Consider the following 61724-nt stretch of genomic DNA (forward strand, 5'->3'; position numbering starts at 1 on the left):
CCGCGCGTAATGAGCTTCACAAGATGCTTGTCGCAATAACTCCGCACTTCCCTAACCATATGGAACACAACACTCTAAAGCCCACAGACACTTTTTTTTTTATTACAGTTCAGATCCTTAAAACATAATCTGTGTGATGTCTAGTGAATGTACGTGAAGAGCTGCTGAAAACAAAGTTAACACTTGTTCACATCATCTGTTACAAATGTCCAATTTGGGACAATAAATTTCCTTGGAACCTGTTCTTTTGCTGACTCGTTGCTTTATCTTTTTTTGCTTTCTCTCACGTCGTTTTTTTTATGAACTATGCATATGTATTAAATGGGATTTGTTGTCCCTAGATACCAATTTGCATAAAGTGCAAGCCATCATTGGTTGGAGAGAAGCAAATTACTTCTCCGGCAAGATCACACTTCTTTTTTTCTTTCTTTTTTTTTTTTTTAATTTTAACAAACCGCAGGCAGAGGCTGTTAACAGCACTTAGCCAAATATGCAAAGAATCACTTCTCTCAAAAGCAGCTTGATCAATGAGGGAAAAAGAAAAAAAGAAAGGTATTATTCAATTAGGTATGACATAGAAATGACCTGAGACTGAAACCTCTGACCCAACCATTCTCCTGTGCGTAAACTGATCTTTCTGATTCCCAGTAAAATACAATCCAAGTGTTTGGCACTCAGATCACAAAACAAAACACCACAACTGACCAGTGGGTGAAAGAACCTAGCTACCCATTTCTTAAGGTTCCCAATCCAGCTCCATACTTCCAATGATTTCTCAGCACTTTTACTCAGTTGAGCCACCCTCACAGTCCTTCTCTTCCTAATTCACATCCCTTCCCTTCAGCCCTTTGTTCACATTCCCACTTTGATCATGTTTCGAAGAAATGTGTAACCACTTGTTTAGCATCTCTTCAAAACTGCAAGCAACTTCCCCTAGAGCAGCTTAATTATACCGGCTCACCGCTGCACGGGAGCACTGTTAGTGGAAAGCATGTTGGACTCAGAGCTGTCATCAGAGCCTTGAACAATCACAATCTCTCTTTCCTTTTGCACTCTTGTGGTGCACACCTGTGATATGCTGGCAAGGGTCTTGGTTATAACAATATGAGAGATTTCCAGGTTCAAATCCAGACATGCAAAACCCATTGTGTGCGTGGGTGCGCGGGTGCACAATTAACAAAGAAAATAGCTAGATATGCACTGAGGTGAAGTGAGAACTCAGTGTCACACTGGAAATATTTGCAAACCGCGAACCAGCCAATATTGAAATGCTTCTGATAAAATAATTTAGGATGAACTTGATGAAATGCCATAAAATTAACAAGACAGAGCTGTGAAGTTTGAATCTACATCTGAACTTCTCAATCATTCAGTATTATTTGGGAGTCTCCTATGCTATCTCCAAGTGCAATAGCATTTTATTTTAGGGAGTCAACTCTAAATATAACTATAGTGTGCTGTAGGTTAACTGCAAGATCTGTCTGCCATTAAAACATTCATTTGAAGCCTGATTCAAAGTCCATCAATGTCAATGGGAATCTTTCCACTGACTTTAGCGGGCACTGGAGTAGTCATTTAAAAATGTTTATTGAGGTCACAGACAACATATGTGGTTGATTGTAGATGTAGTTCAGCTGTGGCATCGTCTATGCACACACCATGAATTATGGACCTCCAAAAGAACTAGATCGGACCCAGAGTTTGAGCCCTCATAAGAAAGTTGGTTCTAATTCCCTTAGTTTCTTTAGGTTCAGTCCTATTAGACATACAGGGGCTAGGCCTCATATAGTTTTTGTGCTGGGTGAGCATTTGAAGGTACAACCAGTGGTGAGCTGGAGCCGGTTCCCACAGGTTCCCAAGAACCGGTTGCTAAAATTAGACCTCCGTGGAGAACCGGTTGTTAAAGGGCCAGGGAGTGGGCAAAGAACTCCGGTCCGCGGGCTGGACCATCCTGTTGCTCCCAGGATTCCCAGCTGGGGAGGCTGAGGCTCCCCCGGCCCTTCCCCCGCTTCCCCCCAGCTGCAGCGGGGCCAGCCACCGGCACCAGCTGGGCAGCTCAGCTGAGCTCCTGAGTCGTCCTGCTGCTTTGAGCTGCCGGCAAGGTAAGAGGGGAGGGAGCTGCAAGCTCTAGGGTTGCTGGGGGGGCAAGTGGGGCAATTTGCCCCAGGCCCTGCAGGGGCCCCTGGCCCCACGGGTATGTCTCCACCCGCCCCGGCTCCTCCCCCGCTCCCCCCCCCCCTTAAATCAGAACTTTTTATAGGGAACCGGTTGTTAAGATTTTGGCAGCTCATCACTGGGTACAACCCCCACCCCCACCCCAGAGATTTCCATCTGAAGAATTGTTGGCCTCTTTCTGCAAATTGACAATATGACTTATTGCTGCTTTCGCTAGAAAGGCAAAAAATGCATTCACACACATCTGTATTATTAATGTATGCTTCTTTGATTCTGTATCTATAGTTGGCACGTTTCAAAGAAACAAAATAGATTTTAAAGAAGCTCCACATTCCCAAATGACTACTAGAGCACAAACATGTCATGCAAAAATTATAAGGAAAAACTCACAAGAGGGAATTTAGGGATGGCTTTGAAAAATGGGAGTCTTCTATGCTACATTCAAGTGCCAACCAGTGAATTGCCAGTGCCAATCAATGAATTCACTGTATGACCAGCTGAAAATGTGATTGTGAGGCTTGCCCTTATGTGGATAGAAATAAGTGAACTATGACTTTCTAAAGTTTGCTCTTTTAAGAGATAAAAAGGATAAACAGCTTTATCTATCAGTTGCTCTCAATACAGTAACTCTTGGAGACCCTTGCACTCTCGTCTGGTAGTTTAGAAACACACTCAGTAGTTTATTTGTTCTATGATTTATATAGTGACAGAACTATTCAAAGCAATATATTACAAAATCAAGGTTTGCTAGAACACAGTATGTGAGGCTGAGGTGTACACTGAGCATTACATAAGAATGGCTATTCTGGATCGGACCAAGGGTCCATCTGGTTCAGTATCCTGTCTCTGACAATGGATAGAACGGCACAATTTTGAGTGATCCATCCTCTGTCGTCTAGTCCCAGCTTCCGGCAGTTGGAAGTTTAGGGACATCCAGAGCGTGGCTTTGTGTCCCTGGCCATTTAACTAGCCACTGATGGACCTAGCCCTCATTAACTTATCTCATTCTTTTTTGTACCCCGTTATACTTTTGGCCTTCACAACATCCCCTGGCAACAAATTGCACAAGTTGACTGTGTATTGTGTGAACAGAAGAACTTCTTTTTGTTTGTTTAAACCTGCTGTCTATTAATTTCATCAGGTGGCCCCTAGTTCTTGTGTTAAGTGATGGGATAAATAACACTTCCTTATTCACTTTCTCCATACCAATCATGGTATGGTAGAGCTCTACCATATCTTCTCTTATCTGCTCCCTTTTCTACTAAGTTCCCTGTGTGGCAGCCGCCCAGCAGGCTATCAATTGCCGGCAGTTCAGCTGTCCCTCCCGCCCACTGCCATGTGCTGCTCCTGCCCTCTGCCTTGGAGCTGCTTCCTGGAGCCTCCTGCTTGCTGTGCAGGGAGGGAGAAAGAGGGGGGCTAATGTCAGGGTGTCCCCCTCCCCCTACTCCTGCACCCCCCTTACCCATCTTCCATAGAGCGGAGGTGGGGGGGGGGGAGGTGACAAGACAGGGCTCAGGATGGAGGGAGCTTCCTGGCAGCAGCTGCTGTCTCAACTTGCTGATCTATTTAAAAAGGCAGTGTACTTAGAGTGGAGTCAGTGTACTTAAAGGGGCAATGCTTGTCTCTCTCACACACACGGTGTGTATCTCTGTCTTCCATGCTGTCTCCCCTCCCTCCATTCATGCTGCCTCAGAGAGCGTGAGGCTACATTAACAACAATGAGTTAACCCTTGAGGGCTCAGCCAATTGCTAGTTCATCATTTAGCAGTAAGGCATTCCCTGGGAAATATCGCACCCTCTGACTTCACCACCTCAACCAAGCTTCACAATCATCATTGCTGCATACAGTATTAAATTGTTGATTTAAAACTTATACTGTGTGTGTGTGTGTATATATATATATATATATATACACATATAATATAGTCTTTTGTCTGGTGAAAAAAATTTCCCTGGAACCTAACCTCCCCTATTTACATTAATTCTTATGGGGAAATTGGATTCGCTTAACATCATTTCGCTTAAAGTCGCATTTTTCAGGAACATAACTACAACGTTAAGCAAGGAGTTACTGTAATTTTGTTCTTTACTGTAGTTTCAACCAATTTTCCTGCAACTGAAGTTAGGCGTAATGGCCTGTAATTAACAAGATCACCTCTGGAGCCTAGGTATTACATTAGCTACCCTCCAGTCATCTGGTATAGAGGCCAATTTAAGCAATAGGTTATATACTGAAGTTTGTAGTTCCACAATTTCATATCTGAGTTCCTGCAGAACTCTTGGGTGAATCCCATCCAGTCCTGGTGACTTATTGCTGTTTATTTTGTCAATTTGTTCCAATATCTCTTGTATTAATGCCTCAGCTGGGATAGTTCCTCAGATCTGACACCAAACCAAAAGGCTTGGGTGTGGGGACCTCCCCCATATCCTCTGCAGTGAAGATTGATACAAAGAATTCATTTAACTTCTCTGTGACATCCTTGAGTGCTCCTTTAGCATCTCAATCATCCAGTGGCCCCGCTATCTGTTTGTTAAGCTTCCTGATTTTGATATACTTACCTTTTTTCTTTCTTTTTTTTAATGATTGTTTTGGTGTCTTTAGCTAGTTGCTCTTCAAATTCTTTCTTGGGCTGCCTTACCATACTTTTACATTGACTTACCAGAGTGTAAGTCAACACAATGTGTTGATTTACACAATGTGTTAACTTACACAATGTGTAAGTTAACACAAACACATTTCTACCCTTCTCAACTACAACATTGCCTCTAACTACCTCTTTTACTCTGCTGTTTAGTCATAGCCTTTTTAGGTTTTTTTATTTTATTTTTTTATTTTTATTTTTTTAAAATTTGAGCTATACATTTAGTTTGAGTCTCTATCATGGTACAGTCTTTGCATCCTGTTGCAGCAAAGGCTATATAAACCTAGGCCTTTAAAAGATCACTAATTTAAAAAAAAATAATTGTTTTAAATTTAATTGTTTAAATTGTTTTCCTTGTACCTTTCTCTATTTTTATATAAGTCTGGGTATCAGCTCAGCTGGTTATGTCACTTATTTATCTGGAACCTGTTATTATGAAAGATTCCTCACATGGTCTTACATTTTTTTAGATCCGTGCTCTGAACAATATTACACAATATTTTATTCCACTAGTTAAAGGGTTAATTATCCCACATTTTATCCACATAGATAATGTTACAGTCCATGTAGGTTGCTGTGCGCCTATCACCTAGATGACCTGGGAAACAGACAACAATGATACATTGTTGCAATTGGTGTTATAGTTAGCACCTGTTTTTAATTAATTCAGCAGGACAGTTTGAGAATTACTGGAAAGAGATATGTGTTAGATTCTAAACCGGTATTCTTTTCTATTTGATCTGGACTATTTGTCATCCTGCAAGGTATAGTCTTCTTGGGTCTCTCTCATTCTTCCCCCCGCACCCCCCCGGCCCTGGCCTTTGGTACTTGTGTAAAGTGCTAAATTGAAAGAAGTCCTCCATATGCATATGATTCTCCTCTAACTTCAAATGGTGTAAATCTTTTATGGTCAATAGAGTTACACCCAAAACCCTATATACCATGGAAGATAGCCCTACATTCTGTAGCATGGTTCATATATTGTGCAGTGTATTGAACTGCAGCCTGAAAATTCTGTGACAGGTACATTTCAGTTTTTAAAAAATGAGAGTTTTAATTAATTAAATAAGGAAATCAATAATAAAAATAGTACAGTTGCCCTTCTGTTATTTATGCTGATAGAAAATTCAATTAATTTTACTCTGTCCCCACATTTTCATTTTACAAAATGCTTTATTAGCCACTGCCATTATGGATATATATCAGTGGTGTGGCCTCACTGGAATATTGTGTTCAATATTGGTCCCTGTACCTCACAAAGGATACTACACAATTAGAAGGGGTTTAGAAAAGGGTGACAAGAATGATTAGGGATATGAAAAAAAACTCTCATACAAAGTAGGATTTTAAAAATGACCTTAGAAAGGAGAAAAATAAGAGGGGACATGATAAAAGTATATCAAATGATGAATGGTCTAGAGAAGGTAGACTGGGAGCTTCTGTACTCCTTATCTCAGAACTCAAGACCAAGGAGACATTAATTGAAATTAAAAGGTGGCAAATTCAAATTGATAAAAGGAAAGCCTTTTTTACACAACACATAATTAGACAGTGGAACTCATTGCCACGGTAAGTTTTTGAGATCAAGAACTTAGCAAGATTAAAAAATAAATTGAACATGAATACAGCTAGGAAGAATATCCAGAATAAAATCATAATTAACACTCAGAAAATTTTTGAAAGGATATTAAACATAATGCTTCAGAGCTTAAAGCAGTCTGTAACAATTAGAGATCAGGATGAGACCTAATGTAGGGGCAGAGTATCCCATTGTTGGGGTTTTACACCTTCCTATGAAATATCTGCAGCTGGCTACTGTCACAGACAGGACACTGGACTCCAGTTTCTGTCTGTCAATGCTTGTATTCAGGACTTTGTGGGGACATTATAGAAATAATCTGCGAAGTTGGAGGTTTTGACAATTGGGGTTTTAGCTGTTCTCTTTATGTTTCAGATTTAAATGTACACTAAGCTGATTCTGGCAGTTCGCACCTCTCAGCACAATTGTCTTAGGCTGTTTGCAGACTCGGGAAGAGAAAGTTGTGGATGTTATTCATGTTTTAAAGCTCATCAACACAACCACAAAAGCTAGAAACATCATTTTAAGAATGAAAAGTTAGTTAGATTCTAGAACAAAATTCTGCAGCTCAGGGTGAGTTCCGTGGTCATAGAACACATCAATCCCTGGTACACCCAAGGTGAGAAGAGAACAAGCACAGCATCAGTGTTCTGCCAGGGGGCCTCAAATCTAACCTGAGGCAACTGCCTTTAAGAGTTAAGCCGCCATGTTCAGTCATTTATTCAACACTCTGAATCCCAACAGAGGTTGCCAACAAATGTGCTTATGTGCTAAATGTGTTTTTGTGAGGTAGACACCTATCTACTGTGAACTGAGAACTCTTCATATGGCTCCGATGACTGTCCAGTGGTCTAGTTTTCTAGGCATCTATATGGACCCACCACATCTGATTCATCTGATGTAGACAATTATAATTATCCCCATTTTACAGATGAGGAAGCGACTTGTCCAAGGTCACACAGGAAGTCTGTGACAGAGCCAGAAAATAAATCCAGTCCAGTCCAGTGCCTTAACCACAAGGTTGTTGTTCCTTCCCTGGTGTTAACAACACCATCAGTGTCATCATCAGCCTGAGTTAGGTGTGAATGTAGCAGGGGCTTCCTAGACCACTGCCAAGCCTCTGAGCCATCCACTCCTCTTCCAGACTTTATTAACTTCAAAAAAGGTATTTGGGCTACAGCTTGGTGTGGTTGGACTGTCTTACCATGGTGGCCCAAATGCCAATCTAGGTGTTATTTAAGGGGGAGAGTGGGGTTCTCTGGGGAGTTCACTGCTATCTTTAAAGATAATGAAGCAGGTAAATACAGATATTCTGGAAAAAATCCTGAACCCAAGGAAGATACAGCAAGGAAAGAGAACAATCTAATAAGGGTGACCTGGAGAAGCCCTGCATAAGTACGCTCTGAGAGCTTTGTTCAGAAGGAGGAATAGCAACACAGAGAAATTCTGCAGGGTTAGCGCATCTACCTTGCTGTCTTTCACCCCTTCATTTTCCCTTTTCCCATGATGGCAGGTAATAAAATGCCTGCTGGTACCCCCATGACTGAGGTACCTGCAGTGGTTCAGCCCATTGTTACTGCTGTGCCAATCATTTAACAATTCCCACAGCTGCCTTTGTGAGAAGCCTCTCTCTTAAGCCTCTGGTTTAAGAATTTAGAGTAATCATGTAAAAATGATACCCCTGTGCTCTATGATCCGCTGAATCTCACTAATGCCGGATCCCAAAAGAGGGCTTATTAATGAAAAGATGCAATGCCTCTCTCTCTGCTCATGTTTCACACGAATCTCTCTCATGGATTCAGCAGTAAACCTTACTGCTGATAAAGTAAGTATAATGAACCTCCGTGCTCCATGAGAATGCAATCTTGGACTGATGAAGTAGTTACCTGCTCTACTTTCCAGCACTATAGCAGGCTTGAGAGGTACAAGGAGATGTATTTGGCAGCTATGGAAAATAAAGATGCAATGCTGCAAACTCCTAAATCTTGGGCTATCCTCAGCAGTGACACCCAGGGCTACCTGACAAGGGCAATATTTTGGAATGGAGAAGCTCTTGGAAGAAGAAAAATTATATTTCTATTTGAAAGAGTTGAACTGATGAAGGAAATGGGGTTTTTAAAGAGACAGTGTCACCCAAAAGCTCTCCCCGCTTTGTGTCACTCCAGCACTGCAAAGCTGCTAGACACCCAGCTTAATCTAGATAGTTAAGCTGGGTTTGTGACTGATTTGCCAACCGGAGTAGCACAAAGTATATGGAGTATACTGGTGTATCTTGCCCTTGAAATCTAGTTTTTATATTAAAATGAGTTCAAAACTATTTCAGGTGCTACACATGTCTTGAGTCCTCCAGCCAATTTCGATGGCTTTGCAATCAAGATTTTCTATTCTTTACAATGTTTTTTTCTTCTCTATTGCTGTGTGAATGGGCAACACAAACAACAGGGGAAATTGACTATGCAGGAGAAACCAGGAAACTGACTATGCTGGGATTTGCACAAAGTACAGAAACTCAAAAAAAAAAAAAAAGCAGAAGAAAATATTTTGTTTGCTCCAGTCTCTTTCAGTTACAATACTCTTACTTGCTGCTTGTGTCAAATCAAGGAAAACTTTTCAGGCAGAAGTTAATTATAAAGGTGTCCCTACAAATTTATCTGAGGGCTGCTCTAACTCAGTGGTTCTCAACCTGCGGTACATGTACCTCTGGCGGTACGCAGAGATCTTCCACGGGGTACATCAACTCATCTAGATATTTGCCTAGTTTTACAACAGGCAACATAAAAAACACCAATGAAATCTGTACAAATTAAAATTTCATACACTGCCTTGTTTATACTGCTCTATATACTGTACACTGAAATGTAAGTACAATATTTATAGTCCAATTGATTTATTTTAAAATTATATGGTAAAAATAAGAAACTATGCAATTTTCCAATAACAGTGTGCTGGGTGGGACACTTTTTGTGTTTTTATGTCTGATTTTGTAAGCAAGTAGTTTTTAAGTGAGGTGAAACTTGTGGGTACGCAAGACAAATCAGCCTCCTGAAAGGGTCACAGTAGTCTGGAAAGATTGAGAACCAGTGCTCTAACTTATGCCTGTCAGCTGTAAAGTCCCCCTCCCATTGCCCACATCTCATACCCTGGCATACTGTGCACCATGGGGCTGAGAAGGGAGGTGTAGGGCTCTATGCAAAGGACACCCACAGATGTATTATTTGTATTACCCTAAGAGCGAATCAACACCCTTGAACTTTGTGGAAGTTTAGACCAGGATCTGGATTTGAACTTAGCAGTTCAGGCCCATCTCTTATTATTACCATCCCCTAAATGTCTCATATGTTGTCTTTTGCAAGGAAGCTCGTCACTACCTTTACATTTGTGCTCTTACCTTTACTTTTACATTTCTTCAACACACACCCAAAATGTACTTAACTCACTGCTTATTGAATGAAGGATTAGTATTATTATTTTTCCTCCAGTGAACTTTGTTTCACTTCATCCTGCATATATTGTGCTACTCTGTGTTTCTCTGCCAAGATACCACTGTTCAGCAAACTACTGTACTTAATGCTAGCCAGCTAATACACTGATACCTTTTTACTTGCAAGGATTGCTTCTCTAATCTCAGCGGTAGCCAGGGCTATGAATGACAGCTTACACCAACTAGAATTAAAATCACTTCCAAAAGCTTCACATGGCTGGGACAAAATTACACCAGTCCAGAATTACCAAAGCAGTTGAAATGGCCAGGGCAGGGCATATTCTGAAATGTGCCCATGCATACATAGCCATGTGAACATTAAAGCACCTTAGCAAATAATTGTGAAGGGGGTTACCCCGTTCCTTCCTCCCCTTTCCTCTCCCTACTTTACTGGCATCCCCTTCATTACATCACGTCAGATTAGACTGTTGAGCTCCTTGGGGCAATTGTGCTGTAAAAGTGAACGCCAATAATGGTAGGTAAGAAATGTTTAATGACTGCACATGAGGTTTACCTTATTTTTTAAAGACTAGTTACATTGCCTTTAGGAGGGGAGCCCGAAAAGGACATCTTTTCAACTTGCTACATCCTGGAAACCAGCTAGGATCAAAATGTACTTGTGCACATCACTGCAACAACACAGTTGTTTTCAGGTGGAAGCATTTTCCTTTTCTAGTGGAATTACACCTCAAGTCCTGCTAGATAGTTACTGTCTTTGTTCCCAAGCTTGTTGCAGGATCACACTATGCCACGCTATAACCTCACACTAAAAAGAAGGAGATTACAAAGGGGTCAAAATACCCTAGAGGGTTCCCCTTTATCAGAACCTTCCCTGCCAGTTTGCCTTCTCATATCCTGAAGTCTCGTCTGATTATTAGTGTACTGACAGAATAAAAATAACCTCATATTCCTACATGAATCATAAATAAAACCCTTTTATTTCATCAAAGAGGTTGGCAGGTTTATAGTCCTTTGCAATGCATGCACGATGTGAATGACATACCTTTAATTTTGCTGACAAGCTTGTCGGGGTTCTAATGAAAAAGAGTGAAAAGTGGGTGACTTCTCTAAAGGTTTAGCAGTTGCTTTTTGGTGAGGATATATATTTCACCTTGCCATTGTAATCAGGCAGCCAACTGATCTTGGTAATGAACTCTTCAATTACAGACCACTTCTGATTCCTCAAGAATGGCTAAGCAACAATACCATGGTGATTATTGCTGATATCACAGACTGAAGCAATCTGGAAAAAAAATTGAATGGTTTTCTCACTAGCGCTTCAAATCTGAATGCACTATAGTGACTGCAAACCAAAAGTAAAGAACAATCCTTAGGATTTTAGTGAGCTCAACTTTATCTCTGTGCTTTAAATTGGACAATAAAAATACCCCCCTACCCTGCCTCACTTTCTGCTGTTACAGGCTGCCATGGTTTGTACATCTAGTGCATTTGTCTTCAAGAGTGTATGATATTGCTTTACAAGCAAGAAATCACTAATGTAAAGTATCTGACTCACAGTCATTACTGTGTCCAGTAAAATCTAGTTTCCAGATACAGGTTGTGTGGAGAACTAATAATAATAACAATCAATGATAATTAATAAAAACTAAAAGACACAGAAAATAGATGCATTAGGGAAAACTTTTTTTTTAAAAAGTTGCTTTGTGCTTACATTCTTAAAAGAGTAATGTGATTACAAAGAGGTATGAAGGTGCTCACATCTTGCAGATCAGAGGCTAAGGAATTTTCAGAGGGTTAAAGAAGAGCGTGCCTTGGAACTGCTGCTCCCCTCCTTCTGCATCTTTCATCCCATTTCTGCTGCTTTGGGTTCCCCTTCCATTCATGTGAAATCCATAAAGAATATTGGCCATAGAAACAATGGCAGATCATGATGTGCCCTGGAAGCTAAATTTGTGATCATACACAAATTATCAATAGCCACAATATCCCTTACAAAAAATTGCCCAGTTATTTTGTTTGTAATACACAGAGAAGCTAAGGAGAGGAAAAAGATATGCTCACTACCTCGGAAATTACCCTGTATTTTCATGGTGCTCTTTCTGCCATCAAAGACAACTCACCAGAGGAAGTTTGGCAGACAGCTAATAAACTTTTAATGGAACTTTTTTTTTTAAAAAAAGAATACATCTTAGACTTAAGCCACCTGGGTAGAGGGAGGGGTGTGTGTGTGTGTGTGTGTGTGTGTGTGTGTGTGTGTGAGAGAGAGAGAGAGAGAGAGAGAGAGAGAGAGAGAGAGAGAGATGAGGCAGAAAACATGAAAAATCCAAGCTAGTGAATTCCAGATTGCGATCTTTTCCAGATTTTACAATATTTCTGTGCTGCACTTTTAATTTTCATTATTTTCCATTTTCCTTCACTAGGCTCAGAAGCAGTTTCTAATTTTACTAGGAGCTTTTCATCAAAATTGGATTTCTTAGTTCCCCTAGGGATTCCCTAGCTACAAAAACATCAGCCTCTGTGAAACATTAGCTAATCCCGGTTACACTTACTTGAACCAGTCAATTTAAGAAATAAATATTACTCTTTGTTTGCAGTTCTGGTGTTTATACTCAAGACCTGAAATTCCTGGTTGCCAAAGTTTTCACACAAATATTGTTTTTCTTGATGTTAGGAAAATTCCCTCAAAACCTGGACCATGACACACTTTCAATTTAAACTGTACTGAAGTTTCTCAAGCCTCCCTAAAAGCCCTGTAGCCCAGGGAGCTAAAAGTAGGAACATACTGGCAACTGCCAGTTGTGTACCTTACACCTTACTCATTCTTCTTGTCCCAGACCTCCCACCATGTAGCAAGTCAGAGAGGGAAAGAGGGCTAAGAATCAAAGCATTTCTTCCTATTCAAATCAAACAATGGATACCTCAGCAAAAGGCTCAAAGTTTGAGTGAAAAAAATACAGTGTATTGCCACTTTGAGATTCTAATAGCAGCTACATGCTGGAACCCGGATTATTAGCCAACCAAACTATGATGGCACCTGTAGACCATTACAAGAGTGCAGAAGACAACAGACCCACCCTGTAGAGTGTCTGTGTTAAGGAGCAGTCAAGAAGGAACCTGGAATTACAGTACATACATAGTCATGCTCTTGGCAGGTGGAGAGCAAAATACAAGCTATAGCCACAAGCCTTCAAACCCAAAGAACCTGAATCTTTCCAAATCAGTTTAGCTCAACTCTAATACATTTAACAGACAGAATCACCTCAGGCATATTAGCTCAGTACACCATGTCGTTCCATATTTTAAAACATACCAGAACATATTTTGAATGTGCAATTGAATAGATTTTGTATTTATGTTGTGCCTTTCCCCAAATGCTTTGGAAAACAAAAAACTAGACACTAATGGTTCATCCAGGATTACCTGTTTGACTGTTTGACATAGAAAAAATTTGCTAGAAAAGAAGGTTACAAAATAGATTTGCATTCTCTAAAATTAAAGTTATTATTATTAATAATAAGTAGTGGTTACGTATCACTTTTCAACTTCAAAAGAACTGTATAAACATTAATTAATCCTCACAAACTGCCTATGAGTCACATACATTTTATTGTCCCAGCAAAACTGAGCCAGAATGGTTAATTGCTTTGCCCAAGTCCACCCGGGAAGGGAGAGGGATGGTGTGTGACAGGATGCAAACTGAGGAGTTGTACTCAAACTATAAGACGGCACAACTATCTCTCTCTTACATAACTTGGTGAGAGAGGTAGAAATGTGGTTCATTTGGTAGGACAGTATTTTCTTGCAGCACTAGCATGAACTGATGGCAGCAGCTTGCGCTCCTTGAACTAGATTGCACCAACCTTCCTACCAAGGTATCTAATCCCTGACTGGCAATATGTGTACCAAAATGAATGGACAAATCTCCTCTGGAGATTGGCCTCAGGCCACAAAGTTCAATGTACCTGTGAAGATAGATTCGAGTTCAGGGCTGAAAAAGCCACTGCCAGGAATTATGTTACTGCCTCGCTCCATTTTGCTATTTTAACTGGGATTTCTCTTTCAATAGCTTGGTCTTTGAAAAGCGTATTCATAAGCTTATATACTCAAATGTCAATCTGAACACAGTTGGTTCCAACACTTCAGAGAATATCTATGAACTCTGAGGACCAAGCTTACAAAGGGCTCTCTACCTAGATTCTACAATTGAGTCCCGTTTTTCACATCCAAGTTTTAGTGGGCACACATCTCCATTTTGAACGGCCTGTATATGCACAAACTTGGGCATGATGGCCAAGGTTTAAAGGTGAAGCGGACTTTTGAAATAATTTAATAGGTGATAGTAATTTGAAACAGGACTACAGTGAAATGCTCCATTAAAAGAAACCTGCACAGTGGACAGGGCTGATTAGCCTATTTTTTGTTTATTCCAAATGGCTTGCCATAGTTTAAATTGTAATGAAGGATTTACAAGGAGATGGGGGACAAACTTCTGATGGGGCTTTATTTGTCCATGCTTCCTGGAGTTGGCAAATCATACTGCTTTGCTTTATTGAGTGTCCCATTAGGAGTATATTGGAAAAAAAATTCTATCTGTCACAATTAATGCATAGCCCAGTGTGTCATGCAGTAGAACCCAGGAGTCTAAACTCAGAATTCTTCAGGAATTCTGTGGTACCCCACTGGATGCCAGAAAGGATAGTAGCTGTGGCATGTGATGCAGAAGCTTATAAATGACAGCGATAATGCAGCACAAAAAGGCTAATGAGTTGTCTTCACCACCACACAATTTGCCTGAAATGAATGCAATGATGATCTCACCAACTACTTATATTTTTTTGTCCAGTGAGACTCTTACCTATGTTTTAGCTCTACTGTCTATTTACAGTGCTATAGAAACACAATCTAAGTTAACACAAACACATTTCTACCCTTCTCAACTACAACATTGCCTCCAAAGTCAGAGTATTAAACCAGCAGCCATCAACTAATAATATTTCAATTTTCTGAGTTTTTACATCATTACGAATAGACCCCATTACGAGTACTCTTAATGGAAGAGCAGAGTACTGCTGAGCGACACGGCTGCCTTTGGGGAACTGGGCCTTCTTGCACTGGACCAGAGAGAGAAGAAATAGAATTGTTAATGTATGTAAAATGTAGAGAGATTTCTATTGTGCTATTTCACTGCTGAGGCAGAAAGTAGCAGAGCCAATCATGTAAAGCATAGAGGTGTGAAGGCATGAAGATGGAGGGTTTATTAAAAGCACCATGGGGAACTTGGGAGAAAAAGCAATGGCACTGGTGGAATTATGCCTGGGCTGACCACAACAGTCTAAGATGTCCTAGTCATTTGGGGCTAGAGATTAAATGTGGCTAGGACCAGAACCCAGCTCTTGTGCAGCGCCTCAGAAGTCTGAGATATGTTGATTGATGGGACAAGTTAAGCTGCTAAACTGGGTGAGTTCTCTTGAGGGAAGATCAGGTTTAATGTAGGTGCCCTCTCTCCCTGCAAGAGCTGACAGCTGAATTCTAACTGATCAGAAGTTGGGGTAGATGAGCAGCAGTGTCCAGAGAGACATCTAGTGTGAAAAGAAGGCTTGTGGGAATCTGAGAAGACAGAGCTGAGTATATTGTCTGGGGGAGGGGAGAGAGAAGGAAGAAAAGGTAAAAAATGAGAGAGGGGGGCCCTTAGGGGCTAAGCAAGTTGAGAGAAAGCAGCTGGCAGGAAGGCAGAAAAACTGAGAGAGACAGGCCCATGGAGGCAGTGGAGCACTAAAAGACAGTGGCTTTGAGTGGCCATGTGGGGCTGAGAGATGGGTACCTGCTGGAAGAGCAAATGGGAACTAAGGGAATGTAGATCAGAGCAGTCTGGGAAGGAGCTGAGAGATAGGCCTGGAGCAGCCTGGAGGGAGGTGAGAGAAAGGGTTGGAGCAGCCAGCAAAGCTCAAAACAGGATTTTCTGCAGCTAGAACAGAAGTGTCTCATAACTGCAAGAACTAGTGATCTCCTGCTACCGTGGGACCATACAACACATTATGCACATTAGTATCAAAAGCACGATAGAAGCTGGTTTAATAACAAAGGCTCAATGAAAACTCTTGTACAGATACAGTTTAGCTCTCTTCTCATTTTAGTCTCATATTTAGGGCCAGCTGCTGAAATGGGTCCATTTGGTATGATGAAGCATCTCTCTCTCTCCCTTTATAATGCCTCCATCACTATAGTGCCTGGGCACCAGAACTGAAGAGGGCCACATAAACCGGTTGTGACCTGGGCTGACTGATCCTGGGGATAGTTGTCCCAGTGCGTAAGGGGTAACAGAGACTGCAGAGAGGAGGAGAGGCAGTAGGATTGATAGGTCTTAGTGTATGCAAATACACAGTGTACATGGCAGAGGTGAAAGGCTACGGGGTTCCCTATTCTTCTTCCCCAGAGTGCCATTGGTGGACCCCCTGTCTCATATGCATGGCAAATCTCCATTCCAGAGCCATTACCCAGTGACTAATCTCTCCTGGCCACGCAATTCTGTCAGTCTGTCTACAACTCAAGAATAACGTCCCACCACTGAAGTGAGGCTGTCAGGAAGCAGGGCTTCAGGAGAGCCAGTCTGGAAGCAGGGCTTGGCAGCAGCCTGCCTCATTGGCTACCCTGCCTGACTGGTTGGAAAAGTCAGCAGACCAGCTCTAAACCCAGCACCAGTTCTGCAGCTGCTCAAAGCATTTGACCACAACTGTGATACCTCCTGTGCCAGCCTTGTTCCCAGTCCTGCTGCTGCCTTGGACACAACCCTGCGCCTGCATTGCCTTATTCCAGGTTACCCGGTCCTGAGCCTTGGTTCTGATTCCTGACTTCAGCTCTGACTGTGGCCTCTTACTCTGGTTCTGACCCTGAGCGCTGACTCCTGACTTCTGATGCCAGCCTGACCACTAGGCCTGATTCTAGCTCTGACCACTGGGCACAACTCCCACGTCCCAGTCACTGACACACTTGTGCCTGTTCCACAGATGTCAGTCCTCAATGCTCATGGCCATATGTGGCATTGGATTGGATGGAGCCAGTGACTCCACCCTTGGCATGGGAATGGTTTGGGCCATGTGAATTAGCCTATGTGGTTATATAATCCACATGAGCCATTTATTCATGTTCAGCTTACATTGGGCTACTGTGGGGTTTCTTGCACCTTCCTCTGAAGCATTTGGTGCTGGCTATCATTAGAAACAGGGTTTTGGACTAGCTGGAGCACAGATCTAATCAAGCGTGGTGCTCCTATGTCTGAATAACCTCTGTTGAAAATTCAGCTCTTTTTTTTTTTTACTACTTGCAAAGAACCTGTGAGCCATTCCTGACTTCTGCTAAAGAACTTGTTATTTGTAAGTATGCACTACATGGTTTGTCTAATACTTTTCAGGTCACGGGTTGTGTGAAAACTCTTTGCTTTGATGTGCTATTAATTATTTGTAGTGTATGGCTGGACAACCAAATCACAAGGCATTGTTCCTGCTTTTTGATTGGCTATTTAAAATTTCTAAAGAGGAGAAAAATGAATTAGATACTATAGCAATGAGAAATGAATACCTCTGACAGACAGAATAATGTGGCACTGGGATGCATTTCTGGATGAATTTTGTGAAAATTTGGAGACTTTTTAATATCTTCTTGAATACCCAGTGGTTTCTGATTATTGGCAAATAATGAATTTCATATGGTCCCACTCAGAGGAAATGATATTCTTAAATCACTCTCACTGCACTCATAGATCTCAACGTCAAGCAGGGACCACTCTGACCATCTAATCTTGGAGAAGCCTCCTGTTGCTCATCCAGCATTCAGGCCATTGTGGGGTGAAGGCGAAGAGAACCAAATTTAGTTACGCTGAGGCCCTGTCACCAAAAAATAAAAAAATAAAAAAGAATTCCCCAAAGAAAAAAAAGTCATGATTCAGAAAACACTGAAATTCATTTAAAGTTTCCCTTTTTAATTAAAATGGCTTAAATACAGGCCAACTGTCTGCTAAATACAGGAGAGTGGTATTTAGCATGTTTTATTTATAATTTCTGCTGTGGATAAGGGCAAGGTAACAAAGTGATAAGACAGACGTGGTGCACAGGAGAACTTGATGCTGCAGAAATGAAGGTGCACTTGTCTGACCTCCATTTTACTCTTGCCTAGCAGCAGGAATAAGACCTAAAGGGAGAGTGAGTAACTAAGTGCACTGTTCACATGCTTGAACATGTTCCCTCAGAAACCCGCATTCTCTAGCCACTCCTCTGTGCTCTTTGACATAGAGAGGAGGGAACAGATGGGATTAGAGATTTACTTCTGCTCAGTGCAGAGGACAAAGCCTGGTGGTTAACTTTATGTATTCCAAAGCATAGCCTCCATTTACTCTTGCCCTGGAGCACAGCAATCTTGCTTTCCCTACTGAGAACAGTGCAAAGATCTGCAGGACCAAAGCCACAGTAGGATTTATTTAATTAGATGAGATCTGTACATAAACTATTAATTTTCTCCAGCAGCTTGGGGAAATAATCTGAAATATTTAAGTGTATATTTTCAAAAGATGGGGATTATTTGCATGATCCCATTGACTTTAAAATAGAGTCACTCTGCTGAAATCCTACTCACTAAAAACCTTTGAAAATCTACTTAGGGTCTGACAAAGTGAAAACCACGCTGCACTTTTGCTCAAAGCTTGAACTGAAATCAAAGCGAAGACATTCAGAATGGTCATTTAATCTATGCACTATGCCCATCAGCTAGAGCACTGGGACTCAGAAGACCTGACATCTATTCCCAGTTATGCCACTGGCCTGGTGGGTAACCTTGGGCAAGTCACTTCCCCACTCTGTGCCTCAGTTTCCCCATCTGTAAAATTGAGATAACAATACTGATCACCTTCTAAAGCACTTTGAGACCAATAAAAAGTGCCATATAAGAGCTAGGTATTATTATTATCTAGACTAGGATTTGAAGGTGTGATGTTAACATATGCTAACTAACGTTTTAAATGTCTAGGGTAGACAAGGACACCACTTTATGCTACACTAATCAGGTTAAAGTTTAGGGTGAGTCTAGGCTTTAACTCAACTTGCTAGCAAATACTGACGTATATATTGCCTTGTCTATACTAAACTTTTAAGATGCATTATTTAGCATGGGTTGGCTGACATTCATGCTAACAGCATACCTTTTATCCTAGTCTAGACAAGGCCACTGTGTCAGTTCTGCATTTTTAAAATGGGTGTAATAATACTTCATACCTTTTGTCTTACTTATCAATTTAGACTGTAAATTCTCTGAGGCACAGACCACCTCTCACTAGGTTTGTACAAAGCCTAGCACAAGAGGCCTTGCTCTCAGTTGAGCCTCTAGGTGCTACTTTAACCCTATATTGCGCTTATCACAGTGGTACGTGAGCACCTCATTTTTGCAGTCGTAGGCATGTTGAGCAGTTTGAATGAGCACCTTGACTTTTAGCTGTACGTCCAAGCCAAATCCTTTGAGATTCACCCATCACTTAAAACCCCTATTATTTATTTTTTAAATATTTGAATGCAACAAAAACGGGAACAAACATTTTCAGTCCAAACCATCCTAAGATTAGCAGGTTAGCTCCGACCTCAACGCTCACTTGACGTGAGAAGCTAATCTTTGACAGGATGAAGTTTTCTTTAAAAAAATGATGCAGTAATCCTATTCCTAGCCAATACTGAATGACCTTCCACATCTTTCACCCAGTACAGAAGATACTTGAAATTCCATTGTTTTTGTGTGTGTAACGATTTTACAAGAAAGCAATCAGAAGATAGCGTGCAAGCCACTCTCAAACTGCACTGACAAGTAGTGAAGGAGTTAATGTTCTGCTCCTTTTCACTAACTGTTGTACAGTTCGGTTGTGCATATTAAATGTTTAAGTTAACAGATTCAAAGAAAAACTTGATCTCAATTTGGCTGCATATTAAAAGTGCCATTCCCTGTTGTCCTACCTAGCACTGTTAATTGCATACGTTTAGCCCTCTATTGGAGAATAATTTAGCTTCAGATTGAAAAGAAACAGCCCTGACCTTGGTTATTTTGGCATACAAGTCTCCAATATGACTCTGTTTTCTAAGCAGACATTAATGATTCTAAAACTAATATTCATTGTTTGAAGAGGCATAGCGGCCTTGGCATTTACTTAACCTTTTGTCTCATGTATGAGACTGAGTCAGCCTAAATCCTTTTCTTAATTAATATCTTTTATTTCTTTTTTCCCCTCACCAACATTTATTAAATTTTATAAATTTATTTATTAAACAATTTGCATGCAACAATTAAAGCTGTTTGGCAAAACCCACCATGTGAGCAAGCTCTCTTCGCACAACAACAAAAAAAGGGCTCAGCCATTTTACACAAGCTTTGGGAATACTCAAGACAATAACAGGGAATAAATAGGGCCAGCAAAAAAATGATCCCCACCATTCACCTGTTAGATCCAACATTACATAATTCCCTTACTAAAAACTGACTCCAGAGGGGAGAACACTACAATCAAAGTGTAACAAACCAGGATCCGTTCTCTTGATGCACCTGCCCAACACCTCTCATGAATGTTGATGGGCTGAGTATGAAGATCAGTCCCTGAACTGTTTTGCTTATCTCTCTGCTACGGAGAGAAAAGTCTATTTTCTGTACAAAACTGAAGTACCAGTGCCACATGCAGCTGATACTTTTTTAAGCACATACTTTAAAACACCTCTAACTTTCTAACTTGTTTGTTTCTTGTAAACTTCTTGCATGTTTTTTTTTAAATAGTTGTCCATCAACTATCCATCCAGAAATTATTTTGCATGAGCTATTGAGGCGCTTCAGTGTGTCACCATGAACTCCAGGAAAGATGAAGTGCGGTAAGAAAACCTCACACACTTTCTCCAATGTTACAATAAAAAATGCCAAGGTTGCATTATAAATTACATGACATTCATTTAGGGCCTGGTTGTGGCTGGCTCTTGAATAAGAGCCTGAGGGAGAAAAGGACTTAATCAGCTTTCCCCACACCCTGGTGCTTCCACACCCCTATATGTCAGTTACAGCAGCAGACCTTTTGCTGGCTGGAGTGCACGACCACTCTTCACAAGGGGGGTTCACCCTCCCTCTCACTGCACACTCAGTAAGGGCTAGCTGCAATCTGGACCTGAATGATGAAGATGAAGGTTCTCTAGATTTCAAGGTTGCTGTCATGGAGAGATAACATAACCCGTGTTTCTGATTTTCTCAGATCCTTACTACAGGGGTAGACTTAATCACTCGTGCTCATCTCCTGAGGTCCTTGAGAAGGGAGTCAATCTCCTGCAGCCCTTAGAATAGTCACAGGAGCATAATGAAATGCTAAACAGTATTAGACCATGCAGCCACTAGGTGGCTATGTGTGTAAAATACCTTATTTAAAGCTAACCATAGCCCTATCTGGCAGAGCGTTAAAGGATCTTATGATAACACCTCTGGTGTGTATAAGCAAGCCCAGTGGCCAGTCCTTATCTGGTTCAGAAGTACGGGATAAATGCATCAACTCCCTGCAAAATCTAATGAGACTAGTCAAAGTCTAACCAATCTCTACAAGCTTTAGGTTTACTGGGTTCTCTCAACCCACCCACCCGCAACAGGCATTAGGAAACGTGGCGGATCCCACATGAATCTCATGACCCAAATCCCTCACACAAGCCTGAAGGGGCTCATTGCTAGGCCCTTTGAGGATCTGGACCTAGCTTGCTTGCAGGTGATGAAGACGTGAGGTACTGACAAACTGGGGCCATGAGTCATCTGCCCTGCCATATATCTTCCAGACAATCATGGAAACAGTGCTTCCAAAAGTAAAACTCGGCACTGGGCAGCAGTATTGTTAGTGTTAAAAAGGCCATTTCCTGAAGAACTACCTTGCCAAGTATCAGAGGGGTAGCTGTGTTAGTCTGGATCTGTAAAAGCAGCAAAGAGACTTGTGGCACCTTATAGACTAACAGACGTTTTGGAGCATGAGCTTTCGTGGGTCAATACCCACTTCGTGGGATGCATTCATTCACCCACGAAAGCTCATGCTCCAAAATGTCTGTTAGTCTATAAGGTGCCACAAGACTCCTTGCTGCTTTTACTTTGCCAAGGTGAAGCTACTTTAAATATTATTTCAGTGAAGTGGGTCAGCAGGTCATTTTGGTGCACAAACATGAGCAGCGGGTATTTAAATCTAAATGCTCATCTATAAACTTCACATATTAATAACTTAACGGTTTTCAATAAGAGATCAACATTTGCATTCATCATCCTACTTGTTATGTTCAGTACTCCATTTTTTAATGTTTCTTGGACAGGAGCCAGGGAGTCTGGGTCCCTAGTTAGTTCATCTATTACTTTCTCACCACAATAGATCTGGGTTTCAGCCAAGTAATGGACTAATATTGCATACAAAAACACAGAAAGCCTGTTCTTGTCTTCTGATATTCCCCACTTCCCTTGCAAGGGGGAAAAACAGCCTTTTGTTTCTAAATCCAGCATTTACTGTAGAAGAGGTAGTTTGTAACCCTTTTATATGATCACTAACACTATGAGTAAGCAAAAGACTTCCCTATGCATTTGTACCATCTTATTCTCCCAGTGGGCTAAATCATGGCTTGGACTATTTGACTGAGCAAAGGAGTAAGAATTCTCCCACTCCACCCCTATATGAGCTACCTAGTCCTAGAGTAGGTGGGTGATGAGTGGGGTGAGAAGGTACAGGGAATGGGTCAGGGGCGGCTCTAGGCATTTTACCACCCCAAGCACGGCAGGCACGCCGAAGGCAGCCTGCCTGCCTGCCGCCCTCGCAGCGACCGGCAGAGCGCCCCCAGTGGCTTGCCGCCCCAGGCACGTGCTTGGCGTGCTGGTGCCTGGAGCTGCCCCTGAATGGGTGGAGCCTTGGTTCTAAAGCCACCTCCCCCTATTCACTAGCCAGTGCAGCTAAGAGGGTAACTGGGGGGTTGTCATTTACTGCTGATACAGGCCAGCAAACTACTACCCCCTTGGAGGAAATGGGAGAGGAAATGATGGTTCAGAAGATAGGTTTCAGAGTGGTAGCTGTGTTAGTCTGTAGCCGCAAAAAGAATGAGGAGTCCCTGTGGCACCTTAGAGACTAACAAACCCACGGGTTTTAGCCCACGAAAGCTTATGCCCAAATAAATTTGTTAGTCTCTAATAGAGTGACCAGATGTCCCGATTTTATAGGGACAGTCCCGATCTGGGGGGCTTTTTCTTATATAGTCACTGATTACCCCCACCCCCGTCCTGATTTTTTACACTTGCTATTTGGTCACCCTAGTCTCTAAGGTGACACAAGGACTCCTCGTTTGTTTTTTTTTGATGGTTCAGAACAGTGTCTGTAAATCACAATACCTCCTAGGGCTATTCCTAGGGTGGTGCAGCTAATCACCAGCCCTCATTCAAGGCTATGCCTAAAGTCACAAATTAGCCCAAAAGGAATATTTCTGAGTGGGTGGTGAAGAGGGCAGCTTGTAATGAAAGACACTTACAAGTTAATAGAAAGCATGAATACTGCACCCTCCATTTGCCCCATATGTGTACTTTTCTGCTTGATTTGGACAAAAAGAGTGTCAATGCCTTAATTTCAGCTATTTCAGAAATTAGATACTCTTCAAGAAGGAAAGGGCACCGTGTTTGAGAGGGGTGGCTTTTTTTAAACTGTAGACATGTAATTAATGAAAGCCATTAAAGACACTTGTAAAAATGATTCCGATTATATATATGATGACTGACTAACCTATTATTGCTCTTCTTTGTCAGAGATTAATGGGAATTTCTTAAAGGATAAATAATTATTTAACAAGCTACAGGATATGTATGAGCTCAGAATACAGTGCATGATAGTAAAAAAAAAGAGGGTTGTTGACTTCCTTGACTAATGAACCAAAGCTAAATTCAGTGGTAGCAAGGTGTCAAAACTAAGTAACCAGAAAAGTGGATTGTTTTAACAGGCTCCCATAGATAGACAGACAGACAGATAGACAGACAGATGTCCATAAGTTCAGTCCTCACATGGCTCTGCACTACCATTGACCAACTATTCCCTTCTGCACCCATCCAGCTTTGGAGGGCCACAAACAGGATCAATTCCATTGTCCTTCATCCTCCCTGCCACCTTCTGCAAAGGCTACAGGCAACAGTAGAACTAGTGGTATAGAGTTCTTGCTCTCCTACTGTGTCTGGCCCCTTCACTGAGAGACTCCTTGCACCTCACATCCCACTTTGTACACCCCAGCGTAGTCTGGCTCAAAGGGCGATTGTGCACCCCCTCCCAACAGCACTGTCCAACAGGGCCAGCTCCAGGTTTTCTGCCGCCCCAAGCGGCAAAAAAAACCAAAAAACACCATGATCATGCCTCTCCACTCCACTCCACTCTTCGGTGGCAATTCGGTGGCGGGTCCTTCGTTCCAACAGGGACTGAGGGACCCGCCGCCGAATTGCCGCGGAAGACCCAGACGTGCTGCCCCTTGATATTGGCCGCCCCAAGCACCTGCTTCCTTAGCTGGTGCCTGGAGCCGGCCCTGTTGTCCAAATAAGTCTAGGCCAGGGGTTCTCAAACTGGGGGTCGAGACCCCTCAGGGGGTCACAAGGTTATTACATGGGGGGTCACGAGCTGTCAACCTCCACCCCAAACCCTGCTTTGCCTCCAGCATTTATAATGGTGTTAAATATATCAAAAACTGTTTTTAATGTATAAGGGGGGGGTCGCACTCAGAGGCTTGCTATGTGAAAGGGGTCACCAGTAAAAAAGTTTGAGAGCCACTGGTCTAGGTTCCCCCAGCTACATGTGTCAACTACACGTCTCAATCTAGCTAAAAGGGAAAGTGTGAATACAGTGGGGCAAATGTTCAGCCTGGCTGGTTAGCAGCAGCCAGCACAGCTCCTGTTAATTTATCACAAAGTGAGACAGGTAGAACAGGCACCAATAATAGCCCCTCTTGCACTGGCCCACAGAGTGGGGTCAGAGTGCCAAAGGACCATTCTCTGCCAGCTTAATGGCTGCTTTGGGAGTGGTGCGGCTCTGCAATGCACTTTGCACATGGCATCTTGCTAAATATCCCAATCAGGCTACTGTTACCCCTGTACCAAGTGAAAGTAGATACCAAGTTTAGCAAGTTGGATGAGAAATCTGTGACATAAAGCCAGGGTACATTCTTAGTCATTGTCACTTGTTTATTTTACACTCTAACCTTCAAAGACAGCTCACAGACAAATGCCTCTTTTTGGAAATCTCAGCCCAAACAACAAAGCTTAGTTATCTTAATGTTTGCAACAGCTCCCCCTGAAGAAATTACATCACAAAAATAGCAATGCAACATTTCTTCAGAGACTGAACAGCACTTGCACACTAAGAATTTGTAAGACTATGTCTAAGAGTGCCGTTTGGTGACAGCTCCATAACAATAGAGTCAGTTTGGATTCTTCCAGTGTTTTCAGTTAATAATATCTCTGCTCATAAGACAACAGGGATTTATGAATGGGACAGTACATCTGGGGTATTTCAACTCCACCATGTTTAAGGGTAGTAATGCTGTAGCCAGTGGAGCATTTCCAGGTTGGGATCAGAAGGAAGGGAGAGAAAGGGTGGCAAACTTCCAGCCCTCAACACATTTCAGTAGAAAGAGACACAGGCCTATAAGCCAGCTTGACTGAAAGAAGTCCTGGAGAGGAATGGAGCAGCGTCCCTAAAAAGACAAGAGGAGTAGGTTAACCATCAATTTCCTGAAGATAACAGAGATGAACAACCACCAGGCCACCTAGAAGACAGTGTAAATGAAATGGAGACAGTGCAGGGAGAGAAAATAGGTGTGTGTATGTTTGTGTGTGTGTGTGCGCACGTGCACATGTGCACGTGTTGGTGGGGCATGGTCTTCACTGGAAAATTAGGTTGGTTTAACCATGTCAGTCAAAGGTGTGAAAAATCAACCCCCCCAGTGGTGTAATTAAGTCACTAAATCGACTTAGTTGTTGACCTATCTACCACTCCTGGGGAGATGGATTAACTATGCTGAGGGAAGAAACCTTCCTATCCTTGTAGGTAATATTTACAGCTATGCTGTTGTAGCGTTTTAAGTGAAGACAAGCCATGTGTTTTGTGTGTGTGTGCGAGAGAGAGGGGAGGTGTGGGGAGTTAACAGGAGGGGTATAGCCTCCCTTCTTTCATTCTGGGAATGAGGTCTGGAAATGGGTGATGGTCCAGATAGGGTGGTTATTTTAATCAGAACCAGTTCACTCATGCTCACTGTGTACACTTTATCGCCCTGTCACTGTGAACCTTCTTTTGGCATCACACATGACAATGTGAAACTCACTAACACCAACATACACACAGAAATATTTCCCTGTCTCCAGCTGGAACAATCCTCCCTATTTCCAAACTTATCCTCTCCCAAAATTGCTACAAATGAAGTTAGTGTGTGGTGATTAGAAACTTGTGAACAATTTGCTACCAAATTATTTAAACACACGTTAATTTGCCCTTCTTCTTTCTTTTTTTTTTTAAATATTTTCAAGGAACACAAAGAAGTTAATATCTTATTTGCCATGTACTTGCCTGGAGCCACAGGAATAAAGGCATCCTCTCAATTGACTTCTCTGATGTAAAGGACCTGAAGTGCACAACAACATGGCAGTACAGTCAGGAGACTCACTGGGGAATGGAGTAAGAAGATTTATTTTATTTTTAAAATTTGAAAGATTTCAAAAAAGCATTCAACTGGATTTCTCACTAAGAGGATGAGTGAAGAGGATTCTTTGTAAGTAAGCTGGGAGGCCAAAGTCTTTTATCCATTGTTACACAGGTTTTCCCCAGGGCAGAGTCAGCAAGGCCTGAAAGCCCTGGAAGTTTAACAAGGCTAGTCACTGGGTGGGCTTTTCTGCCAGTTGCCTAAGCCTGATGTAGAAGCAGTGAGACTGGAGCTTGCCCAGTGCTGGATCCCAACCACTGAAAATAATTAGTTTGGGAGACTAACAGCCATAATCTGAACTGGTGAATTACACACATGCACACACACACACTTCAGAGCCACCCTTACATCTGTTTCCTTAACAACAGAAAATATAAAACTGCATGATTTTTGGGACAAAAGTCCCTCCCTAGTACCTACAGGAGAAGCAGCAGGTGCCAGGTCAAAGGTCAATGTGAAACTCTGTGCTTGCACAACCCTTGCTTCAGATTTGTGAATCTTGGCTGTGTTTCACATTCATAACAAAACAATGCAGGTATGAGGCAGTTACAATGTAGCTGTATTCTTATCATGTACCCTGTGATTACCCTTCAAGGGAAACCAAAACTGCCACCAGTGAACCAAATCTATTGGATCCCAATGACTGTGGACCTGGACAAGGAAATGGCACAAATGTTGGCTCTTCTCTCGGGGAACTACAGCTGAATGTCAAGGGCCCATCAGCCACAGAGCCTGTGTTCTCAAAAACATTGCTTCCCGACTCAACATTACCGTCATCTGCCTTCAGCAAACTCACACAAAGTCCTTTCTTGCCTGTCAATTCATAATCTCTGGTTTCAACCTCATAGACTACAGTTTGCATGAAAAATATGGCTGGGTCACTTATGTAAGATCAAATTGAGCAGATGTGCAGCGTTTACCATCTACATCTGACTACGGCGACATCATGAGGATCAGTCAGTTTGAAGTGGCTAATGTGTATGGGCCCCCTAACCAATGATGGCCTGTTCCGGCTCTACCATCACCCCAGCATCCTGCCATCTATGCTAGAGACTTTAATAGCCACCATAACATCTGGACTAAAAAGAATCTGATCAAAGTGGAATAGCCCTAGCAGGTTGGGCTGCCTTCAATGAATTACACCTTCTTCATGACTCTAAGCAAACAGCTAGTTTTCACTCTGCTCACTGGAACTAGGGGTAGTCTCCTGGCCTCAGCTGGGTTATTTCTGTTGGACACCTCCCCACAGCAGTCATCTGCAGGGTCCTTGGAAATTTTCTCCACAACCAGCATCACCCCATCCAAATAGGGGCTACCATACCTATCATGACTTCTAACCGAAGTGGAACAATTACACTAAGCACATTGGCCAATATATAGTCTGTACTCCATATAACATCTCAATAGATTAAGCATATTCAAGGTTTACACAAAGCAATCTTTAAGGCCACCTATAAGTCCATCTGATATGGCTGCCAAAAAGCCTTTGTACCATATCTGGGTGAGGAATCTGCAGAGCTCTTTAAACAGTACAAAAACCCACCGAGATCCAGAAATAGCCAACCACCTTCCAGAGAGCCTGAATGTAGCCCAAATAGAAGGCTGGGAGAAAAGCAATTTCAGAAATGGACATGTCAATATCTAGCAGGAAAACATGTACACTCATTAGATGCAGCACAAAATCCACCAGATACATGGCAACAGACAGTCCCTCCAGTTTTGCGGCACAGCTGACCAACATTGCTAAAGCAGAAAAAAATAAACATTTTCAAGATTCAATCAAAAATAAATGGCAACAATGCATCTCTAGTGTCTGACCAATATGAAAACTTCCTACCATTCTCTAAGAAACAGAAAAGGTGCTGACATCAGTGAAAACAGGAAAAGCCTGTGGCCATGACAATTTATTGCCGGAACTACTACAACATCTTGTGAAGGACCTGCCCACTTGCTCCTAGAGGAGAGGTCCCTTCAGGTCTGAGTTGAAGGGTAGTGTAGGGAGCTGACACGGTCTCTGCACACCTCGTGCTGTAGCTGTTCTGCAGATTGGTCCATCTGTGTCTAGTGGTATTACAGTGACACCTTTGTGACCATAGTTCACTTACAATAATAATTAAAAGAGAAACCCTAAATTTTTGGGGAAGGGATAGCTCAGTGGTTTTAGCATTGGCCTCTTAAACTCAAGGTTATAAGTTCAATCCTTAAAACGGCCATTTAGGGATCTAGGACAAAAATCTGTCTGGAGATTAGTCCTGCTTTGAGCAGAGGGTGGGACTACATGCCTTCCTAAGGTCTCTTCTAACCCTGATATTCTATGAAGAAATGCCAGTTGCCTATCTTCATGTCCCATATTATATAGGAGAATATGATATATAAGATAGGGTGAAGAGCTAAGGTAATAGCTTCATTAATGCCAGGTAAAGATAACTCTTTAGCAACCAGCTATACTCCAATATCACTCCTGATTTATAGCTACAAACTCCTGGAGTGGATGATCTTCCAGAGGACTTATGCCCATGACAGAACAACTTTTGAGTGGTGATCAGGAAGGTTTCTGACCAAATCAAAGCACCTGCAACCAAATGCTAGCACCTACTATGTACATTGAGAATGATTTCAAAAGAAGAAGAAAACTGGAGCTAGCTTTTTTGACCTTGCAGCAGCTTATGACACCATCCGGCACACTGGTCTGCTGTACAAGATGTCAAGAGTGCTTCCTTGATGAGCTGCCATGGTAACTGAGCTGATGCTAATGGGTAGATATTTTCAGGTATCTCTGGGCCACAAAAACAGCACTTGGAAATTCCACAAAAACAGACTCCGGCAAAGCGTGGTGCTGGTACCAACTTTATTTAATTTAGTTACCAATAACCCACCAAACACCATCTCCAGGCAGTCCATGTTTGATGATAATATTTGCTTGGCTGAAGGGACCGTGGCTTTCAAAAGATTTATGAGAATCTGAATTGTGATCTGGTGACTATTGCAAGAAATGGAGACTGAACATAAGTACAGTGTACATCAAAGACTGTATCAACATACTTCAACTTATATCATGCTCAGAACCAGTTTGAACTTAACATCTTTTTGAATGATCAACACTTGGAACATGATCCAAAACTGGTGTATCTAGGCCACAGGTTACCATAGATCATACAAATACCATCTCACTAAAGTAGCCCAATTGATTAAGAGCAGAAATGGTCTCCTAAAAAGCTGGTAGGGTCCACCTGTAGTTTGTGACTCACTCTCTGCTATTCAGTTGGCAAATACTGTGCCCACACTAGACTAAGGGACACACAGCTTAATTACACCATGACAATTGCCACAGGCATGTTGAAGCCAACAAAACTTGTATGGATACCAGGCCTTGGCAATATTCCTCAACCTAACATCCAGTGTCTGAAAGCAGCCAACAAACTGATCACCAACAGACACCACATTTGCCACTGTTCAGGGATTTATGGGAAGCATCCTGCCACTGACTGCATAGCAGAAATCCTATCTGGGCCGTTTAAACTTAACGCTAAAAAAATTTATGCAGGCTGCAAATTACAATTTTTAAAAACCAACCTTCGCTTTTAATGGCTCTTTATTTTAATGGCTCTAAACACCCCTAACGATCCTTATTAGAGGAGTGTGGGGGTATTATCGTATATCGGATTGTAGTGGCGGCTGATCATCGCGGCCTCCGGAGCTATTGCAGTCCACGAGCTATCCACGCGTGCATCTGAGTGACCCTGACCGACCGCAGTGACAAGGAAAGGTAAAAAGGAAAGCCGAACTGAATAATATCATTTTTTTGCAGGAGCGTTTCCGAACAGGCGTGGGTGGCGATGCAGTCGGAAATCAACAAAAAAAGCTCCATCAATGCATGGATGTGATCGGATCATCGAAAAAAGAGGAGCCGCATGGACCATGCGATGTGATCGCGCTAGAGGCAGAAAAACAGAATATCATTTTTAACCAGACCAGACAGACTCCATAGCACAGACGCCAAAAGCTGGTAACGGAAAGCCAAAGGAACAAAAAACTGAAGGGATGGACTGGGAAAGCCAAGGATCCCACAGTTCCTGCAGCCTCTGAAAGTGTTTGCATTCTTGGCTGTTGCTCTCCAAAATTCTTCTCTCAAACAGCTTGGCAAGCTGGTCAGGGCATAGCTTGGCAATCATCACCACACCCCCACCCCCCCCCAGAGAAAAGTAAAACCCACCCACCCACTCTTCTTTTACAACAATCTATCTTAATGCTGGAATGCTGCACGATAGTGCAGCAGTGAACGCTCACAAGAGAACATCTTTTGCAGCATATGCGGGCATGATATCTCGCCATCATGATCGGCATCATCATCATCATCAATCCATCATCATCTCAAAATCATCTCAATCATCCTCATGATCAGCTTCAGCTGATGGGACAAAGGACTGGTCGTCATCAGCCTATTAGCCCTATTTTTTTCTTTTTTTTGGATGGATGGATGGATAATTTTAGTTGGCTACCATCCATCAGCATGGCAACAGGGGCATCATAGCAACCCTTCCTCAGCTCCAAAAGCCCCCAACCCCTCCCCTGGGTAAAAGGGGATGCTGGCTTTCTCTCCTACACATGTGCATGCTGCCTGTCCTGTCACTCATTAATGTCCTGTCTGGACTATCATAGCAGCTTTCACTGTACTCAGTGTGTCTCTTCAGTCAGTGTGTCTTATTTATTCCACACACAAGGGGGAACAACACACACAAGGGCCAAAAGAGCTGAAAAGAAGAAGAAGAGCAGGGGTGGGTTACACAGGACAGATAATTTCTGTGAATAGCATACAGATAATTTCTGATTCTGGCACAGGTGGGTCTGGTTTTTTAGCACACTTTCCTAGCTATACAGCACAGATTCTATTATTAGATTCTATTTTTAGATAGGAAAGGAGTGGATTGGATTGATTCCTTTTTTAGCCCTTTGCTTTGCACTCGGCCAGGGGCCAGGACAGCAGCCAACAGCACACAAAACGATGAAATGATGGAAGCTGTGGCTACAAGCTTTTGCACTGGCTGATTGATGGCAGCAATGGTAGCAAATGGTACAAAGGACAAACTAGTGGTTGATCATCCTCTCAGTCAGTTCCAATGGAAGGTTATGGCAATTTATGGATGGTGCCATCTCTGCTGTCTCAATCTGCTCAAAAAAAAAAAAAAAAGCTGCTTTCTGCTGCTGTGCTGAATCGCAATCATCTAGAGTGTGAGTAGTACAAAACACAAGCAGTCACAAATTTGCCAACAAGTGGCATGGTTGGCATGCCCAGGAAAAATCCAGGGAAAAAGGGAAAAAGGCCGCAAAGGCTTGAAGAGGACAGACTGACCAGAACCACCAGCGACAATGATTTTGCCCGATTTTTGCCCCATCTCAACCTGGGGGATCTCCCGAAGTTCCAAGGAAGGGGGGGGGGAGGGGGGAATAGGGGATAGCTAGGGACCCCCACAGCCACAGAAAAGAAATCAGAAATCGACGGACCATGGACCACGACACCACACCGATTTTGTGTTTGTTGTGTGGCGCACTTTCGATTTTTATAAAATCTGTTTTACAAAACCGGTTTATGCAAATTCGGAATAGTCCCGTAGTGTAGACGTACCCTGGACAGCGCTGCATACCTTCCATCCAGATGATAATGCCATCAACTCACTGTGGCAGACAGAATGGGAGAAATCCTCTGCAACTACCAGGAACTCCTACATCATCATCAGACCAGATGAATGGCTACTTGGATTACGCCATCCATGCTGCCTCTGGAGCTAGCTTAACAGGTTCAGATGTGACATGGTTTGCTGTGCCATGAATGACCATGCCTGGGGCATCCAGACAGCCCACTGAACATCTCTGGTGCTGTGAAAAATGCTGCACTTTACATGCTGGATGCTTGCTCTTTTCATTTGGGGCTCCATGAAGGTCTTCTGAAGCTGAACTCCACTGATTTATAGGTCATTTAGTGTTGTTTGTTTGTTTTACACCTTGCCTTGTTTGTCTTGCCCGTTCACAATTCATCGATATATAACAAAATCACGAGCCATGTAAAACCTCCATTATGAAATCTTTGTCTGACTTTGTTTCACGGCACTTTTTTAATTCAATAGTTTAGTTCTTTCAGTATGGTCACATAGAAAGTTAAACCACTTGAAGTGGGAAGAAAGCTGTAATCATAAGGAGCAATAAAGGCAATAAAAGCACTTTAATAACCATTTACTTTGTAAGGGCTCCTTAGTTTTGTAAAACGATAAACTTTAGAATATTTATTCAAACACAACTGAACAAGTGTAATTAAACAATTAAGAACACCGTTCCCCACTCCCCACAAAACCTGCAGAATCCTAAGGTGGCATAAATATTATATATAAAGGCCCATTCCTGCAACTCTTTCTTAGTTCCATTGACTTGCAGGATCTAAGACCTGCATTTAAAAGAATATTTGAATCAGTCTTTCTGGTCATTGGTGCATGGAACATCTTTTTCATTGGATGTATGTAGAGTGCCTACCACAATGGGTGCCAACTCGGAGCCTGTAAATCACAACTGCAATACAAATAAATACACAGTGTTGTCATTTGCTTACTTACCACAACCTAATGTCTGAGTTCTGTGTATTCACTATGACATACAGCCATAAAATGCCATAGCGTAAGGACCAGAAAGTATCTCTTCTTTGTGTGTTAATTATATAATGGCAGCAGCCACTTCCTAAACAAGGCTGCTGATGAGTTTCTGTTATAAGCTTGACTCTCCCCTGCCCACTTCCACAAAAAAGTCACATTAGCCTAAAATCTGGTAGGTTGATCTGAGGCCAAGGAAGAGCTTTTTCTAACAAAAAAATATCAAACAAGATTTTTTGAATGATGAAACCCTAAAAATACAACTGGTTAACACAGTTTGTGCCCTGACTTACATCCACACACAGTCTCATTGAAGTCAACAGTAATGCATAGCTATAAATTAGGACAGTAAATCACCCTATAAACACTCTCTCATACATGTCCTTCTCCGCACAAGCCATTCCCCACTGATTCTAGCCTTGCCCTCTCTTGTTGTGTAGGTGGAAAATCTGAGAGAAAGGAATCAAAGCACTTAGGAAAATCATATTTTAATGTTTATGCTATAGAGTTGTATAATAGAAATAATCTCTATTGCTTTGTAGTATACTTACAAACAAATAGCTTTTGAGATTGCTAAAACACTTTAGTTTCACTTTGGCTCTTAATCTAACTCAGCAGCTGTTTATTGCAATTACACTATAAAGCAATAGACATTATCCTTTAACTAACTGTCTTATTAATATAGGTAGTTACACAGCTATTTTGTAGTTAGTCTTAAATAACTGCTTTTAATTATTTTATTAACATAAATAACTATCTCAATACATTTCAATTAAATGCATATGTGAGAAACTTAATTTAAAGCATTACACAAAATTGCATCTGTTTACTAATGTTTAAATTAATGTAATTGCATAATTCAATTAAAATGCAACCTTAAATGATTTGTTTTGTTTTCTTTTTGGTCACCAGGGGACACCTAAGACTTTGAAATTATTTGAGTACAATTTTTCATGTCTGCCTTCTGTAATTTAGGTTGAAAATTCTGTTTTTGTAGGAATATTACATGGGGGAGGGAATTTTTTAAAAATTGTAAGATTCCCAATTAAATATTCCCATTCATGCTTCTGCATATTCATAATCACAAAAACTGATGACACTGGGCCACCTTATTTCCTCTAGATCTGCCCACCATGTGAAAAGGGAGCTCAGGTGTCTTTGCAGTTCTGTCTCCCTTACATGTTATGTAGCTCTCTCTGATGGACCAGTCCATGCAGGCAAGGGTCAGGGGAAGGGAGAGGCAGAAGTTACCCAGAATATTCATATAGTATTAGCTTTCCCAGGGGCCGTTGGGGGCAAGGGGAAGTCATTGGTAGAATGGCTTCAGTAGAAACACACTACCAAAGAGGATACGGGAAATATACTACATAGCCCTCTTGTGCATGGGCCTGGCCTCTCATGGATCCCCAGCCTCTGTCAGATTTGTTGGTGGCTTTTCTGCAGCTGGTGGTGGCTGACAGGACCACTCGGGGCAAGGCCCATGTGGGTTCCATGTGGAGTTAAATGCTAAAATCCCCTCCAATGGCTTTTCACCCACTGCTGGACAATCTGCCCCCATGACTCACCATTATGTTTGTTCAAAATATAGTCATTTGAATAAGAGGAGTTTTCCCCATCAAAGGTTTTCAGACTGAAAAGCAGGCCAGGTACGTTTCTTTTTGAATTTTTCAGCATTGCCAGCCCCAAAAGTCATTAGTCAACCCCCACCCCCCATGAGAGTGGCCCCCAAATTGATAGATAGATAGATAGATAGATAGATAGATAGATAGATAGATAGATAGACTTATCTTCTGATTGTTTAACTCCCCCAGCCTGCCCCTGATATGAGTGTTAGAATTAGTTTTGACAACCTCCCTGCTTCCTCCCAAACCCCCAAATTCTAATTAATTCTGTGTCCCTCCAGAAATTTCCCAACTCTCAGCCCAGGAACTAATTATGCATCCTCTGGACCCCACATTAGCTTTGCCCCACAGCCGCACATTTCTCCTGTGCTCTGGATCTCACCTCTGATCCTCCCGCAGCTCCAAGGTTCTTCAACCCACACCTCCATGCCTGGGAGCCAGCTGCAGCAGGATCCTCCTCTTTCCCGTCTCAGGCCTGGAACCGCATGGCTGCAGAGGGGAGGGGGCAGAAGCAGAGAAGGGCCAACCCATTTTTAACTGGAAGGGAGAGGAGGAGCCCCAAGCTGTTGGGCTCTTTCTGCTCCCTTTACCCAAAACTCCTCTTTGCTCCTGAAGGGAGGGGGAGGGCTCTGTCTGCCTCCTGCAGCAGCCATGTTCACAGAGCTTCCCCCTCCAGGAGGCTCTTCTCATCAGAGAAAGGCTGAAAATCCAGTGAGGGTTACAGCTTCTTGTCATCACAAGCGGGGTCTAGAACTAGGCTACTCTTGATTAGATTCATTGGCTAGAGTTGACAACACTGTATATTTGTGTCTGCATATGGCTGAAAGGACGCTGTTGGGAGAGAGGGAACCAGCAGTATAGCTGGTCTGGCTTGGCCAGAAGTTCCCCAAGGGAACAGCACTGCCCCTGCACTGCCCAGTTGCGGCCCAGTTACTGGCCCAGAGGCCTGGGTCACCTCAGGCATGCACCATTGCAGATTAGCTGCAGAGCAGCAGTCATGGCCCTTCTCCCATTCTGCGGCTCGTGAATGGGATTTTAAAAAGTGACCATTGCACAGATTGGCGCAATCCAGCTCCCTCTCTGTAGGAAGATCTGACCGCCATGTCCGGCACTTTCACATCCTCTCCCCTGGAGACCTAACTATGGGAGAGGACGTGAAGCAAAATGCACCATCTTGTGCCATCTCAGCTTTGCCACCTTGGGAGAGTAAGGAATGAGAACACTTGATGGTATCTTGCCGTCCAACAGGGGTTTTGGGAGAAGGAAAGTGATTCCCTGCATTGTTTGTTTGTCATGGACAGGAGAAGAGAGAGGGTAGGTTCTGGTGTTACAAAGCAAGGGAGGAAGATGTCAGGGGGAAGGAATTGGAGTGGGAGTCATGACTCAGGTGTGGGAGAAGATGGGAAAGATGTGTGGAAAGACGCTTCAAGCACACTACTGCAAGCCAGTTTTGTCTGCACCCTCCACTCTTTTACTGAACTCCCTATAACCCAGGCAGGGTCCTAGTTCTATAGCTTGTACTGATCTAGCAAATATTAGCTGCTTCCCTCTTGAAGATAAAATAATGTCAAATTGGGACACACAGGAAAGTATTTTGGCCTGGATTCAGTAAAATATATGGCCAGATTACCCTGAGGGCCCTGATGTGAGTCAGAGTGGCAGTAATGTTCCAGAGGTACAGAAAGTGGGTACCCTCAGAAAGTAGCTGAAAGTCCAAGAAGTTGCAAGGATGTAACTAAAGGCAGAATTTGGCTCACTGATTCCAGCCACCAGATGTTGAATTGTGCTAAGTGGTTAAGAGGTTCTTTAGTTAGAAGACACAATATCCCCAAATATAAACCTCTCCCAATGCATTAAGCGAATTCCCTTTCATCATACATGCACTCTGCATACAGCTAGAGATCTCTAACGATAAAGTATGCAAGGGTGGCATTAAGACAAAAGATGAAAATCATGATTTATTTACTTCATTACCCTAACCCAAATGTAACAGGTGACACCAAGTTCACTGGGATAACAAAGGGCAAACTCTTCAGAGAAAATAGTCCAGAGTTCACAAAGCCTGCAGGACAAAGACTTTGGGAATCCAGCACATTGATTTTTTTCAGAAAACTTTATAAACTGAAATCACATTTTGAGTGGAAAACACATTCAACCTTCAGCTAACAGAGAGTTATCAGTGTTTGAATAATTGAAGTTCCTCTGTATATTTGCCTACATTGTAGCCTACCTTTGAACCTTACCCATGCATCTTTATGTTTTTTGACATTTATGCAGCCTGAAATCCTGAAAGCCCTGCATTTAGACAACTAAATTATTGCTTGTCAATTTAGCCTTGAATGAAAGACAGGTGTTTTGTTTAAGAGTCACACTCCTTTCAAATTCCTCTCTGCCCAGACTCAAATTCTTCAGCTGAAGAATTAAGGAATTATTGAAAATGAAATAATTTGCCAGCCTGCAAAGTCATTTAAATGCTTTGAACTTATATTGGTAAAATGGAAACTAATCATACAGGATCTTCACAGTTGAATATTAGCTCTTTGGTGTGAGACTGGTGGAACTCCCCTTACTCTTAATATTCTTTAGGGCATGGTAGTGAAATAGACCATTAACCAGACTTCTGTTGGTTGTTGCACATCAAACTCTGCTCAGTGTAAATGCACCTCTCTGAATGTTCCAGTCTGTTCCTTCAGGTGACAGGATGGCAACACATCCTGGAAGCCAACTCAGGATCCAAACTGAAAACCTCAAAAAATGTCACTTCCAGACTCTGAGGGATGATTGGGGGTGGGGTGGGGGTGGAGGTGGAGGTGGGGTTGTGAGTCTGTAGTGCACCCAGTGACTACAAAGCTGCCAGCAGCATTAACACCAACCTTCACAGAGGGATTTTCCTCCTTGTTTATATTTTTACGCTTAATTTGAAGTGAGCAGTCGTGATTGACAAGGATCAGTGAGTGGGCATCTAATCACTGAGGGATACATCCTATCATAGGTGCTGGAACTAGGGGTGTGGGGGTGCTGCAGTGGTTTCCATTATATACAGGGTTTACAGTTTGGTTCAATGGCTCTCAGCACCCCCATTATACAAATTGTTCCAGCACCCCTGCATCCTATTGGTGCCAATGCATGAGGGTAAGGAAAGAAACGAGAGCAACGTGAACATTCAAACAGCAGTGTGCACTAGCTGGGGTCCAGCGTAAGAGTGTGACAACAGATATGCACTGTTAAGGCAATGGGAAGTGAACCGTAGATCTGAGAACACGATCCGAGGGGAATGGTTGGCCTAAAATCCAGCAAGTCCTTATGACGATACCCTTTGCAAGCAGACAATGACTTTGTCAGTATTGGACACATCATTCAAGAAGACAGCAGCAACAAGCAGCACCTTCAGCGCACTGATCTGACCCAGTGGGTGGCTCTTCTGCCCAGTGACTCAGGATTTCTGTTTCACTGGACATGTCTAGCTGTGTATCTGGATACACCTTACTGCCTGCTGTGTCTGGCTTTCTGGCACTCTGCCAGGGCCTGGACCTTAATTCCTCTGCTTATACCATTAAGCAAGTGTATGCAAGCCAACAAATACAAGCTTCATCACGGTGACCTGCCAGTGACCTCAGCTCCAACCTGGAGAGATCACCTTTCCTAGATGAGGTTAAGGGACTCATTTAATTTATAACCTTAAGCTGGATTTGAAATGCCTTTTCAGAGGAGAAAAGCCAGTGGTTTTTTTATCCACTAAGCCACATGGCTCCCCTTTCATGACTGGTACTTATGACATCACAGAATTGGCAAACCTCTGAAATATTAACTGTGTGCTGTATTTTCTGCCCTAAATTAGGGGCAGCAAGTCTGATGAATTTTTTTTGAGGGATTTGAATGAAAAGGGGGCTATACGTATCTCTCCATGTTTGAACTGTAGGACTTCAATATTTCCACCTCTAGTGTGGAACTGGAGCAGTTTGTCAGTTACCTGAGTAGGTATTAAGCATGTTGAAAATGAAGAAGAGAGCAAGTGTGAAGGGGAGGAATAATTAGACAACACCTGCAGCGAGCGGTACATATTTCCCTCAATCCAAAATGGAACAGGTTTGTCAGTGCACAAGAAAGAGCAAGTCCTGGTGTATTATTCATGGTTTGCAAAATGCCAACAGCATTCTCAGAGTTGTACAAGGCATAGAGAAAGACACAGACCCTGTCCCCTGGAGGTTACAATCTACATAGGACTAAAGACAATGGTTAAATGGTCAAACTGAATGTTTAAGGATTCAAATGACAACATAGAGCCCTGATCCTGCAATGAGCACTGAGCTACAGTAAAAGCAATGGGGCTCAGGCAGCAGCAGGGGTCTGCTCTTATGGAGCTCATGGCAGGACTGGGACCTAAGCCTATATGTTTATTTTATTTCTTTGAGTGTTCAGAAAAAAACCCACTTCTCTTAGGCGCTAGGTGTTTGTATACCTCTTAAAATACACAAAAGAAATCTAAAGATAACCAACCCCGCTGACCCCAAGCAGCCCCAATATAAACCAATCCAAAGGACAAGAAGAACCCCTCCAACTACTCAGCATCCTTCAGCCCAGCATGTCACCAAAAAAACCAAGAAAACAGATGAGTCTTACAATGTGTCCCTGTGACCCTAAGAATCCCTAAATGCCCACAGCCGAAAGGTTCACTGTTCTGTAACAGCAACTCCTTTTAGGCCTAACAAACTCACTACACCTAACAAACTGCTTTCATAGTATCTACCTAAGGAGTGTTGTGTGAGGTGTCCAATGGAAACGTACATCATGATGATCCTCTAAATCGTAGTGTGATGTATGTATGGGTGATATTTAAGAAGTTGTACGTATGTACTGATAATATGTTTAGAATCTGTGTCTCCCATGCAGGCCTGACAACAGGCTTTGCCAGACAAAGGGATGTGTAATTACCTATCTGTCTAGGTTTATGATTGGACCTATTACTGTTGGTGAGAAAGAGAAGCTTTTGAGCTACTCAGAGGACTCAGAGTACCTTTCCCAGACCTGAAGAAGAGCTCTGTGCTTGTCTCTCTCACCAGCAGAAGTTGGTTCATTAAAAGATATTACCTCATCCACCTTGTCTCTCTAATATCCTGGGACCGACACGATTACAAGAACATTGCATAGGTCACTAATGTAAATTAAGTATTGTAAAGCCAAACACAAAGGAAGTTCCCATTTAAATTTGAAAGTCAACCCCCCCCAAAAGTTGGATAAGGGGTAGAGGGCAGGAAGTGAAACAAACAAGAGTACTGGAAACATCTTGGAACCCGCACCCCAGGAAGGAAAACACACGGAGTCATCCTGATTGTGGGGACAAAAACAAATCGACTGTGAGGTTTAAGAGGAAGTCACCAGGACCCTCTTTTATCCTGCACTTGAGGGGGTAATCTGACAAAGCGGTTAAGCTCATGGAAACAGGATCTCAATTAACTTTGGTTGAAATGCTGCTAGGAAGGACTTAGGTGAGAAATTGCTTTAGACAAGGTTAGCTTGTAGGAATCAAGTTTTAGTTCAGTAGAACCATGTTATACTGTTTGTGCAGCCTGTTTTATTAGTTTGGAGCTGATGCTCAGTTGAATCAAACAAGCTAGTGCTTGTATATTATTCCCTTGGGAGTAGCGAACCTGGTAATTACTGAGAGTGTCCATGACAGTGGCTGGACACTATAGAGGGTTGTTTCTGAGGGGTTCAGGGGCTGGGTACACTAAGTATTAACTTGCAAGGCAAAGTAAGGACTGGCAGAGTCCTAGCCCCTGCGGAGTTTGTCTGGATGGCTAACTGATGGTGAGTGTCAGGGAGCTGACACACAGATTAGCACTAACAAGTCTCTCTTTCACTGAGGTAGGGGGTAACACTGTGACGCACAGTCCTGGACATCCTGAGAATGTGTCACAGCCCCAGTGTTCAGCAGTTGTGGGTTCTCGCAGACCAAAGGCGGATGGACTCTCAGGAGACAGGGAAAATGCCCTGCCACTGAGCAGCTCCACAGTTCGCAGTTGTGCTGGCATCCTACAGGGAGAAAGACAGTCATTCTTCCAGCCAGGTACCAAAGCATTTAGGTGTTTGTAAATCATAGCCAACAGAAAAGAATAGGCCGTCAGTGCCTGGGACAGAGCACTAGTATGACATGCTCCCAAGGTTCTTCTTAACCAGAAGTCAGCACATTCTGCATTATCTTACCTTTCAGAATAGTCGTAAGGCACAGCCCCATGTAGAACACTTTGATACTGTCCAATCTTGAGGTAATAAAGTTGGGGTGATTGGAATGAGGGCTGAATCCAAAGAGAAAAAATAATCTCACCTTCCTCATCTTGTGTTGACGATAGAGCAGACTTGGCCACAGCAAATACCTGCACATTTTCTTCCCTGACACTTCATCTGTAGTAAGTCAGCTGTAAACCACCTGTGAAGCAGGAAAAAGGACATTTAGGGATGTTTGTGTTGTTGATAGAGGAAAAATGGTCTTAATAAAGTCTCACCAAAGTGGCTACATCCTCTGCTGCAGCTGAGATACCCTTAGCATAACTGAGGTTTATGTGTGTGTGTGGGGGGGGAAAGCAGGGACTTTGTCACATTTGTGAATCCTTCACCTAGGGGCCAGGTCTAATGTTCAAAATAACAGAGCATCTTAAGGGTGGTTCCAAGTTACATCCAGCTGCCTGCTGCCCAGTGGGGTCATTCTTGCAGCAAGGAATTGCTGGGATGCAGGGATGTTTTTGCCATGTCCTCAGCATGAGCAGCTGGATGGCAGGGGTGATGTAGGAGTTGTTGCAGCAGCTTTATTCCACCCAGGGTGTTCTTCCACATCAGAGGAATCCTCAGGTAGCCAGATCCTCCAGGTTTATGATCTCTTTGCATTGGAGCAAAGAGGCTACAGTGTGGCAAACAATCTGTCCCACAGATGTCTATTAGTTAAAGAAAACACTCTGAATTGGGGGGAGGCACTGAGACAGGTCCACCGCCCAGCCTGAAACTGAAGGAAGTAAAGATTGGACTGCAACACCCTACAGAGACAGGAAGCAAGAGATACATGGTGGGGGTGGGGTGTGGTATGAAGGTTGTAGCAGCATATGCTTGGAATGGCCACATTACTCACAGGTCACCATGGTTTACAGCTGACTTGTAGCAGATGACATGATAAGGAAGACAACTGCCTCTGGATTTCCAGGTAGCAGCTGTGGCCAAGTCTGCTTTTTTATCTATACTTTTGGCTTGGAATGAATATTGTCACTCAAAAATGGGCTAATTTTCACTGGGAAAAGAAACCATTTACATGTAAAAACCTCAGAAAAACACAGTAGCATTTTTAGATAAGTTTTGAGTTTGTAAGGAACGAAAAAGCCCACACAGGCTATGTAGCTATATGGTTTTTTAGCAATATTCTGTATACCTCTGATATGTGTTAATATACTGTGCAGCAGAAAGTCCTTTGTGGTACTCCTCATTAGTACTCAGTCTAGACTGTAGTAAGCTAAAAGGAATAGAACAATCCTGTTGTGTATCTTATTCATGGCCATCATGCTAGAACATAGTCACAGTTCTCCAAGTTTCCAGATATTAGGAACACTTGTTTCTGATCTTGTCACATATCTTGGATTCACTATTATTATTATTTATTATGTGTATTGCAGTAGTGCCTGGGACCTGCAGTCATGGACTAGGACCCTGTCGTGTTAGGTGCTGAACAAACTCAGAACAAAAAAGATGGGCCCTGGCCCAATCACTTCCAATCTAATGCTTCTATCTTGACAATCAAATCAGATGTCAATACAGAATTCCAAATGGCTGACTGGTGTGTAATGCTGAATGTTTACAATTATTATGAAAGTTGTAAACTTTGTACGACTTCAATTATCAGGGTTTGGAGAACCATTCTCTTTACAGCACAAAGGAAAGCCTTTCTCCTCCTACCTGCTTAATACTTTCATGTTGCCCCATTTTGTTTGTTACCATCCTTTAGAGATCATCCCTCTTGTGCTTGAACTCTCTGGGCCACCTTTTCAATGGGTACGGTCTGATGGGAGAGGCCCCCATCCTTCTGATGGAAAGACGAAGGAGCATTCCTGCACTCAGGCAGTGCCAATTAGTTGCACCTGCAGATCATGCACCACCTGGAGAAGTGGAGGTTAAAAGGGTGGAACTGGACACAAAGGGAGAGTTTTCTCAGGAACAGGGAAGCTGCTAGAGACTGGTAGTGAGCACCAGTAACAGGAGGATCTTAGCCTGTAGCAGTTGCTAACCTTTTCCTTCAAACTCCCTTGTCCGAGGCTTGGTATGAACAAAGGTCCTGGAGGGTTAGAGACAAGTTAACTGTAAATCTGTAAAAGGGGCACTAGAAAGACCCGGGGAGTGAGCTGAACTCCTGCTGGGAACAGTAAGATTGCCTGGGAGTGGTAGCTCCTGTAGGGGACCAAGGGCAAGAGACTCAGAGATACTATGGTTTGAATCCAAGCTGAGTGTTGGCCCACTATGTAGGGTCCCACTTGTACGCACAGAATTTCATATGTATTTGCCTGCCTACATTTGCAGGTGCATTTTCAGCAATGCTGTGGACCATTTCCATGACTCCATGCCCAGATTGGTAATTAGATATTTAAACACCCATTTTCCTCCATAATGTCACCATGCTCTCTGACATAGGTGTGCAAATGCACACATTTTTATGTGAGATGCTCAGGCCAGCTGATTTAACTTTTGGGATCTGATTCTCAGTTAGCATTACTAGGAGTGAAAGGAGAAAAAAAGCCCATAAACCTAAGTGATAGAGCCAGTTGTTGTGTAATTCTGTCAAATGTTTGCTGTTACTATTTGTTCCATGACAAATGCCTCAATACAATGTCTGGCAGCTGAAATGCATGAAGGCAGCAAAGCATTACACCAGCAGAAAGTCTAGCAAACAACAAGTAGGCTTCTCCATGCCAGACAATGCTGCTGTGCTCCATGGACATTCCCTGTCCGGTGTACAGGATAAAGATTGGCAGGATGTGGGACGATAGGGTAGGAGAATGTTAGTTCAACAACACCAGGGATGAAAACTCCACCAGAGCTGCCTTCGGGTGACTATTGCACAGGCCAGTTTTGGCTGAGGGACTCAAATCAGTGTTCTGGATAATGATACCCTTTTGTCACTGGGGAGCCAAAGCAGAGGAATGATCCAATCAATGGTTCCTCCTGGGTCCCCAAGAGTTCTAAAATCGCCCAAGTGTCTCCCTTTTATTAAGGTGATGTCCTGAGAGTGTATTCAGGTATACACACGCTTCATGTTCGTGTGGGTGGAGAGGCATGACTAGCAGAAGTACTGGTGCTACACTAGAGGATGCAGGATTTGAGGGGCCACATGTAGCACAGGGATCGAATCCAGCAGAGGGTTCTCTGTATAGCAGCGCTCAGGGAATATAAGAGGGTGGGGCCAGGTGAGAGTTAAACATAGAAAATTCACTGATATCTATGTCCTCCAGAGCCTTTCCGCTCCAGAGGAGGGTGCCAGCATTGCAAAGACTATTCCACTCATTCGGAGGAGAAGAGTTCCAGTCCTGGGATTCAGGCAAAGGGCAACTTTGGGGTGAAATTTCACATTTGTGGTGAAAAGAAGAAACATTTGAGACAGGGTTGATATAAAAAAAATATAGGTGGCTCTTTGAATTTGTTAAGAGGTTTGAGAACGTTAAAATTAGCCCTGGCAAAGATGAATTAGTGGGCAAGTGATGAGATCAGAAGTGCAAAACAAATGCTGTTTATCATGTGGTAGTAGAAATAAAGAAATCTATTCCTTAAGGGTTATAATATGGCAAAATAATTTATATGGGCCAAATTTTGTTCTCATTGACACCAGTGTGAATCTGGAATAACTTCACTGAAAGCAGTGGAATTATTTATTATTGTTATTATTAATTGATTATTAATTATGTATTTATTTATTTATATTTCAGTAGTGCCTAGAGGTCCTAGTAAGTGATCAGGGCCCCATTCTAATAGGGATTAATTCAGAATACACTGGTGACACTGAGAGCTGAATTTGGTACTATACTTTTATTTAGTATCAGAGGGGTAGTTGTGTTAGTTTATATCCACACACACAAAAAAAGAAGAGTCTGGTGTCACCTTAAAGACTAACAGATTTATTTGGCCATAAGCTTTTGGGGGTAAAACCCCTCACTTCTTCAGATGCATGGAGTGAAAATTACAGATACAGGCATAAATATACTGACACATGAAGAGAAGGGAGTTACCTTGCAAGTGGAAAACCAATGTTGACAGGGCTAATTCAATCAGGGTGGATGTGGTCCACTCCTAATAATTGATGAGGAGGTGTCAATTCCAAGAGAGGGAAAATTGCTTTTGTAGTGACCAGCCATTCTTAGTCCCTATTCAAGCCCAAACTAATGGTGTTAAATTTGCAAATGAATTGTATCTCTGCAGTTTCTCTTTGACATCTGTTTTTGAAGGTTTTTTTGTTGAAGGATGGCTACTTTTAAATCTGTTATAGAATGTCATAGAATCATAGAATCATAGAATCTCAGGGTTGGAAGGGACCTCAGGAGGTCATCTAGTCCAACCCCCTGCTCAAAGCAGGACCAAACCCAACTAAATCATCCCAGCCAGGGCTTTGTCAAGCCTGACCTTAAAAACCTCTAAGGAAGGAGATTCCACCACCTCCCTAGGAAACCCATTCCAGTTCTTCACCACCCTACTAGTGAAAAAGTTTTTCCTAATGTCCAACCTAAACCTCCCCCCTCTTCAACTTGAAACCATTACTCCTTGTTCTGTCATCTTCTACCACTGAGAACAGTCTAGATCCATCCTCTTTGGAACCCCCTTTCAGGTAGCTGAAAGCAGCTATCAAATCCCCCCTCATTCTTCTCTTCTGCAGACTAAACAATCCCAGTTCCCTCAGCCTTTCCTCATAAGTCATGTGCTCCAGCCCCCTAATCATTTTTGTTGCCCTCCGCTGGACTCTCTCCAATGTATCCATATCCTTCTTGTAGTGTGGGGCCCAAAACTGGACACAGTACTCCAAATGAGGCCTCACCAGTGCTGAATAGAGGGGAATGATCACATCCCTCGATCTGCTGGAAATGCTCCTACTTATACAACCCAAAAATGCCATTAGCTTTCTTGGCAACAAGGGCACACTGTTGACTCATATTCAGCTTTTCGTCCACTGTAACCCCTAGGTCCTTTTCTGCAGAACTGCTGCCCAGCCACTCGGTCCCTAGTCTGTAGCAGTGCATGGGATTCTTCCGTCCTAAGTGCAGGACTCTGCACTTGTCCTTGTTGAACCTCATCATATTTCTTTTGGCCCAATCCTCTAATTTGTCTACGTCCCTCTGTATCCTATCCCTACCCTCCAGCGTATCAACCACTCCTCCCAGTTTACTGTCATCTGCAAACTTGCTAAGGGTGCAATCCACACCATCCTCCAGATCGTTAATGAAGATATTGAACAAAACCGGCCCCAGCACCGATCCTTGGGGCACTCCACTTGATACCGGCTGCCAACTAGACAAGGAACCATTGATCACTACCCGTTGAGCCCAAGCATCTAGCCAGTTTTCTATCCACCTTACCGTCCATTCATCCAGCCCAGACTTCTTTAACTTGCTGGCAAGAATACTGTGGGAGACTGTATCAAAAGCTTTGCTAAAGTCCAGAAATAGCACATCCACTGCTTTCCCCTCATCCACAGAGCCAGTTCTCTCATCATAGAAGGCAATTAGGTTAGTCAGGCATGACTTGCCCTTGGTGAATCCATGCTGACTGTTCCTGATCACTTTCCCCTCCTTTAAGTGGTTCAGAATTGATTCCTTGAGGACCTGTTCCATGATTTTTCCAGGGACTGAGGTGAGACTGACTGGCCTGTAGTTCCCTGGATCTTCCTTCTTCCCTTTTTTAAAGATGGGCACTACATTAGCTTTTTTCCAGTAATCCAGGGAGATTGAAATGTTCGCCTACTGGCTTTTGTATTTTACCATTCCTGATGTCTGATTTGTGTCCATTTATTCTTTTATGTAGAGACTGTCCGGTTTGGACAATGTACATGGCAGAGGGGCATTGCTGGCACATGATGGCATATATCACATTAGTAGATGTGCAGGTGAATGAGCCCCTGATGGTGTGGCTCATATGGTTGGGTCCTCTGATAGAGTCACCAGAGTACATATGGAGACAGAATAGGCAATGGGGTTTGTTACAGGGATTGGTTCCTGGGTTAGTGTTTCTGTGGTGTGCTGTGTAGTTGCTGGTGAGTATTTGCTTCAGGTTGGGGAGCTGTCTGTAAGTGAGGACTGGCCTGCCTGCCAAGGTCTGTGAGAGTGAGGGATCATTTTCCAGGATAGATTGTTGATCGTTGATGATGTGCTGGAGTAGTTTTAGCTGGGGGCTATAAATGATTGCCAGTGGTGTTCTGTTATTTTCCTTGTTGGGCCTGTCCTGTAGTAGGTGACTATTGGGTACCCATCTCGCTCTGTCAGTCTGTTTCCTCACTTCCCTAGGTGGGTATTGTCGTTTTAAGAATGCTTGATAAAGACCTTGTAGGTGTTTGTCTCTGTCTGAGGGATTGGAGCAAATTCGGTTGTATCTTAGGGTTTGGCTGTAGACAATGGATCGTGTGATGTGTCCTGGATGGAAGCTGGAGGCATGTAGGTAAGTATAGCAGTTGGTAGGTTTCTGGTATAGGATGGTGTTTATGTGACCATCACTTATTTGCACTGTAGTGTCCAGGAAGTGGATCTCTTGTGTGGACTGGTCCAGACTGAGGTTGATGGTGGGGTGGAAATTGTTGAAAACCAGGTGGAATCTTCCCAGGGGTCCATATGATGAAGATGTCATCAATGTAGTGCAAGTAGAGGAGGGGTGCTAGCGGACAAGAGTGGAAGAAGCGTTGTTCTAAGTCAGCCATAAAAATGTTGGCATACTGAGGGGCCATGTGGGTACCCATAGCAGTGCTGCTGACTTAAAGGTGTAAGTTGTCCCCAAATCAGAAATGGTTGTGGATGAGGACAAAGCCACAAAGTTCAGCCACCAGTTGTGCCATGTCCTTATCACTGTTCCTGACAGCTTGTAGTCCATCCTCATGTAGAATATTGGTATAAAGAGCTTCTATGTCCATGGTGGCCAGGATGGTGTTTTCAGGAAGATCACCAATGCATTGTAGTTTCCTCAGGAAGTCAGTGGTGTCTTGAAGATAGCTAGGAGTGCTATTAGCATAGGGTCTGAGGAGAGTGTTCAAATAGCAGGATAATCCTGCTGTGAGAGTGCCAATGCCTGAGATGATGGGGCTTCCAGGGTTTCCAGGTTTAGGGATCTTGGGTAGCATATAGAATACCCCTGGTCAGGGCTCTAGGAGTGTATCTGTGAAGATTTGTTCCTGTGCTATAGAAGGGAGTTTCTTGAGCAGATGGTGTAGTTTGTTTGATACTCCTCAGTGGGATTGGAGGACAGTGGCCTGTAGAATGTGGTGTTGGAGAGTTGCCTGGCAGACTCCTGTTCAGAATCCAACTGTTCATTTTGACACAGCACCTCCTTTGTCAGCCCCTTTGATTATAATGGTTTCTGAGGCTGTGGATGGCGTTGTGTTCTGTACAACTAAGGTTATGGGGAAAGTGATGCTGTTTGTTCACAATTGCAGCCTGTGCACATCTGCGGAAGCATTCTATGTAGAAGTCCAGTCTGTCATTTCAACCATGAGGAGGCGTCCACGTAGAGACGTGCACAGTCTTTAAGATGCCACTGGGCTCCTTGTTACCTTTATTTACTGAGGGTATGTCTACACTTGCAGAGTTTCTGCGTTGAAGGTTTCACCGGTGATAGGGGGCTTGTCAAAGTAAAGCTCTGGTTTGAGTACTCACTCCTCAGGCATCAGAGAGTGTTTACATTAGCAGCACTTTCATCAGGGATGAGAGCAGCAGTCTAGGGCAGCTATCCCACAATGCAGCTCTCTTCAGTTTGACCACGGGTCCTGTGGGGAGTGGAGGAGAGGGGTGATCACGGGGCATCCTGGGTCCCTGCACAGTCTCCTCTCCCCAAACACTGATACACTCCAGTAGGTCAGCATTGCTCCAAGCTGGGGATCATTTGCTCCATGGAGCAGGCACTGTCACCTGGCCAGATAAGTGAGCACTTGCCAAGAAAACAGGAAGGGACGTTTCAAAGTTCCTGGACTTTACAAAGGGAGGGGTGGACGTTTGTTTACCTGGCAACAGAGCAGCAGAGCTGCTAGTGGTCACCTAGGCACTGTGGGATATCCCCAGGAGGCTAAAAGCTGTGTAAACAGGAAGAACGTGTCTTCACTTGCACATCACCGCAAAAGCATCACTGGTAAGAGCTTTATGCCTCTCATGGAGGTGGTTTTCTTTTTGCGGTGAAACTTCTGCGTTTCACCCCAAAAAGTCATTGGCAAGTATAGACGCTCCCATTTTTTTGCACAAAAAAAGGTACTTTCTCTGCTTTAAATGGCAAGTGTAGACATGCCCAAAGAGAGAGCTGAATTCAGTTTTCAGTTATATCAGTGTAACCCAATTAATTTCACTGAAGTTTTAAGTGAGGAGAGAGTCTGGCCCAAAGCCTTCAGTTTTGCAAACTACCACATTGTACTGACACAAAGATCAGACTGCTTGAAAGGCTAAATAACTATTGGCCAGATCCTGCTGTCCTTACTCAGGCTGCATGCCCACTGACTTCAATGGGAGTTTCACCTGAATAACTGAATGATTTAGTTAGGTTTGGTCCTGCTTTGAGCAGGGGGTTGGACTAGATGACCTCCTGAGGTCCCTTCCAACCCTGAGATTCTATGATTCTATGAAGGACTAGCGTACGGGGTACCAAATAAGATTGCCGACAAAAATATCCTTTTTGTCAAAATAAACACATTTTTTTCTCTTCTTTCTTAAAATAAATGTTCCTCTTTTTTAAATGGACTGTTCAGAAGAAAACCCACAGTGAGTTAAAACATCAGTTCCATCCCTTGTTTTAAGGTTAGCTCTTCCTCTGTAGATTGACTGCACCTTCTTTAGGGCCGCACATTATCTGTATTGGATTATTTCTATTTCTAAGTATGTAGTTGTACAGTAAATGGAACACAAAGAGGCAGGTTTATAACTGAGCGCATTACAGCTTTGGTCCACAGCCCTGAGACTCTGAGATGCTGTAGTCTTTTGTTTCAGACACATGTAGATAAACTACAACATTTTCCATGACTGCTATAATGCAGAATATGAGAAACTCTTGGGATGGTTTAAGCTGCAGGGTATTCTCCCAGAGTTCTGTCCAAGAATAATCTAGTAAAAATGTGGACAGAGAACCATCGACCTCTGCTTTCCCCTGAACATATGCAGCTCTGATCAGTCTGGTATTTCAAGAAAAACAAGGTCCTGAACCCTAATCCTCAGACACATAACAAAGCGTACTTCACAGCTGTGATGCACAGCAACTATCAGCTCCGAGGCCTGAGTGGGTCCCAAGACAATGCCTCCTTTATCACCCAGAGGACAAATATCTAGACAGCAATATTTTCTGCTTGAATGCTTCAAGCATCTCGCGCAACTCCTGACTGAAAGAGAAAACTGAGCTGAGAGTGTTTGCTGAGTGATTATTTTAATTTACTACTTGATGTAAATCTAAATGAACTGACACCCAGCTTGAGACGGACAGAAAACAATAATAGGGAAAAAAAAGAAAGAAGGCTAATATTACAATATCATTTGAGAAGCACAGGTTTAGGCATCTTTAGCAATGGCAATCTAAGAGATAGGGAGAAAGGGTCTGTATTCTGTTTTCTTCACTCAATTACCATAATAAGTTCTGTAATTTTGGGGCTGTTTATTTATCAGGCTACGATAACAAAGGAACTCAGAAAGTGTTGTCTGGATGGAAGATGACAAAGCACCAGAGAGAAAGCACTCACATGCAGGGCGATTGCTGGTTCTCATGCACCTGATTATTCTTTTCTGCATTCGGAAGCAAAAATAATCATTTTTTGGAAATAACCAAAATGAAACTCATTTGGGGAGGATAGAAATGCAGGAAAATTTCCATGTAAGGTTTTAGAATTCTTTAAAAAGACATGTCATATTCCTGTCAAGTCGCTGTGCAGAGCTTCCTCATAGAAACAATGTGTTTGGAACCTGGCCTAACTGCTGGTCTGAGATCTGGGCTTCTAAATTCTGGTGGATGCACAGCACCACAGAGTAGCTGGAGAGTAGTCACTATGGCTGAGTGCATGGTACAGACCAAAATGAGACAGATTTGGGTTGTACCCACAGAGCCAGGTTTAGCCTGGCCCTTACATGGCTGTGCATTGTGGGGAAGTGAGCCTCCCCTATTTGCGCAGCCAGTGGCATTTCTGCTCCCTGTGCTCAGGGGTGTGTGGGTTCTTCTGTCTCCTTTACTGCTTCAAGGGTCTGCATGACCCTAAATGGAGCAGGGCAAAGAAGCAGGACCACAGCTCCATTTCCACAAAGATCAGCCCCAGAATGGAGAGGTAGTAAGCTTTACTGTTTAAATGGGTGCAGTAGTGGATACATAACCTCTCAGAATTCTGGGAGGCATTCTCACAAGGGAGACTGCTTGCTGTGCTCCTCCTGGGATGGGGCAGTTTGGCAGTGCCCCACCCATGAGCCAGTATCTCTAAGGCATCACTGAACCCAAAGTCTGATGGCTCTCTTTCAGCACATCAAAGAGCTACATCACACTACCGCTGTTTGCTGCATCTATCTGCGAAGTTTTCTGATTCCACCATGGTCTGTCCAGAGGTACATTGTGGTGTTGGGGTAGGTACTGGTTGGAAACAATTCATGTGCATAATTCCCCACAGATCACTTTGAAAATGTACGCCTATATATTTTTTAAAGTAAACAAACCATGAAGTTCCACTTTGCATCTGCAAATAGAAAATGGAAAATCCTATAGAATTTAACAGGGAAGCAAGCAATGGGGTTCCACAAAAATGTTAGACGAGAACAATATACCTTTGTAAAAGTGTTTTGAATCACTATCCTATAGAACACTATAGCAGGGTATGACAAAGTTCCTCCTCTACCTTGGTGGGTCCTGCGCTTATTGGCAGATTTGCTCACCTCAGTGATCTTCCCCAGAGTCTGGGTCAACTTCTCCTGTGTCTGATCAGGAGTTGGGAGGTTTGGGGGAACCCAGGCCCGCCCTCTACTCCGGGTTCCATCCCAGGGCCCTGTGGATTGCAGCTGTCTATAGTGCCTCCTGTAACAGCTGCATGACAGCCTCAACTCCCTGGGCTACTTCCCCATGGCCTCCTCCAAACACCTTCTTTATCCTCACCACAGGACCTTCCTCCTGGTGTCTGATAACGCTTGTACTCCTTAGTCCTCCAGCAGCACAGCCTCTCACTCTCAGCTCCTTGTGCCTCTTGCTCCCAGCTCCTCACACACACTTCCTCTCCTCTGGCTCCTCCCCCTCCCTCCCCTGACTGGAGTGAGCTCCTTTTTAAACCCAGGTGCCCTGATTAGCCTGCCTTGATTGGCTGCAGGTGATCTAATCAGCCTGTCTGCCTTAATTGGTTCTAGCAGGTTCCTGATTACTCTAGTGCAGCCCCTGCTCTAGTCACTCAGGGAACAGAAAACTACTCATCCAGTGACCAGTATATTTGCCTTCTACCAGACTCCTGTACCCCACTGGCCTGGGTCTGTCACAAGGGCTATAATTCTCTATTAAATTCTACAGGATGGTTCAAATAACCTACCGAAATACTATAATCTTGTATTCAATTCTAAGTGACTTCTATGGAAACATTAGCATGTTTCCCATCTCATGGTCATATTCAATTCAAACTGCCTGGGCATATATGTGCATATTTCTATACAGTGTAAATGTATAGATGGGCATGCCACATGCTGCACACATTAACATATATGTACATGCAGAGTTCCATATGTATGCTATGTAATTGTAGTGTCAACACCAGTTATCACTTATATTCATAAAAATGACTCTTGTGATTTATTACACAACAATACAAGATCACTAGAATTACAACCTAATTATTTTTTTTAAAAATCAATTGCATCAGCGTGACAGAAAAGCACAGTTTATACTGTGTGACATTGCTCCCTGGTTGTGAACTGAAAGCTTGAGACAAAATTAACCAAATTAACACAGTGGCTTGGAACAATTTCACCAGGTGGCAATTTACACTGTGCACGGTGGACATTTTTGCCAAGCACTTAGCAGAGAGAGAGATGATCACTACTTCAGATGAAGAGAAAGGACTGGATTGAAAAAGGGTAATTTGTCACTAAGACCAACCTGAACATTACCAAGTAAGCATCTGAACAGACTTTTAAAACATTTCTGCCATAATAGTTGATCGTACAGTACTGTCTAGGTTAGTTTAGTCCCATAACAAACTCTCATAAGTATATTTTTCTAATTATTCATCAAAGTTTACTGAAAAGGGAATTTAAAATAAATGTACATATGTTACACATTAGAGCATACACCAGAGTTATAAATAAATGACAGAAAATAGTATAGAGTCATGCCATCTTTACAATTACATGTTTAGAACAATCTTTTTTTTTGTAATTGTATTGCACCAATTGACTAACAATAAGAAAGAGAAAATATAAACCAATACATTCAGAACTTATTGAGCTAATAGATGATTTTTCTAGAGATGAAATTCTCCCGGGAGAATGTAGCAAATGTAATTTATATTTTTAATGCTATCATGCAGCTACTATAGATACTGTTCTCTTTGCATTAATAAAGTGTCCAGTGAACATATCAGAATTTGAAAATTAAAGGCAGGATCCTGCAACACTTATATGAGTCATGCTTTATCACATGAGTAGATACCAACATGAGTAAATGTTGCAGGATAAGGCCTTTCTGAAATAAGCAAAACTTCATTAGACTCTTCAAGTGTCTTTAGGGTTGTGTTCTAAGAGAGTCCAAGGCTTCAAGTACATGTAAACTCACCTCACTCACATGAGTGGTCCCATTGATGTCAATGGGATTTTAGATTGCGTGAGTACGATCAGATTGGTACATGAGATATGTAACATACTGGAAGGTGATAATATTAGAAATATTTTCATATCTTCATTTTCTCAAAACTATTTGATGCTGTACAATAAATTCTAAACACTAATGCAATGATACGGACCTAGATTCTGCCAGCCTGACCCATGCTTAGTAGCTCCTGCTGCTTATTCCTCAACAGAAGCAACATTCCGCCGCTCATGATGTCACAATTAGCTGTTGCAGCGATGACTGTGATGTCATAAAAGGAGGATGAACTCAACTGGAGAATAAGCAGCTTGAAGAGCAGGTGAATTCCTAAGCAACACACAGCTGAATTTCATACAAACAACCCTTGTAATAGAAAGTGAGGGAAGAATCCTCCACTTCTAGAAAATACATGCTACATTATCAAAGTTGTTTATAAAGTAATTTCATCAGGTGTCATCAATACTTTAAACCCACCAAAACAATGCATATTTAAATTAATATTATTAATAATATCCTCCCCAATAGACTTTAAAAACAAGAACACTAAAAACACTCAGATCCTCTGAATTCTTTCTCATGTCACAGAATTTTAGCACAATTTATCTAGGTAAGTTTTAATTACTGCATCCCCAGAAAGGCAGTACTCTGTGCAAATAAAAGAAATATAATTGTTAAATGTAGTGAGATGATACTGGGTTGTTTAAATAGACCATTACGCTCAAATGTCTGAAGTTAAATTAGACTGTATTCTCTTTCACCTATGGCTTTTGTAAGCACAACTGGCATGTGTAGTCTTGTCCATGTTAATTTTTACTGCCATGGTCAAAAAGCAGTGTAAGTCTGAAGCTTGTGAGGAATTTTCTATCTTTATTTGACGTCATCACAGTAGCTGAGCTAGCTCCCTTGGTGAAGAGAGTGAAAGAAGGCAAATTAAGGGAAATAAGGAATTTTCAAAGGAAAGAAAAAGTTTGAGGGAAACATATGGTTTAAATGCTCTAGTCTATTTCAGATCAAGCTGAGAGAGTTGAGATCTGTTGGTTCAGAGATCCAGTTCACTGCACATTCCTACTGTGCCTGCCTACTAATTGCATCTCATATTTGTCAATCAAATATTTGCAATTAACAAAAATATTCCCTTAAGAGACATATAACAGAGGCTGCTAAGGATCCATTGCTTTGCTATTAGAGTCAGTGTAAAAAAAAAAAGTCTTTAAAAATATTCTGCTGCTGATGACACTGCCAGACACTTCCAGTCAAAACATTAACAAGCAGAATAGGTGGCATGGGGGCTTTCAAAGGGATTTTTTTCAAAGAAGAGAAACTTTGATCTTAGTGTTTCTGACCCATCCTCCACCTCTGATTCTTCAATCTACAAGTACATATAGTGATTTAATTTCAGTCAGTGCATAACTTGCCTAAGGATAAAAGTTGATCTGGATTTTTTTTTATTTAACTCCAATTTAACTAATGCTCTAGAGCTGCTCTTCCCTCCCCGCCCCCCACGTAACACACATACACAAATTCCAAATAGAGACTGAAGAAAGCACACTAGAATAATAAGAACTGCACATGGTTCAGAGGAAGTACTAATTAGTAAATAGGTAGAAATGCCAGTAATTTGTTGGGAATTCTGTATGCAACAATGAAGCTTAGCAGGTATGCACTGATGTTTTATAAATCTATGTTACATCTGAAGGTGGTGTTTGAATGCTTGTATCATTGTGGTTTGAGTCAAACAAACTTCTGTGATAAGAAATGATTAAACAAAACAAACAAAATCCCTTCCCTGTCTTTTCGGATAAAGTCCAAACATAAGTCCACGAGAGAGATAGCATTCAAATCAGCTACTTGTCGTAATTGCATAAACCCCTCAGTCACAGAAACATGATAGAATTTGTGGTGAACTATTATTCCCAAAGAAATGTGTGGTATAAATGGAGAGCTTTTGCAAAATGTTACTACTGGACAGATTATATGACCGAAGTGGTGAACTTTATACCTCATCCATGACAAAATGGACTGGTCTGAGCACAGGACAAAGAGTTAATGACTCCAGAATTCCAATTCCACTGCTCACATCCCGTTGTGTTCTTGTGCAAGCCATTTAATCTACCTGAAAATAGTGCTAAGAGGGTTAGGTTTGGTCTACACTAGAAAAGGTTTGCTGGTACAGCTATACCAATATACCTACACCGTAAACCCTTCTAGTGCAGACGCAGCTTATACAAGCAAAATACTGCTTTTGCAGGTACAGCTTATTCCAGTTGCCACAATCAAATAAGCTATACAGCTAAAGCACTTTTTTTTTTTTTTGCATAACTGCATCTACTTTTTGGCTTCACACCTGTGTGTGACTTTTCTATATGGCAAAAGTTTCTAGTTTAGATTTGGCCTTACTTAACTAATGTTTGCAAAGTGGTTAGAAAATGCAAAGTGCTATGGTGATTCTAAGTGTTATTGCTCCGGTTTATTTTTAAATAAATTAGCCACCTAGGTTGTGGGTGATTGTAAAGCTAAATATTTGCAATTTGTATAGCTGCAGAAAATGGGTGGAGGAAATGGGATACAAGGTTCTCATGTAGCTCCATGTGTGTAAGGCTGAAAATGAAAGGGAGCTGTGGCTGTAGTCTCTAAAAAAACCTCCTTTAAGATATATGCTGGCCAATTTTACCTTACTGTGTAGTACAATTGCTGGCTCTAATTTGAAAGAATGGAACACTGGACATTCTGAGTCAAGTGGCAACTTGGCTTTCATACAGCGTATAACTCCATAGCAATTAAACATAAACCAAGAGCCCTGCCCTTGGGTGTTCTGAAAAATTTAGTAATGTCCCTTATTGTCTGACTTATTATGAAAGGAAACAAATTCATCACTTCGCCTGCAAGGAACTTGAGAACAGAGAAACAAGGCTGTTGAACAACAGACGTATCCCACACCAGGCTTGTAGGCAGATAATCAGCCTAGTGACCATCCACAGACTTTGAAGCCACTGCTGAATAAACAGAATCTAAAGCTTGGCATTTGTATCCCACATCTGCCTATGTACCCCTCTGTGTGGCCACTGGTGTTGGCTTCAAAAGTGGAGCAGATAAAGGAGGACAGCAAAGCTGGGCAACACAGATAGCAACAAAAAGAAGGCAGTGCCTAACTAGCATTGAAATGGCTCATGTCAATGAGATTTACAATTGCATAGTTGCCTAGAAAAGCATCATTTGGGCATGTATGTATTCAGCTATCAAGTTACAGTGGGTTGTCAGATTACAGAATTTTATCCTCGAGACTGGGGTGGGGGAAAGGGTGAGCAAAGGTAGGATGACTAGGTGTCCCGATTTTATAGGGACAGTCCAGATATTTGGGGCTTTGTCTTCTATAGGAGCCTATTGCCCCCCACCACCTGTCACTAATTTTCACACTTCCTGTCTGGTCACCCTAGGCAAGGGAAAAGCAAGAAGAGAAGGAAGGTGTTTTCTGTTTATGTCCTTCATTTCCTGGGGGTGAGACACTTTTAATCCAGGAGGTTCTGTGGTCGAGTAAATTTGTTTCACAAGATAGAAGTGTCTGAAATATTTAAGAAGTTCCCTGTTTTTTACTTGTAGCCTCATTGATGATAAAGCTCACACATCATGACATGGTGAGCTGAAGCAGTGATTAAGAGGCTATTGCATATGCTCTTCCCAGCTGAATTGTTGTTCTCATTGTTGTTTTTAGAGCACAGAGAAAGTGTCTGCAACAGCTGCTAATAAGCTCTTATGCGACTCCACTAACATTTTGATCTGATCACCAGAGAAGGGCATAGTGGGAGTTGCAGAACCTGGTCTCAATGGTTTGACAAAAACATCCCTGACATATTTCAGTTACAGTAGAAAGTTTTTGACATTGCAAAGAAATTAAATTGTGTGCATGCAAGAGTCGAAAGGTTGAATAAGAATGTGGAATTTGTATGTGTACATAGGAAATTGAAAGCATGTGCAAAGCAGATTGTGGCACCCTGCACCTGCCAAAGTAGGACCATGCGTGTGATATCTCAGAAACTATAGGGGGAGATTTTCCAAGACACAAACAGAAGTTAGATGCTCAATTTCCATAGACTTTCAGTGGATGAACTGCCCATTGTGTATTTCTATTTCATGGATGCCTCAAGCAATTTGGACCTCACTCTAAAATACTCTTGCTTGAGGTTTCCAATTTCCATTTTAGGTTGACCTAAAACAATGGTGTGTCTTGACAATGTTGAGATCTACATGGCAAAACTAAATTCCCAGCCTACTGCAGGACTGTCACTTAGAAGCTGCATGTACCTACAGCAAATTACAACTAATACTGCCATTGCTTTTCACCTTAAATATACATTCATTGCAAAATCGGCTGGGGTACTGCAACAGATCCTTGCACAGCCCATTATTTGTGTTCCAAAAATGCATTTCTTCTATTGGAGGAGATATACAAACATTAGGGAGGCGTCTGACTGTGCGTGAGCCTGAAAGCAAACACTGTAAGCAGAAAACAATTTTCCTCAGCAGGTCTCTGTTTCTCACCAGATAGTTTGGATGAGGACACAAAAGTAGCTCACTTTGTCACTGCCAGTTCATCGCCTGAGTCAGACAGGCTTGAGACAGGTCCAGATGGCAGGTAAAAAGGATGTATCAAGAATTTCCACAGCAGTATATTGTAGGGCATGGCTAATTACTACCCCTCCTTGGGTAAGGTGCACAGTATTTATGAGACAGTAGTAATTATGTGTCTTTAGGACTATCCTGCTTAAAATCAGATTATGCAATTTCAATGGTGGGGGAAAAGGTGTATTTCATTTAGGAGGTCAGTAAGATTCAGAAGGTTGAACCAGAATCTATGTGCATGTACATTACAGAAGGACGTATACAGTTTGTGAATGCACATGTGTGCACATAAGTACCCTTCTGAAGTACTATTCCACACTGATGGGTCAATAGAAAGGTTTTAGAACAAACTGATAAATTAAACAGTAATTAGTTATGAGGACCAGGTGGTATTCATCCAAGAGTTCTGAAGGAACTCAAATATGAAATTGCAAAGTAGTATGTAACCTATCTTTGAAACTAGCTTGTGTAAAAGATAACTGGAAGGTAGCTAATATGATGCTGATTTTTAAAAAGGGCTTCAAGGGTGATCCTGGTAATTGCAGGCTAGTGAGCCTAACTTCAGTACTAGGCAAGCTGATTGAAACTATATTAAAGAACAGCATTATCAGACACATACATGAACATGATTTGTTGGGGAAGAGTCAACATGGTTTTTGTAAAGGGAAATCATGCCTGACTAATCTACTAGAATTCTTTGATTGGGTCAACAAGCATATGGATAAGGGTGATCCATTCAATATAGCATACTGGGATTTTCAGAAAGCCTTTGACAATGTCCTGCACCAAAAGCGCCTATGGAAACAAAGTAGTCATGGGATAATATGGAAGATCCTCTCATGGATCAGTAACTCGTAAAAGATAGGAAAAAATTGTAGGAATAAATGGTCAATTTTCACAATGGAGAGTGGTAAATAGCAGTGTACCCCAAGGAGCTGTAGTGGGACCAGTGCAGTAATCATTAATGATCTGGAAAAGGGAATGAACAGTGAAGTGGCAAAGTTTGCAGGTGATACAAAATTATTCAAGATATTTAAGTCCAGAGCTGACCATAAAGAGGTACAAGGAGATCTCACAAATTGGTGACTGGGCAACAAAATGGCAGCTGAAATTCAACACTGATAAGTGCAAAGTAATTCACATTGGAAAAACTACACATATATAATGATGGGTTCTGAATTAACTGTTACCATTCAACAACGAGCTCTTGGAGTCACTGCTTTTAATTGTCTGAAAACTTCAATACACAGCAGCAGTCAAAAAGGCTAACAGAATGTTAGGAACAATTAGGAAAAAGACAGAAAATAAGAAAGAAAATATCATGATACCACTATATAAATCCATGGTGCCCCTGCACCTTGAATATGGAGTCCAATTCCGGTTGCTCTGTATATAGTGGAACAGAAAAAGGTTCAAAGACTAGTAACAAAGATGATCAAGGTTGGATTGTGGGCATTCCGGGGGTCTGTCAGGACTCACCATGGGTTGGGGGGTGGATAGGAGTTGGGGCAGTCAGGGGACAGGGAGCAGGGGTGGGGTCCCAGGGTGGTGGTGGAGGGATCTCTGGGGGACGGTGAGGGGGCAAGGAGCAGGATGGGTCAGGGATTCTGAGGGGGGCGGGCAGTTGGGGAGCAGGAAGTGTGGGGGTCAGATAGGGGGCAGGCCAGGCTGTTTGGGAGGCACAACCTTCCCTACCCTAAAGCTCATTCAGCAGTTTGAGGCTTGCAGAAGAGCCAAGCTGTTGGCTTTTCCATTAGGGCTACCATCCCTTTCACTTCTCAAATGCCAAATTATAGTCTATATTTAATTTCAGTGCCATAGGGAGATTCATGTCAGGGGAGGGTAGCTTCATTTAAAATTAGCCACTGGGGGAGGGATCACACGAGAAGAGCAATATCCTTCCCAACCTTACCAAGGGAGACCCCCGTCCCCTGCATTCCCTGAGGCTTCAAAGGGGTTAATTTAGTGGTTCACAAACTTTTATACTGGTGACCCCTTTCACATAGCAAACCTCTGAGTGTGACCCCCCACCCCTTATAAACTGAAAACACTTTTTTATATATTTAACACTATTATAAATGCTGGAGGCAAAGCGGGGTTTGAGGTGGAGGCTGACAGCTCATGACCCCCAGTAATAACCTCATGACCCCCTAGGGGTCCTGACCCCCAGTTGGAGAACCCCTGGATTAATTTAATTTTAGCACCCTGTGTCCATTCACATGCATGTGCTATTTTGAGCATGTCAGTTTTCACAACATAGGATCATCCCAGATTCTGGAACAAGCTCAGATGCTCAGTTCGTGGAGTATGTACATAAGCTATACTAAAGACAAACCCACAGTAACCTTCTCCAGTTTGTGAGGGACCCCATGGAGCCAGTCTCTAGGAAACAGATAAATTCATGGAGGTTAAGTCCATTAATGGCTATTAGCCAGGATGGGTAAGGAATGGTGTCCCTAGCCTCTGTTTGACAGAGGATGGAGATGGATGGCAGCAGAGATCACTTGATCATTACCTGTTAGGTTCACTCTCTCTGGGGCTCTTGGCATTGGCCATTGTCGGTAGACAGGATACTGGGCTGGATGGACCTTTGGTTTGACCAAGTATGGCTGTTCTTATGTTCTAACCTAAATGAACCCAAAGTTATGGAGATAGATATGAGTCAAGGAAGCCAGCAGAGTATCAGAAACCTGGAAAAATCTCTGCCTGGATGGGCTCAGGCATTTGGTCACAAGCTGAGGTGGTTCAAAAGTTTTGGATTTTTTTTTAAGCAGAATTTTTTATTGTTTATTTAAACAATCAAACATAGCAAGCAGCAAATATTTAGCCACACACTTCTGAAACCCCAAACCATATTCAGGTTTTGGCAGACTAATTTCAGCTTTTCAATTAAAAAAACCACAACAAATTTTGAAGAAAAGCAGACATTGTCCGTGATTTTTTTTTTCTGCTTTTTAAAAACCCCTAGTTTTCGATCCAAAAGTTTTGATGGAAAGTATTTGTCCAACCCTTTTAATGAGCTTTAGTGCCTTTTAGCAGTAGCTGATGCTGAGAACCAGTGATACCTTGTAAAGAAGTTCTCAAAACTGGGTTTGTGCCGAGATGCGGAAGGTTTATTTTTCCCAGGGCTGCCCGTGCGGGGAGCAAGTGGGGCAATTTGCCCAGGCCTCGCAGGGGCCCCCACGAGAATATAGTATTGCAATTTTTTTTATGGAAGGGGCCCCTGAAATTGCTTTCCCCCTGAATCCTCTGAGCGGACCTGACCAAGGGTATG

At 42.5% G+C, this 61724-nt stretch overlaps 1 long non-coding RNA gene across 1 annotated transcript; it reads right to left on the reverse strand.

The window, feature by feature from the left end:
• Positions 1–26437: 26437 nt before the first annotated feature.
• On the reverse strand, positions 26438–54036 carry LOC120402215. Its single transcript, XR_005597066.1, has 4 exons — positions 53988–54036; positions 41154–41255; positions 35211–35317; positions 26438–26534 (listed from the first exon to the last, which is right to left on the reverse strand). It is a non-coding gene; the product is annotated as an uncharacterized LOC120402215 (long non-coding RNA).
• Positions 54037–61724: the final 7688 nt, after the last annotated feature.

This window comes from Mauremys reevesii, linkage group 3, assembly GCF_016161935.1.
Source record: "Mauremys reevesii isolate NIE-2019 linkage group 3, ASM1616193v1, whole genome shotgun sequence".
Classification (NCBI taxonomy): domain Eukaryota; kingdom Metazoa; phylum Chordata; order Testudines; family Geoemydidae; genus Mauremys; species Mauremys reevesii.